At 43.1% G+C, this 72,089-nt stretch overlaps 1 protein-coding gene and 1 long non-coding RNA gene across 2 annotated transcripts; both read right to left on the reverse strand.

Moving 5' to 3' along the window:
- Positions 1–19,407: 19,407 nt before the first annotated feature.
- On the reverse strand, positions 19,408–27,572 carry LOC138670013 (uncharacterized). The gene is made up of 2 exons (XR_011319280.1): positions 25,462–27,572; positions 19,408–20,687 (listed from the first exon to the last, which is right to left on the reverse strand). It is a non-coding gene; the product is annotated as an uncharacterized lncRNA (long non-coding RNA).
- A 15,096-nt stretch (positions 27,573–42,668) lies between these two features.
- Positions 42,669–46,740, reverse strand: LOC138670012 (gap junction beta-5 protein-like). The gene is made up of 2 exons (XM_069756973.1): positions 46,583–46,740; positions 42,669–45,576 (listed from the first exon to the last, which is right to left on the reverse strand). The coding sequence occupies exon 2, from the start codon at positions 45,365–45,367 to the stop codon at positions 44,579–44,581; it is 789 nt and encodes a 262-aa protein (XP_069613074.1). The 5' UTR covers positions 45,368–45,576; positions 46,583–46,740; the 3' UTR covers positions 42,669–44,578.
- Positions 46,741–72,089: the final 25,349 nt, after the last annotated feature.

The following is a 72,089-nucleotide window of genomic DNA, read 5'->3' on the forward strand; positions in this document are numbered from 1 at the left end:
AAGATTTGTTGTAAACTGTAAACAAAGTTATTACCCTGGAGAGAATCTCACTATTGACGAAATGCTCCCTGGTTTTCGTGGTAGATGTGCCTTTCGTCAATATATTCCATCAAAGCCAAACAAATATGGAATAAAAATTTATGCCCTTGTTGATGCCAGTAAGACCTACACTTACAACCTGGAAGTTTATGCAGGAAAACAACCAGAAGGTCCTTACTGTGTGAGCAACAAACCCATTGATGTTGTAAAAAGACTGGCTGAACCCTTATTTGGATCGGGTCGCAATATTACAGCTGACAATTGGCTTACAAGTTGTGATCTGATTGATTATCTGAAAATTCAGAAGCTGTCATATGTGGGAACTGTAAGAAAAAACAAAAGGGAATTGCCGCCACAGTTTGTAAGTGTGAAAGAGAGACAACAGTACAGCAGTATGTTTGCATTCCATAATGGAAAGGCTTTAGTTTCCTATGTACCACATGCCAAAAAAATCGTACTTCTTCTATCAACACTTCATGATGATGCTGCCATCGATCCTGGGACTGGGGCAGAAAAAAAACCGGAGATAATTACATTTTACAATGCCACCAAAGGGGGTGTGGATACAGCAGATCAGATGTGCTCCACTTTCAACGTCAGCAGAAACATCAAACGCTGGCCAATGGTCATATTTTTTGCTATGTTGAATTTGGGTGGTATAAATTCACAAGTAATTTATCTTGAAAACAAGCTTGAACCACTCCGTAGACGATTGTATCTGAAAAAATTGGCCCATGAACTAGTACTTGGAGAGCTACGCAGGAGAAGCGTGAAAACAATCGGTATCCCCTCTCGCCTTCAAGTTCAGCTCAAAAGGTTCCGCCCAGAAGATGATGGTGAAAAGTCACCATCTGCACCACCTCACAAAAGAAGGAGATGCACCACCTGCCAAACGGAAAGCGGAACCAGAAGGCTTTCAAATTATGAATGTCTCAAATGTCATAAAGCAATTTGCCTGACACATGCAAAAATGGTGTGTAATTCTTGCTATTTGCTCTGCAAGTGTGACTTTTCTGGGGAAACCTCAGCATCTACTTCTGATTGAATATGTTTTTAATAGTACTTAAGGTACCTTAAAATTAAGTTTGTGTTCAAAAATTTTCTTTGTACATTTTTTTGAGAGAGTCGAACTGGGGACTATTTGGCGGGAGTTTTGAAAAGTTTGTATTTCATAGTTATTAGTTTTATGTTAAGTAAATGTTTTTTTTTTGCAACTGATTATGTGTAGTCTCTTTTATTACATCCATATGAAGGTCACTGATCACTTTTAGAGCACTGAAATTGCAAACATTAGATATTATAGGTATTTTTCCAGTAGGCGCCTGACAGGCACATTGTATGTGAACTCGTTAGTCCGAATATTGTATGTGACGGAGGGTTAAGGGAACCTGTCACCCCCCTCAGGCGTTTGTAACTAAAAGAGCCACCTTGTGTAGCACAAATTCTGCATTCTGACAAGGTGGATCTTTTAGTTATGATGCCTGCACACAATGAAATAAACGTTTATAAAATGTGCCCCCTCATACCGTGAAATGTTCCTGGAGGCGGGTCTTTCCCTCCTAATCAGAGGCAGCATAGCCGTTACTCTGGACCTGTGCGCGCCGGGCGCCGCCTCCTCTTGCTGCATTATCGTCCCCGGCGTACAGGATTACATCACCAGAACTACCATCAGTAAATTAGTACATCACTAGAACCACCAAAAGTACAGAAATATAACATCCCAACCCCAATAGTGCAGGAATACATTACCAGAACCCCTATGAGTGCACAAATGCATCAACATAACCACCACAAACAGGAATAAATCAGTAGCACTGACATCATTACATGAATACATCACCAGAACCACCATCTGTGAAGAAATATATCACCAGAATCACAAACAGTACAGGAACACATCACCAGAACCACAAAATATACATGAATACATTACTATAACTACCATTGGTACATGAATACATAACGAGAACGACCATATGTACATGAATACAGCACCAGAACCACCAACAATAAATTCAATCAACAGAACCACAATCACTAGAATAACACAGCATCAAAACCAGCAAGAGTACATAAAATCAATCCACAGAACCCTCCTCAGCACATAGAACAATCATCAGAACCACCAACTGTACAGAAATACATTACCAGAACCACCATCAGTATATGAATACATAAATATAGCCAACATCAATACATGAAAACATAACCATAACCACCATCAGTACATTAGCAGTACAGCAAGTAGAAAACCATCAGTACAGAAAATCAATTTGCTGAATCAATTGCAGTGACAAGTCAGCCCTATGTACAATTGTATTGCATTAGCCTACAACTCCCAGCATGTCCTTAATAGTGATGGGCGAGTATTTTTTTTACTCGAGATTCCCTGACCATGCTCGGGTGTTCTCTGAGTATTTGGGCATGCTCGGCGATTTAGCTTGTGTCGCTGCAGCTGCATGATTTGCGGCTGCTAGACAGCCTGAATACATGCAGGGATTGCCTGTTTGTTAAGGTACCGTCACACTAGACGATATCGCTAGCGATCTGTGACGTTGCAGCGTCCTCGCTAGCGATATCGTCCAGTGTGACAGGCAGCAGCGATCAGGCCCCTGCTGTGATATCGCTGGTCGGGGAAGAAAGGCCAGAACTTTATTTCGTAGCTGGATCTCCCGCTGACATCGCTGAATCGGCGTGTGTGACACCGATTCAGCGATGTCTTCACTGGTAACCAGGGTAAACATTGGGTAACTAAGCGCAGGGCCGCGCTTAGTAACCCGATGTTTACCCTGGTTACCATCCTAAAAGTAAAAAAAACAAACACTACATACTTACCTACAGCCGTCTGTCCTCCAGCGCTGTGCTCTGCTCTCCTCCTGTACTGGCTGTGAGCGTCGGTCAGCCGGAAAGCAGAGCGGTGACGTCACCGCTCTGCTTTCCGGCCGCTGTGCTCACAGCCAGTACAGGAGGAGTGCAGAGCACAGCGCTGGAGGACAGACGGCTGTAGGTAAGTATGTAGTGTTTGTTTTTTTTACTTTTAGGATGGTAACCAGGGTAAACATCGGGTTACTAAGCGCGGCCCTGCGCTTAGTTACCCGATGTTTACCCTGGTTACCGGCATCGTTGGTCGCTGGAGAGCGGTCTGTGTGACAGCTCTCCAGCGACCAAACAGCGACGCTGCAGCGATCCGGATCGTTGTCGGTATCGCTGCAGCGTCGCTAAGTGTGACGGTACCTTTAGTGAATCCCCAGATGTATTCGGAGAACACCCAAGCATGCTTGTGAAATCTTGAGTAACGAGTATACTCGCCCATCACTAATCCTTAACAATGATACATCTCCTGACAATATTTATCCAGATAGCAGTAACTAAGCCTCTGATAAAATAATCTCATGTTAACATTCCTGCATTCCAAACTGCAAGTTCTAACTGATCAGTTGTATGTTATTCCAGCTGTTTTATCAAATATGTTCCAAAGAGCATTTTATAGTACAAATACCAACTTTTCTGTATAACCTTTGGCTTAAAACTTGTATTGATATGTTTGGATAATTGAAACTATTCTCTACTGCATAAAGCACTGCTAAGTCTGATTCATTTTCTATATATATATACAGTCATGGCCAAAAGTATTGACACCCTTGCATTTCTGTCAGATAATACTCAGTTTCTTCCTGAAAATGATTGCAAACACAAATTCTTTGGTATTACTATCTTCATTTAATTTAAATGAAAAAAACACAAAAACAATTGTCCTAAAGCCAAATTGGATATAATTCCTGTTATGATCAGGTGACCTTGGAGCAGCATGAAAACTTTCACTGGAGTAGGTGGTAACTATACTGACCGCAAACCCTGATCTTAACACCGCAACTAGAAGTAGCCGTGGGGTGTGCCTAACAAAAGCTAGACACCTCGACACAGCCGGAGGACTAAATACCCCTATAGATGGAAATAGGAATTCTACCTTGCCTCAGAGCAGAACCCCAAAGAATAGGCAGCCCCCCACAAATAATGACTGTGAGTAGTAGAGGAAAAGACACACGCAGGCAGGAAACAGGATTTAGCAAATGAGGCCACACTAGCTAAATAGGAAAGAATAGGACAGGATACTAAGCGGTCAGTATTAAAAATCCTTCCAAATATATCCACAGCAGAAAATACAAAAACTCCACCATCTAACTAAAGATGTGGAGCGTATATCTGCAACTCCAGAGAATCCAACAAGACTGAGAAAACACTGACACAGTCTAAGCTGGACAAGAGAAAAACAAATGAATAGCACAAAATATAAGCACACTGCATGTGTGCCACAGAAAAAGAAACAGACACTTATCTGTTGTGAATTCTGTGGCAGAGTTCACTCCTGTGGTCACAAGTGGTACTTCGGCTGATTCTCTCTGGGATCTTCCGTTTGTGGATGAAAGTGGTACTGCAGCTTCTGAGTTTCCTCCCTCAAGTGATCTGGTGAGCTCATTAGCTTCTTCTCTACTTAACTCCACCTGATGCTTTGATCTATGCTTCCTGTCAATGTTTCAGTGTGGGACTTGTTTTTTCCCTGGATCATTCCTGTGGCCTGCTGCTCTGCAAAGCTAAGTTTTGCTTATGTTATTTTGTTGCTATTTTTCTGTCCAGCTTGCTTTATTGGTTTTTCTCGCCTGCTGGAAGCTCTGAGACGCAGAGGGACCACCTCCGTACCGTTAGTCGGTGCGGAGGGTCTTTTTGGTCCCCTCTGCGTGGTTTTTTATAGGTTTTTGTGCTGACCGCAAAGTTATCTTCCCTATCCTCGTTCTGTTCAGCTAGTCGGGCCTCACTTTGCTAAATCTGTTTCATCTCTATGTGTGTGTTTTCATCTTACTCACAGTCATTATATGTGGGGGGCTGCCTTTTCCTTTGGGGAATTTCTCTGAGGCAAGGTAGGCTTATTTTTCTATCTTCAGGATTAGCTAGTTTCTCAGGCTGTGACGAGGCGCCTAGGTTCTGGTCAGGAGCGCTCCACGGCTACCTTTAGTGTGGTTTGATAGGCTTAGGGATTGTGGTCTGCAGAGTTCCCACGTCTCAGAGCTCGTTCTATTATTTTGGGTTATTGTCAGTTCACTGTATGTGCTCTGACCTCCATGTCCATTGTGATTCTGATTTGCCTTTCATAACACTTATCTTTGCTGAATTGGCAGCTAAGCAGGAGAAGCCAGAAAGTGACCCAAGAAACATTGACAACTGTCAAGGACTAATGAATCCTGCACACCTAAATATCCCAGTCAGAACTGCAATCAGCAGATACACCTGGCCAGGACTGCGACTCAGAGACAACTGCATTCCCACCTACAACCACTGGAGGGAACCCAAAAGCAGAATTCACAACAGTACCCCCCCTTGAGGAGGGGTCACCGAACCCTCACCAGGGCCCCCAGGACGATCAGGATGAGCCAGATGAAAGGCACGGAACAAATCAGCAGCATGGATATCAGAGGCAAAAACCCAAGAATTATCCTCCTGGCCATAACCCTTCCATTTGACAAAGTACTGAAGCCTCCGCCTCGAAAAACGAGAATCCAAAATCTTCTCAACCACATACTCCAACTCTCCATCAACCAACACAGGGGCCAGAGTATCAACAGAGGGAACAACGGGCACCACATATTTCTGCAATACAGATCTATGGAAGACATTATGGATAGCAAAAGAGGCCGGAAGCGCCAATCAAAAAGACACCGGATTAATAATCTCAGAAATCTTATAAGGACCAATAAACCGAGGCTTAAACTTAGGGGAAGAAACCTTCATAGGAACATGACGGGAAGACAACCAGACCAGATCCCCAACCCGAAGCCGGGAACCAACACACCGACGACGGTTAGCAAAATGTTGAGCCTCCTCCTGAGACACCAAATTGTCCACCACATGAGCCCAAATCTGCTGCAACCTGTCAACCACAGAATCCACACCAGGACAGTCAGAAGGCTCAACCTTCCCAGAAGAAAAACGAGCATGAAAACCAAAATTACAAAAGAAAGGCGAAACCAAAGTAGCCGAACTAGCCCGATTATTAAGGGCAAACTCGGCCAATGGCAAGAAGGCCACAGAATCATCCTGATCAGCAGACACAAAGCATCTCAAATAAGTCTCCAAAGTCTGATTAGTTCGCTCGGTCTGGCCATTTGTCTGAGGATGAAATGCAGAAGAAAAAGACAAATCAATGCCCAGCCTAGCACAAAAGGCCCGCCAAAACCTAGAAACAAACTGGAAACCTCTGTCGGACACAATATTCTCCAGAATACCCTGCAAACAAACCACATGCTGAAAAAACAATGGAACCAAATCTGAAGAGGAAGGCAATTTAGGCAAAGGCACCAAATGAACCATCTTAGAGAACCGATCACAAACAACCCAGATAACAGACATCTTCTGGGAGACCGGAAGATCAGAAATAAAATCCATCGAAATATGCGTTCAGGGCCTCTCAGGGACTGGCAATGGCAAAAGCAACCCACTAGCACGGGAACAACAAGGCTTGGCCCGCGCACAAGTCCCACAGGACTGCACAAAAGAACGCACATCACGCGACAAAGAAGGCCACCAAAAGGACCTACCAACCAAGTCTCTGGTACCAAAAATGCCAGGATGACCAGTCAACACGGAACAGTGAACCTCAGAAATCACTCTACTAGTCCATCTGTCAGGAACAGACAGTTTCCCCACAGGACAGCGGTCAGGTTTGTCAGCCTGAAATTCCTGAAGGACTCGTCGTAAATCAGGGGAAATGGCAGAAAGGACCACCCCTTCTTTCAGAATACCGACCGGTTCTAAGACCTCAGGAGAATCAGGCAAAAAACTCCTACAGAGGGCATCAGCCTTAACCCCTTTCTGACCTCGGACGGGATAGTACGTCCGAGGTCAGATCCCCTGCTTTGATGCAGGGCTCCGCGGTGAGCCCGTATCAAAGCCGGGACATGTCAGCTGTTTTGAACAGCTGACATGTGCCCGTAATAGGCGCGGGCAGAATCGCGATCTGCCCGCACCTATTAACTAGTTAAATGCCACTGTCAAACGCAGACAGCGGCATTTAACTACCACTTCCGGCTGGGAGGCCGGAAATGATCGCATCGCCGACCCCCGTCACATGATCGGAGGTCGGCGATGCTTCAGAATAGTAACGATAGAGGTCCTTGAGACTTCTATGTTTACTGATCCCCGGCAGCTGTGAGCGCCACCTTGTGGTCGGCGCTCACAGCACACCTGATTTTCAGCTACATAGCAGCGATCAGCTGATCGCTGCTATGTAGCAGAGCTGATCGTGCTATGCCAGCTTCTAGCCTCCCATGAAGGCTATTGAAGCAAGGCAAAAGTAAAAAAAAAAAGTTAAAAAAATGTGAAAAAAATAAAAAAAATATAAAAGTTTAAATCACCCCCCTTTCGCCCCAATCAAAATAAATGAAAAAAAAAATCAAATCTACACATATTTGGTATTGCTGCGCTCAGAATCGCCCGATCTATCAATTAAAAAAAAGCATTAACCTGTTAACTAAACAGCGTAGCGAGAAAAAAATGCAAAACGCCAGAATTATGTTTTTTTGGTCGCCGTGACATTGCATTAAAATGCAATAACGGGCGATCAAAAGAACGTATCTGCACCAAAATGCAATAATTAAAAACGTCATCTCGGCACGCAAAAAATAAGCCCTCAACCGACCCCAGATCATGAAAAATAGAGACGCTACAAGTATCGGAAAATGGTGCAATTTTTTTTGTTTTCTTTTAGCAAAGTTTAGAATTTTTTTTCACCACTTAGGTAAAAAGCAACCTAGTCATGTTAGGTGTCTATGAACTCATACTGACCTGGAGAATCATAATGGCAGGTCAGTTTTAGCATTTAGTGAACCTAGCAAAACAGCCAAACAAAAAACAAGTGTGGGATTGCACTTTTTTTGCAATTTCACCGCACTTGGAATTTTTTTCCCGTTTTCTAGTACATGACATGCTAAAACCAATGATGTCGTTCCAAAGTACAACTCGTCCCGCAAAAAATAAGCCCTCAAATGGCCAAATTGACAGAAAAATAAAAAAGTTATGGCTCTGGGAAGGAGGGGAGTGAAAAACGAACATGGAAAAACGAAAAATCCCAAGGTCATGAAGGGGTTAATATTCTTAGAACCCGGAAGGTACGAGACCACGAAATCAAAACGGGAAAAAAACAAGGACCATCGAGCCTGTCTAGGATTCAGCCGTTTGGCAGACTCGAGGTAAATCAGATTCTTATGATCGGTCAAGACCACAATACGGTGCTTAGCTCCCTCAAGCCAATGTCGCCACTCCTCAAACGCCCACTTCATAGCCAACAACTCCCGATTGCCGACATCATAATTGCGTTCAGCAGGCGAAAACTTATGGGAAAAGAACGCACACGGTTTCATTAAGAAACCAACAGGATCCCTCTGAGACAAAACCGCCCCTGCCCCAATCTCAGAAGCGTCAACCTCAACCTGAAACGGAAGAGAAACCTCCGGTTGGCGCAACACCGGAGCAGAAGTAAATCGACGTTTAAGCTCCTGAAAGGCAGAGACAGCCGCAGAGGACCAATTCGCCACATCAGCGCCTTTCTTCGTCAAATCGGTCAAGGGTTTAACCACGCTGGAAAAATTAGCAATGAAACGGCGATAAAGATTTGCAAAACCCAAAAATTTCTGAAGGCTCTTCACGGATGTGGGCTGAATCCAATCATGAATGGCCTGAACCTTAAACGGATCCATCTCTATAGACGAGGGAGAAAAAATGAAGCCCAAAAAAGAAACCTTCTGCACCCCAAAGAGACACTTAGACCCTTTCACAAACAAAGCATTGTCACGAAGGATCTGAAATACAGGTCCTTCTCAAAAAATTAGCATATAGTGTTAAATTTCATTATTTACCATAATGTAATGATTACAATTAAACTTTCATATATTATAGATTCATTATCCACCAACTGAAATTTGTCAGGTCTTTTATTGTTTTAATACTGATGATTTTGGCATACAACTCCTGATAACCCAAAAAACCTGTCTCAATAAATTAGCATATTTCACCCATCCAATCAAATAAAAGTGTTTTTTAATAACAAACAAAAAAACCATCAAATAATAATGTTCAGTTATGCACTCAATACTTGGTCGGGAATCCTTTGGCAGAAATGACTGCTTCAATGCGGCGTGGCATGGAGGCAATCAGCCTGTGACACTGCTGAGATGTTATGGAGGCCCAGGATGCTTCAATAGCGGCCTTAAGCTCATCCAGAGTGTTGGGTCTTGCGTCTCTCAACTTTCTCTTCACAATATCCCACAGATTCTTTATGGGGTTCAGGTCAGGAGAGCTGGCAGGCCAATTGAGCACAGTAATACCATGGTCAGTAAACCATTTACCAGTGGTTTTGGCACTGTGAGCAGGTGCCAGATCGTGCTGAAAAATGAAATCTTCATCTCCATAAAGCATTTCAGCCGATGGAAGCATGAAGTGCTCCAAAATCTCCTGATAGCTAGCTGCATTGACCCTGCCCTTGATGAAACACAGTGGACCAACACCAGCAGCTGACATGGCACCCCACACCATCACTGACTGTGGGTACTTGACACTGGACTTCAGGCATTTTGGCATTTCCTTCTCCCCAGTCTTCCTCCAGACTCTGGCACCTTGATTTCCGAATGACATGCAAAATTTGCTTTCATCAGAAAAAAGTACTTGGGACCACTTAGCAACAGTCCAGTGCTGCTTCTCTGTAGCCCAGGTCAGGCGCCTCTGCCGCTGTTTATGGTTCAAAAGTGGCTTTACCTGGGGAATGCGGCACCTGTAGCCCATTTCCTGCACACGCCTGTGCACGGTGGCTCTGGATGTTTCCACACCAGACTCAGTCCACTGCTTCCTCAGGTTCCCCAAGGTCTGGAATCGGTCCTTCTCCACAATCTTCCTCAGGGTCCGGTCTCCTCTTCTCGTTGTACAGCGTTTTCTGCCACATTGTTTCCTTCCAACAGACTTACCATTGAGGTGCCTTGATACAGCACTCTGGGAACAGCCTATTTGTTGAGAAATTTCTTTCTGGGTCTTACCCTCTTGCTTGAGGGTGTCAATGATGGCCTTCTTGACATCTGTCAGGTCGCTAGTCTTACCCATGATGGGGGTTTTGAGTAATGAACCAGGCAGGGAGTTTATAAAAGCCTCAGGTATCTTTTGCATGTGTTTAGAGTTAATTAGTTGATTCAGAAGATTAGGGTAACAGGAAGTTTAGAGAACCTTTTCTTGATATGCTAATTTATTGAGACAGGTTTTTTGGGTTATCAGGAGTTATATGCCAAAATCATCAGTATTTAAACAATAAAAGACCTGACAAATTTCAGTTGGTGGATAATGAATCTATAATATATGAAAGTTTAATTGTAATCATTACATTATGGTAAATAATGAAATTTAACACTATATGCTAATTTTTTGAGAAGGACCTGTACCATCCTGACCTGTTGCACATGAGACTCCCAATCATCGGAAAAAATCAAAATATCGTCCAAATATACAATCAAGAATTTATCAAGATAAGTCCGGAAGATATCATGCATGAAGGACTGAAAAACAGATGGAGCATTACAGAGTCCGAATGGCATTACAAGGTATTCAAAATGGCCTTCGGGCGTGTTAAACGCAGTTTTCCATTCATCACCCTGCTTAATACGAACAAAATTATATGCCCCACGAAGGTCAATCTTCGTAAACCAACTAGCTCCCTTAATCCTAGCAAACAGATTGGAAAGCAAAGGTAAAGGGTATTGAAACTTGACCGTGATCTTATTCAAGAGGCGATAATCAATACAGGGTCTCAAGGAACCATCTTTTTTAGCAACAAAAAAGAACCCCGCTCCCAACGGTGAAGAAGATGGTCGAATATGCCCTTTCTCCAAAGACTCCTTAATATAGCTCCGCATGGCGGTATGTTCAGGCACAGACAGGTTGAAAAGTCGACCCTTAGGAAACTTACAGCCTGGAATTAAGTCAATAGCACAATCACAATCCCTGTGCGGTGGAAGGAAACTGGACTTGGGCTCATCGAATACATCCTGAAAATCAGACAAAAACTCTGGAATTTCAGAAGAGGAAGAAGAGGAGATTGACATAAAAGGAACATCATTATGAACCCCCTGACAACCCCAACTTGTCACAGACATGGACTTCCAATCCAACACAGGATTATGTACCTGCAACCATGGAAAACCCAGCACAATAGCATCATGCAAATTATGCAACACCAGAAATCGACAATCTTCCTGATGGGCTGGCACCATGCGCATGGTCACCTGTGTCCAAAACTGGGGCTTATTTTTAGCCAAGGGTGTAGCATCAATGCCCCTTAAAGGAATAGGGTTCTGCAAAGGCTGCAAGGAAAAACCACAACACTTGGCAAACTCAAAGTCCATTAAGTTCAAGGCGGTGCCTGAATCCACAAACGCCATGACAGAAAATGATGACAATGAGCAGATCAAGGACACAGATAACAAAAATTTAGGTTGTACAGTACTAATGGTAAATGAACTAGCGATCCTCTTTGTCCACTTAGGGCAGACAGAAATGACATGAGAAGCGTCGCCACAATAACACAACCTATTCTGACATGTTAAGCCTTGTCGTTCCGTTCTAGACAGAATCCTATCACACTGCATTGGCTCAGGAATTTGCTCTGAGGATAACGCCACAGCGCGCACAGTTCTGCACTCCCGCAAGCGCCGGTCAATCTGAATGGCCAGAGACATAGCATCACTCAGACCAGAAGGCGTGGGAAACCCCACCATAACATCTTTAACGGATTCAGAAAGACCCTTTCTGAAAATTGCCGCCAAAGCATCATTATTCCATTTAGTCAACACCGACCATTTTCTGAATTTCTGACAATACAATTCTGCCGCCTCTTGGCCCTGAGACAGGGCCAACAAGGTCTTCTCAGCTTGATCCACAGAATTAGGTTCATCATATAACAATCCCAAATCCTGAAAAAAGGAGTCTACATCAAGCAAAGCCGGATTCCCAGATTCCAGGGAAAATGCCCAATCCTGCGGGCCGCCACGCAGCAGGGAGATGACGATTTTTGTTATGTTTGCTAATGACAGGTGTTATGAAGGCAATCCAGAAACACAGTGTGCTTAGCGATCAGAGCGCACACAGTGATCTGACAAATACCCAAAAATACAAGAACGAGCTCTGAGACGTGGAAACTCTGTAGACTGCACACCTGATCCTATCCTAAACACAACTAAAAGCGGCTGTGGATTGCGCCTAACAACTACCTAGGCAACTCGGCACAGCCTAAGAAACTAGCTAGCCTGAAGATAGAAAAATAGGCCTGACTTGCCCCAGAGAAATTCCCCAAAGGAAAAGGCAGCCCCCCACATATAATGACTGTGAGTAAGATGAAAAGACAAAACGTAGGGATGAAATAGATTCAGCAAAGTGGGGCCCGATATTCTAGGACAGAGCGAGGACAGTAAAGCGAACTTTGCAGTCTACAAAAAACCCTAAAGCAAAACCACGCAAAGGGGGCAAAAAAAACCCACCTTGCCGAACTAACGGCACGGCGGTACACCCTTTGCGTCTCAGAGCTTCCAGCAAAACAAAAGACAAGCTGGACAGAAAAAAAGCAACAAAAAAGCAAAAAGCACTTAGCTATACAGAGCAGCAGGTCACATGAACAATCAGGAGAAGCTCAGATCCAACACTGAAACATTGACAAGGAGCAAGGATAGCAGCATCAGGCGGAGTTAAGTAATGAAGCAGTTAACGAGCTCACCAGAACACCTGAGGGAGGAAGCTCAGAAGCTGCAGTACTACTTGTGACCACAGGAGTGAATTCAGCCACAGAATTCACAACAGTACCCCCCCCTTGAGGAGGGGTCACCGAACCCTCACCAGAGCCCCCAGGCCGACCAGGATGAGCCGCATGAAAGGCACGAACAAGATCGGAAGCATGAACATCAGAGGCAAAAACCCAGGAATTATCTTCCTGAGCATAACCCTTCCATTTAACCAGATACTGGAGTTTCCGTCTAGAAACACGAGAATCCAAAATCTTCTCCACAATATACTCCAATTCCCCCTCCACCAAAACCGGGGCAGAAGGCTCAACAGATGGAACCATAGGTGCCACGTATCTCCGCAACAACGACCTATGGAATACATTATGTATGGAAAAGGAGTCTGGGAGGGTCAAACGAAAAGGCAAAGGATTGAGAACCTCAGAAATCCTATACGGACCAATAAAACAAGGTTTAAATTTAGGAGAGGAAACCTTCATAGGAATATGACGAGAAGATAACCAAACCAGATCCCCAACACGAAGTCGGGGACCCACACGGCGTCTGCGATTAGCGAAAAGTTGAGCTTTCTCCTGGGACAAGATCAAATTGTCCACTACCTGAGTCCAGATCTGCTGCAACCTATCCACCACAGAATCCACACCAGGACAGTCCGAAGACTCAACCTGTCCTGAAGAGAAACGAGGATGGAACCCAGAATTGCAAAAAAATGGAGAAACCAAGGTAGCCGAGCTGGCCCGATTATTAAGGGCGAACTCAGCCAACGGCAAAAAGGACACCCAATCATCCTGGTCTGCAGAAACAAAACATCTCAGATATGTTTCCAAGGTCTGATTGGTTCGTTCGGTCTGGCCGTTAGTCTGAGGATGGAAAGCCGAGGAAAAGGATAGGTCAATGCCCATCCTACCACAAAAGGCTCGCCAAAACCTTGAAACAAACTGGGAACCTCTGTCAGAAACAATATTCTCAGGAATGCCATGCAACCGAACCACATGCTGAAAGAACAAAGGTACCAAATCAGAGGAGGAAGGCAATTTAGCCAAGGGCACCAGATGGACCATTTTAGAAAAGCGATCACAGACCACCCAAATGACTGACATCTTTTGAGAAACGGGAAGGTCAGAAATGAAATCCATCGAAATATGTGTCCAAGACCTCTTTGGGACCGGCAAGGGCAAAAGCAACCCACTGGCACGAGAACAGCAGGGCTTAGCCCTAGCACAAATCCCACAGGACTGCACAAAAGTACGTACATCCCGTGACAGAGATGGCCACCAGAAGGATCTAGCCACTAACTCTCTGGTACCAAAGATTCCAGGATGACCAGCCAACACCGAACAATGAAGTTCAGAGATAAGTTTATTAGTCCACCTATCAGGGACGAACAGTTTCTCTGCTGGACAACGATCAGGTTTATTCGCCTGAAATTTTTGCAGCACCCGCCGCAAATCAGGGGAGATGGCAGACACAATGACTCCTTCCTTGAGGATACCCGCTGGCTCAGATAAACCCGGAGAGTTGGGCACAAAACTCCTAGACAGAGCATCCGCCTTCACATTTTTAGAGCCCGGAAGGTACGAAATCACAAAGTCGAAGCGGGCAAAAAATAACGACCAACGGGCCTGTCTAGGATTCAAGCGCTTGGCAGACTCGAGATAAGTCAAGTTCTTATGATCAGTCAATACTACCACGCGATGCTTAGCTCCTTCAAGCCAATGACGCCACTCCTCGAATGCCCACTTCATGGCCAGCAACTCTCGATTGCCCACATCATAATTACGCTCAGCGGGCGAAAACTTCCTGGAAAAGAAAGCACATGGTTTCATCACTGAGCAATCAGAACCTCTCTGTGACAAAACCGCCCCTGCTCCAATCTCAGAAGCATCAACCTCGACCTGGAACGGAAGAGAAACATCTGGCTGACACAACACAGGGGCAGAACAAAAACGACGCTTCAACTCCTGAAAAGCTTCCACAGCAGCAGAAGACCAATTAACCAAATCAGCACCCTTCTTGGTCAAATCGGTCAATGGTTTGGCAATGCTAGAAAAATTACAGATGAAGCGACGATAAAAATTAGCAAAGCCCAGGAACTTTTGCAGACTTTTCAGAGATGTCGGCTGAATCCAATCCTGGATGGCTTGGACCTTAACTGGATCCATCTCGATAGTAGAAGGGGTAAAGATGAACCCCAAAAATGAAACTTTCTGCACACCGAAGAGACACTTTGATCCCTTCACAAACAAAGAGTTAGCACGCAGGACCTGAAAAAACATTCTGACCTGCTTCACATGAGACTCCCAATCATCTGAGAAGATCAAAATGTCATCCAAGTAAACAATCAGGAATTTATCCAGATACTCACGGAAGATGTCATGCATAAAAGACTGAAACACAGATGGAGCATTGGCAAGTCCGAACGGCATCACTAGATACTCAAAATGACCCTCGGGCGTATTGAATGCAGTTTTCCATTCATCTCCTTGCCTGATTCTCACCAGATTATACGCACCACGAAGATCTATCTTAGTGAACCAACTAGCCCCCTTAATCCGAGCAAACAAGTCAGATAACAATGGCAAGGGATACTGAAATTTAACAGTGATCTTATTAAGAAGGCGGTAATCAATACACGGTCTCAGCGAACCATCCTTCTTGGCTACAAAGAAGAACCCTGCTCCCAGTGGTGATGACGATGGGCGAATATGTCCCTTCTCCAGGGATTCCTTCACATAACTGCGCATAGCAGCGTGTTCGGGCACGGATAAATTAAATAATCGACCTTTAGGGAATTTACTACCAGGAATCAAATTGATAACACAATCACAATCCCTATGCGGAGGTAGAGCATCGGACTTGGGCTCTTCAAATACATCCTGATAATCAGACAAGAACTCTGGGACCTCAGAAGGGGTGGATGACGAAATCGACAAAAATGGAACATCACCATGTACCCCCTGACAACCCCAGCTGGATACCGACATGGAATTCCAATCCAATACAGGATTATGGGTTTGTAGCCATGGCAACCCCAACACGACCACATCATGCAGATTATGCAACACCAGAAAGCGAATAACTTCCTGATGTGCAGGAGCCATGCACATGGTCAGCTGGGCCCAGTATTGAGGTTTATTCTTGGCCAAAGGTGTAGCATCAATTCCTCTCAATGGAATAGGACACCGCAAAGGCTCCAAGAAAAACCCACAACGTTTAGCATAATCCAAATCCATCAGATTCAGGGCAGCGCCCGAATCCACAAACGCCATGACAGAAAATGACGACAAAGAGCATATCACGGTAATGGACAGAAGGAATTTGGACTGTACAGTACCAATGACGGCAGACCTAGCGGACCGCTTAGTGCGCTTAGGACAATCAGAAATAGCATGAGTGGAATCACCACAGTAGAAACACAGACCATTCAGACGTCTGTATTCCTGCCGTTCAACTCTAGTCATAGTCCTATCGCACTGCATAGGCTCAGGTTTAACCTCAGGCAGTACCGCCAAATGGTGCACAGATTTACGCTCGCGCAAGCGTCGACCGATCTGAATGGCCAAAGACAAAGACTCATTCAAACCAGCAGGCATAGGAAATCCCACCATGACATCCTTAAGAGCCTCAGAGAGACCCTTTCTGAACAAAGCTGCCAGCGCAGATTCATTCCACTGAGTGAGTACTGACCATTTCCTAAATTTCTGACAATATACTTCTATATCATCCTGACCCTGGCACAAAGCCAGCAAATTTTTCTCAGCCTGATCCACTGAATTAGGCTCATCGTACAGCAATCCGAGCGCCAGGAAAAACGCATCGACACTACTCAATGCAGGGTCTCCTGGCGCAAGAGAAAATGCCCAGTCTTGAGGGTCGCCGCGCAAAAAAGAAATAATAATCAAAACCTGTTGAATAGGATTACCAGAAGAATGAGGTTTCAAGGCCAGAAATAGCTTACAATTATTTTTGAAACTTAGAAACTTAGTTCTATCTCCAAAAAACAAATCAGGAATAGGAATTCTTGGTTCTAACATAGATTTCTGATCAATAGTATCTTGAATTTTTTGTACATTTATAACGAGATTATCCATTGAAGAGCACAGACCCTGAATATCCATGTCCACACCTGTGTCCAAAATCACCCAAATGTCTAGGGGGAAAAAAAAAAAAAAAGTGAACACAGAGCAGAAAAAAAAAAAAATGATGTCAGAACTTTTTCTTTCCCTCTATTGAGAATCATTAGTTAGGCTCCTTGTACTGTTATGTTTGCTAATGACAGGTGTTATGAAGGCAATCCAGAAACACAGTGTGCTTAGCGATCAGAGCGCACACAGTGATCTGACAAATACCCAAAAATACAAGAACGAGCTCTGAGACGTGGAAACTCTGTAGACTGCACACCTGATCCTATCCTAAACACAACTAAAAGCGGCTGTGGATTGCGCCTAACAACTACCTAGGCAACTCGGCACAGCCTAAGAAACTAGCTAGCCTGAAGATAGAAAAATAGGCCTGACTTGCCCCAGAGAAATTCCCCAAAGGAAAAGGCAGCCCCCCACATATAATGACTGTGAGTAAGATGAAAAGACAAAACGTAGGGATGAAATAGATTCAGCAAAGTGGGGCCCGATATTCTAGGACAGAGCGAGGACAGTAAAGCGAACTTTGCAGTCTACAAAAAACCCTAAAGCAAAACCACGCAAAGGGGGCAAAAAAAAACCACCGTGCCGAACTAACGGCACGGCGGTACACCCTTTGCGTCTCAGAGCTTCCAGCAAAACAAAAGACAAGCTGGACAGAAAAAAAGCAACAAAAAAGCAAAAAGCACTTAGCTATACAGAGCAGCAGGTCACATGAACAATCAGGAGAAGCTCAGATCCAACACTGAAACATTGACAAGGAGCAAGGATAGCAGCATCAGGCGGAGTTAAGTAATGAAGCAGTTAACGAGCTCACCAGAACACCTGAGGGAGGAAGCTCAGAAGCTGCAGTACCACTTGTGACCACAGGAGTGAATTCAGCCACAGAATTCACAACAGATTTTAACCTGCTGAATGGAATCACCGGAGGATCGAGGTCTCAAAGCAGAAAACAGTTTACAGTTGTTTTTAAAACTCAAAAATTTGGACCTGTCACCAAAAAACAAATCAGGAGTAAGAATCTTCGGTTCTAAAACAGGAGTCTGAACAATATAATCAGAAATACACTGTACCCTAGCAGCAAGCCAGTCTACACAAGAAGCTAATTCCTGAACATTCATGCTAGCACAAGGCTCTTCAGCCACCCAGAGATAAAGAGGGAGGAGAAGACAAAGTAGACTGAAGAAAAAAAAATGGCTCAAGACCGTTCTTCCCTTCTTCTGAGATGCATTTAACTCATTATGGGCCAGTTGTACTGTTATAATCAGGTGACCTTGGAGCAGCATGAAAACTTTCACTGGAGTAGGTGGTAACTATACTGACCGCAAACCCTGATCTTAAAACCGCAACTAGAAGTAGCCGTGGGGTGTGCCTAACAAAACCTAGACACCTCGACACAGCTGGAGGACTAAATACCCCTATAGATGGAAATAGGAATTCTACCTTGCCTCAGAGCAGAACCCCAAAGAATAGGCAGCCCCCCACAAATAATGACTGTGAGTAGTAGAGGAAAAGACACACGCAGGCAGGAAACAGGATTTAGCAAATGAGGCCACACTAGCTAAATAGGAAAGAATAGGACAGGATACTAATCGGTCAGTATTAAAAATCCTTCCAAAAATATCCACAGCAGAAAATACAAAAACTCCACCATCTAACTAAAGATGTGGAGCGTATATCTGCAACTCCAGAGAATCCAACAAGACTGAGAAAACACTGACACAGTCTAAGCTGGACAAGAGAAAAACAAATGAATAGCACAGAATATAAGCACACTGCATGTGTGCCACAGAAAAAGAAACAGACACTTATCTTTGCTGAATTGGCAGCTAAGCAGGAGAAGCCAGAAAGTGATCCAAAACTTCCCAAGAAACATTGACAACTGTCAAGGACTAATGAATCCTGCACACCTAAATATCCCAGTCAGAACTGCAATCAGCAGATACACCTGGCCAGGACTGCGACTCAGAGACAACTGCATTCCCACCTACAACCACTGGAGGGAACCCAAAAGCAGAATTCACAACAAATTCCACACCAAACATAAAAAAGGGGGTGGACAAAAGTATTGGCACTGTTCGAAAAATCATGTGATGCTTCTCTAATTTGTGTAATTAACAGCACCTGTAACTTACCTGTGGCACCTAACAGGTGTTGGCAATAACTAAATCACACTTGCAGCCAGTTGACATGGATTAAACCATATACAACAACGGAGTTCAAGTCCAGATTAATGTATAGATAACAAGTGACTAGCACACTCTTAGGGATTGTGATGCAAAATGAAGGGGTTTATTTACATACAAAGTCACAAACGTTTCGGTCAACTCTAGACCTTCATCAGTGTGCTACAAAGAAAATATATACAAAACAGAAATATATGTTAACAAAACTGGGAGTGTAAACAAAATAGGACACAGTGATAACAAAAAATAACCAAATAAACAGAAGTATTTACATCATACGGATAAAAAATGTCACGAGACGTCAAATAGTATATAATCGTAGAATACAACCAGCAAAACCGCCGTTTATGTACTAGAAAAGCTGCAAAATAGAATGTGGACATAGAACCGCAAGAAGTAGGGCATAAGTGCCAGTATGGGACTAGAATCGGAACCTACATAGATCGTATAGGGGCCAGGGAACCAGAGAATCATACATAATATAAGATGGCAGTGGAGTAAATGTGGTGAGGAAGGAGTAAAGTAGTAAGAGGATGGAACACATACCTAAGTACACCTGTATGTAAGGTTGAGCCCCAAATGGAATGTAAATAAATGGCATCTAAAATTGGACATGAGATACGTATCAAAAAAACCTACATAGCTGGAGTGTCGTGACAGTGTAAACCATATAGCTGGACTAGAGCAGGTACATACCAAAAATAACTGGTAAACTCGAACCAGGACATACAACATGGAGATGTCTATATAGAAAAAATATTGTATTCAGTATAGCCAGGAGTACTACAGGCCGAGGAAATAAACAATATGGAATATGTGATAACTGTTGTGGCACAAATTGCCGACAGAGGTACATACCTAATAGAAAGGGTTAAGCCAAGGGGAGGAGAGAAAGCCCTTATAGCTAAAGAGCTATAACACAGATCTACAAGGAAGCAACAAAATTTGGTTAACCATAAGGCTGAGGAAAAAGGCCCAGTATATAGATGCCATATGGGATAGGTGTAGGAGGAAGGAACTATTCTTACCAGCGCACAAGAGAGACGAAACTCCGCGGTATCCACCGCCAGGAGGAGTGTGTGGCTATGTGTTAGGTAGAGCTATATATAGGGAATGGGGAGGAGCGCAATGTCAGCTGGAGTGAGGTCCGGAAAATGGGCGGAGCCAACGTGTCAGCCGGTGTCAGCTGACTGAGGGGGCGGTGACAATAGCGTTCCACAGGCGATGAAAGAAAATGGAGGTGCGTTCCAACAGAGTATAGGCCGGTGTCAGTAGGTCACAGAGGCGGAGACACATGCATTATACTACAACAAAGAGGAAGGAGGTGCGTTCCAGCGGAGAAGATGGTGATGACGTCGGTGCCTTTTAGCCACAGGGGGCAGGAAACTGATCATTCCACAGAGGATCTTATAGAATAAAGGTGCATTCCAGTGGAGCGATAGCTGTGCAGGTGGCAGTGAAGTGTCACAGGCAGCAGGAGCGAAAAATCAGAAAGGACGATTCTGTAATACGGAAAAAATAATTAGTAATAAGGCCATAAATGTTATACAATCATTGAACTAGCTGCACAGCATATAATAAGGTGGATCAAAAAAACCGCTGGAACAAAGTTATAAAGGGGCAAACCTGTCAATCAACACCAAAATATTAGGTGCTGGACTAAAACGTATGGAGAACTAGGCAGATGGCATAGTCATTAGTACTGTCCATATGAGACAGAAGTTAAAAAACTCAACAGGGTCAAAACAGTAACTCTGGTAATGTAGAAACAGGAGGGAAAAAAAAACAAAAAAAAAACAAAAAAAATCCAGATAGCGTCTAAGAACGACCTGAAATTAGGACATCATATATGGTCCCCAGCAAGAACAATACTTCTGTTTCAAGGGAACGGCTGTAGGTTAAAAGATACTGGTAAAGACAAGTAACCATTTGATAGTAGAGACACATGTATCAATCGGATTACAAACTGACAATGTCCTGTATATAATAACTTACATAAAGGATAATAGTTCATAGTCCCTATTCAGCCCTTTAGGGGTGAGGGTGTTGAGCTCATGGATCCAATATGCCTCCCTACGTTTGAGCATGGAGATACGATCCCCACCGCGTCTAGGTGGTGTAATTTGCTCAATTATTTGGAATTTCAATTGTGCCAGATTGTGACCCTTTTCTATGAAGTGTGATGGAAGAGGGAGTAAAAGGTTCTGGCAACGAATTGTAGATTTATGCTTAGATATACGTGATTTGACCGGTTGGTTGGTCTCACCTACGTATAACAGACCGCAGGGACATTTAATAAGATACACTGCAAAATTAGTGTTACACGTAAAAAAACCATTGATCTGGTATCTTTTCCCAGTGTGTGGATGGTGAATGCTGTTACCCTTAATTACATTGTTGCATTGGTTACAGCTGAGACAAGGAAATGTACCCATTTTTGGATTGCTCAAAAACCGTTGTGACGACCCAGGATGTGTGGGGCCTATGTCGGCACGAACCAGATTGTCTTTAATGTTACGAGGTCGTTTGAAGCACGGGAGAAAAGGGTGTTGGAACTCTTGTACAGTTGGGAATGCTGTTTGGAGAATATGCCAATGTTGGCGTATAGTTTTATGTAGTCTGTATGCAGCGGGATGGTATTGGTGCACAAAGGGGATGCGTGATTTAGCAGAATCTCTTGTCATAGTGGTGTCATTGATATTGGCGGTATCTAGGACACGGGGAGGGTAACCTCTCTCTCGGAATTTGGACTTCATCTCTGATGTCCTCTGTGCTATGAGAATGGGATCCGAGACAATTTAATTGACTCTATGCAGCTGTGATTTGGGGATGGATTTTTTCATATTATTGGGATGAAAACTGTCGTAATGTAACAGGCTGTTACAGTCCGTAGGTTTGGAGAATAGATCTGTAGAGAGATTGCCACTGGTGTCCTTGATGATTAAGGTGTCTAGAAAGCTGATTTGGTGAGGATCATGTGTCATAGTGAAGTCCAATCCGGGCCACGATGTTCTAAGGAATTGAAAAAAGTCCCGTAGAGAATCCAGACCCCCCCTCCAGATACAAAAAATATCGTCTATATAACGCTTCCATGTTAAGACATGGTTTTTGAAGAGTTCATGGGTATATATAGACGTATTTTCAAAATGTGACAATGGCCAAAAGGTCACTACATAGGTCAATGATACCAGGATCCATATTGTTTGTGGAGAGAAGCCAACGGGTCGATTGTATACCGTTCGTGTGTGGTATTGATGTATACAAATCTTTAACGTCGAAAGAAACTAGAAGGCTGTCTGGGGAATAGGTGTAACACTCCTAACAGTTTCAAGGAACGCTCTGGTGTCTAATAAAAAAGAACTGGTGTTTCTGATGAGAGGTGTGAGGATCTTTTCTAGGTAGATGAAGATTGGGGCCAAGACGGAGTCTGTGGATGCTACAATAGGTCTGCCAGGAGGGTTTTGTAGATTCTTATGTATCTTGGGTAGAACATAAAAAACTGGCGTAATAGGATGTTTCTTTGTTAGGAAAACTCGTGTTTTGCAATCAAGGATACCGCGGGACTGGAAATTGTCGAGAGTGGTCTGAATGGTATGTTGGATATTGGATGTGGGATTGTTGGGGAGTTTTTTATATGTGGTCGTGTCTCCGAGTTGGCGGTATATTTCATTTCGATAGAGAAGTTTGTCCATAACCACTATGGCCCCTCCCTTATCCGCTGACTTGATGATAATACTATCATCCTGCTTGAGGGATTTTAGAGCTTGACGTTCAATTGTTGAAAGGTTGGTGGGGTAATGAATTTTACCTTTATCGATATCATTTCGCAATTGTTGGAAAGAAGTGTCGACAAATTGGATGAAAGTTTCTAGGGGGTGTGAACCCTTTGGTGGTTGGTATAAACTCTTATCTCTCAGGCCAAGACTAGCTGCTGTAATCCCTACGGACGGAAGAATTTGTGGGTCTGATGGTACTTCTTGGGTGGTTTTAGAAAAATGAACTTTTAACCTTAGGGATCGATAGAATTTTTGCAGGTCCATGTCCATTTGAAATGTGTCATGTCTGTAACTAGGACAAAAGGACAGGCCTTTTTGTAAGGCGCTATGTTCGGCCACGCCTAAGGATTTAGATGAAATATTGACAACTAACGGTTGTATACCTGTCACCGTGTCACTCTCGTGAAGTCCATGTTTCGTGGTCCTACGGAGCCCCCGTCTAGTCCTCTTCTTTTCCCTTGTCGTTTGGGTCGGCCTAAAAAAGGACCTGGGTAGGGATATCTGCGGATGGTCACATGGTCATGGGGCTCTGCTGTGTGACCATCCGCTGCCTGCTACAAGGGTAAGGAAAAGTGCCAGGACAATTAACTTACATTTGATGCTAGATATATAATAATATTTGGTCCTGGGGTTCTTTCTCCTATCCCACTAAATAGGACAGTAGCACTAAGCACTTTATTTTTATTATGGCAGTGAGTGGCTGATCACACAGGTCTGGTACCGTTGTTGCTTTCCCTTGCTGAGCATGTAATGTCAGATATATAGTATTTTATCATGATTGTTACTTACATTGAAGATTAATAAAGTTTATATGTTTATACATTAATCTGGACTTGAACTCCGTTGTTGTATATGGTTTAATGCTCTAAGTATGGAGTGTCCTGGTGTGATTTTGTGGCCCAGTGTTTATGATTCATCTATTCAAAGATGAACAAACATAGGAGCAGGATTGTATCCATTATGGGATTTAGTTATGACATGGATTAAAGTTGACTCAACCTCTGTCCTGTGTCCTTGTGTGTACCACATTGAGCATGGAGAAAAGAAAGAAGAACAAAGAACTGTCTGAGGACTTGAGAAACCAAATTGTGAGGAAGCATGAGCAATCTCAAGGCTACAAGTTCATCTACAAAGACCTGAATGTTCCTGTATCTACCGTGCGCAGTGTCATCAAGAAGTTTAAAGCCCATGGCACTGTGGCTAACCTCCCTAGATGTGGATGGAAAAGAAAAATTGACAAAGATTTCAACGCAAGATTGTGCGGATGTTGGATAAAGAAACTCGACTAACATCCAAACAAGTTCAAGCTGTCCTGCAGTCCGAGGGTACAACAGTGTCAACCCGTACTATCCGTCGGCGTCTGAATGAAAAGGGACTGTATGGTAGGAGACCCAGGAAGACTCCACTTCTTACCCTGAGACATAAAAAAGCCAGGCTGGAGTTTGCCAAAACTCACCTGAAAAAGCCTAAAACGTTTTGGAAGAATGGTGTCTGGTCAGATGAGACAAAAGTAGAGCTTTTTGGGCAAAGGCATCAACATAGAGTTTACAGGAGAAAAAAAGAGGCATTCAAAGAAAAGAACACGGTCCCTACAGTCAAACATGGCAGAGGTTCCCTGATGTATTGGGGTTGCTTTGCTGCCTCTGGCACTGGACTGCTTGACCGTGTGCATGGCATTATAAAGTCTGAAGACTACCAACAAATTTTGCAGCATAATGTAGGGCCCAGTGTGAGAAAGCTGGGTCTCCCTCAGATGTCATGGGTCTTCCAGCAGGACAATGACCCAAAAAACACTTCAAAAAACACTAGAAAATGGTTTGAGAGAGGTGTCCAGCAATGAGTCCAGACCTGAATCCCATAGAACACCTGTGGAGAGATCTAAAAATGGCAGTTTGGAGAAGGCACCCTACAAATATCATGGACCTGGAGCAGTTTGCCAAAGAAGAATGGCCTAAAATTCCAGCAGAGCATTGTAAGAAACTCATTGATGGTTACCGGAAGCGGTTGGTCGCAGTTATTTTGGCTAAAGGTTGTGCAACCAAGTATTAGGCTGAGGGTGCCAATACTTTTGTCTGGCCCATTTTTGGAGTTTTGTGTGAAATGATCAATGTTTTGCTGTTTGCTTCATTCTCTTTTGTGTTTTTTCATTTAAGACAAGTTAAATGAAGATAATAATACCAAAGAATTTGTGTTTGCAATCATTTTCAGGAAGAAACTGAGTATTACCCGACAGAATTACAGGGGTGTCAATACTTTTGGCCATGACTGTATATATATATAAATATATATATATATATATATATATATATATATAGATACAAAAATATCACAGCAGCACATGTGCTGCTGTGATATTTTTGTATCTATTTGTTGCAGTTTGCAGCTTGCACGTGTTTATATTCGGAGTGCTGATTTGTTTTTTTTTTCCTTCTATATATATATATATATATATATATATATCAATCATATATTTATATGTATTGTAGGGAATGCTACTCACTTGGGTTTGTCGAGAGGCAAAACAGGAAGTGTTTCCAATTAAACGTCCATCTTGCTTTATTGTTGCATCATAAACCATTTATAAGCAAAAAATAAAAAATAAACAGCCTTCACTGCAAGCAAAACAAAGAAAACAGTTCTTTGGAAAATGTTCCTTGTCAGCCAATCCTGGTCACACAGGCTGGTTAGCCTCCAGTACACTGGCTCAGTCTGGATATCCCACACAGGAGGACTTCTCCTTCCACTGAGAGACCTGTACCAAACAATGGATTATAAGCTATTTAACTCCAACACATCCTAACAGGCCAAGTTACATGTTAACATAGGACCCTTTCTTTGATATCACCTTCACAATTCTTGCATCCATTGAACTTGTGAGTTTTTGGAGAGTTTCTGCTTGTATTTCTTTGCATGAAGTCAGAATTGCCTCCCAGAGTTGCTGTTTTGGTGTGAACTGCCTCCCACCCTCATAGATCTTTTGCTTGATGATACTCCAAAGGTTCTCTATAGGGTTGAGGTCACGGGAAGATGGTGGACACACCATGACTTTATCTCCTTTTATGCCCATAGCAGCCAATGACTCAGAGGTGTTCTTTGCAGCATGAGATGGTGCATTGTCATTCATGAAGATGTTTTTGCTCCTGAAGGCACGTTTCTGCTTTTTATACCATGGAAGAAAGTTGTCAGTCAGAAACTTTATATACTTGGCAGAGGTCATTTTCACTCCTTCAGGAACCTTAAAGGGCGTTACCAGCTGTTTCCCCATGATTCCGGCCCAAAACATGACTCCTCCACCTCCTTGCTGACGTCGCAGCCTTGTTGGGACATGGTGGCCATCGACCAACCATCCACTACTCCGTCCGTCTGGGCCATCTAGGGTTGCTCGACACTCATCAGTAAACAAGACTGTTTGGAAATTAGTCTTCATGTATGTCGGGGTCCATTACAACCATTTCTGCTTGTGAACACTGTTTAGGGGTGAACGAATAATAGGTTTATACACCACAGCAAGCCTTTGAAGGATCCTACACCTTGAGGTTCGAGGGGCATCAGAGGCACCAGCAGCTTCAAATAACTGTTTGCTGCTTTGTAATGGTATTTTGGCAGCTGCTCCCTTAATCCAGTGAATTTGTCTGGCAGAAACCTTCCTCATTATGCCTTTATCTGCATGAACTCTGTCTATGCTCTGTTTCAGTCACAAATCTCTTCACAGCATGATGATCACTCTTAAGTGTTTGTGAAATATCTAATGTTTTCATACCTTGTCCAAGGCATTGCACTTTTAAATGGTTTTCAGCAGCAGAGAGATGCTTTTTATATCCCATATTGCTTGAAACCTGTGGCCTGCTTAATAATGTGGAACATCATTTTTAAGTAGTTTTCCTGTAATTATAATCACCTGGAAAACTATTTATCACATGTGTTTAAGATTGATTTCAGTGATCCATTGAGCCCTGAGACACACTACCATCCACGAGTTTATTTGAAAAACAAAACAATTAAATCTTTATGACACTTAAATCCAATTTGCATAATAATTTGGAACACGGTGTATATATACACAGTACGGAGCAAAAGTTTGGACACACCTTCTCATTTAAAGATTTTTCTGTATTTTCATGACTATGAAAATTGTACATTCACACTGAAGGCATCAAAACTATGAATTAACACATGTGGAGTTATCTACTTAACAAAAAAGTGCGAAACAACTGAAATTATGTCTTATATTCTAGGTTCTTCAAAACACACACAAAAAAAAAAAAAAAAAGCACAGTAAAACCAAAAACACTCTGTTGCAAAAAAAATTCACAGTGGACAGCAAGTGCTAGTAAAAAGATGGGAAAAACAGGGTATTTGGTTGATACGTTTTTTGCACATGGACATTCCTTTTCTGAATCCTGCTCATACAGGTATTATACATATGACCAGTTTTTAAATACATCAGATAAGGATTACATACATTAGTTAGGACTGCTCTGATATGGGTATACCTTGACGTTTGGTAGAGCGGCTTAATATACATTTTTTGCAAAAAACGTATCAACCTGTTTTTTCCATCTTTTTACTAGCACTTGCTGCCCACTGTGAATTTTTTTTGCAACAGAGTGTTTTTGGTTTTACTGTGCTTTTTTTTTTTTGTGTGTGTGTTTTCAAGTCTCTTGGTGGTGTGAACATGTCTCTACGGGCTTGTTCACTGTGCGCACAGCTCATGTGTTCTAGGATCTTCAAAGTAGCCACCTTTTGCTTTGATGTCTGCTTTGCACACTCTTGGCATTCTCTTGATGAGCTTCAAGAGGTATTCACCGGGAATGGTTTTCACTTCACAGGTGTGCCCTGTCAGGTTTAATAAGTGGGATTTCTTGCCTTATAAATGGGGTTGGGACCATCAGTTGTGTTGTGCAGAAGTCTGGTGGATACACAGCTGATAGTGCTACTCAATAGACTGTTAGAATTTGTATTATGGCAAGAAAAAAGCAGCTAACTGGCTCACATGAGGACCGCCCCAGGAAAGGAAGAGCAAGAGTCACCTCTGCTTCTGAGAATTAGTTTATCTGATTATTTATTATTTATTTGATTAGTCACCAGCCTCAGAAAATTGTAGGTTAACAGCAGCTCAGATTAGAGACCAGGTCAATGCCTCACAGAGTTCTAGCAGCAGACACATCTGTACAACAACTGTTAAGAGGAGACTTTGTGCAGCAGGCCTTCATGGTAAAATAGCTGCTAGGAAACCACTGCTAAGGACAGGCAACAAGCAGAAGAGACTTGTTTGGGCTAAAGAACACAAGGAATGGACATTAGACCAGTGGAAATCTGTGCTTTGGTTTGATGAATCCAAATTTGAAATCTTTGAAAGTTTGTTGAAAGGCTACAGTACCGCCAATCAACAAGCTTTTTGGCTGTGGGCAAAACAGCTTATGTGGAGGAACTTTGCAAAACAGCCTTTAAGCAGTACTCTGCAAAGCAGCCTCTGTGGGAGTACTCTGCAAAACCGCCTCTGTAGGGGTACTCTACAAAACAGCGTTTGAGGGGGTACTCTGCACCAGCCCCTGTGGCAGTACTCTGAAAATAACCTCTGTGTGGGTATTCTGGAAGCAGGCTCTGTGTGAGTACTCTGCACTGGCTTCTGTGGGGGTGCACTTCACCAGTTTCTCTGGGGGTATTCTGCACCTTATCTCTATTCACATTTTTCCAGTGCAATTCTTCTGTTCTTATCCCAATTTTGTTTTGTTTTGCAGCCCTCTAGTCCTTATTACGAACATTTTAACCCTGCTGTTCTTACCCGAACAGACTTTTTGCGGCCCTGTAGATTTTTTTCTGTAAGTCTCTAAAACTTGAGACTCCTTGACTTTTCCTCATTTAGGGGGACCTACTGATGAGTATTTTTTTTTTTTTCGTTTACTTTTTGCTACACACAAAAAGTTACACTTGTTGTGTTCGGGTCATAGTGACCCGACATCGTTTTTTACAGCTGTGAGGCCATATTTTCAGTGAAATAAAGGAGTTATAACCTCAGTTGGGTCTATTTATTGCATCTACTAATGTATATCAATTGATTTATTTCCTAAATTATTTCAATGGGGTCGTACACGCGCTCTACCGGGGGTATGCATTGAGATCTGCGCACCATAAAAATGGCTTTATATTGATTATTTTTGGTGCGCAGTCTATTCTAAAATGTAGAGTGCATCCGGAGAGATCACTAGGTGTGCACTACACATGTATATTATGCGCAGAACGGACTGCTCAGAACGCGCTGTCTAAGACTTTTTTTTGTAAAGCTGAGCTGTAAAGTCTTGCAAATAATTTTTTTTTGCTAAGTAAGTCTGTCTTCCTGGCTTATCTGCTTGTTTTCAGAAGGGTTCTTATCTTCTCTGCTCTTATCAGTACACATATGCTAGCCCAGACATGTTACCTTTCAGTTTCTTTGGAGAGCAGCTGTGTGCTTCTACCCCCATGGCCTCTTCCGGCATCAAAAGAAAAAGATGCAGCTATTGCCCTTCTACTTGTGACAACAAGACGAGTATAACATGTTCTGGCTGTAAAACATTTCTATGCAAAAATCATGTGTATTGTTTTTCATGCAAGAATCCGTAAATTTATATGATCATGTAAATATATTCACATTGTAATGCTTATTATCTTTAATTTTTTATCACAAAATGTTTGATTTGATTGTTTTTTTTTTTTTTTTACAAAATATGTGTAGTTTTCTATTTTCGTTTTGCTCATTGGATGGATCTGTTTTTTCAGAATAAAAACAAAAAAAAAAAGATTTCTAGTTAATTTTTCTTTTTTTTTACTACCAAACATGTTCACAAACAGTCTAGTAAGCAAAAAGTATAAAAAAAATGGAGTTAGAGTGTCTAAAATCAAGGTTTAATAAGCCGGGTCATAGTGACCCGGAACACTACAAGTATATAGTAAATGCGACCAAAACAGCAGGGTTAAAGCACAAAAGTTTTGTACCCTTTGATTTCTATGTGGTTTGGGCTCAAGCTCAGGTAGAGTTTTGATACCCGAGCGCCACCTGTTGGCAGGTACCTGAACTGAACTTTGGACTACAGTTTGGTTGAACAGATGAACTGGAACATCCATGGGTCAGATCATCCCTACTCGCAAGTCTCCAAATTGATGGTAGGTTTGTGTTTCAGCAACCAGTGCATACTCAACACAATTTTAGCTGGCAAAAAAGAACCATGAATAAAATAGATTCTGTGTGTAACACACCCACTTTCATGCACACATTCTCAACCTTAGGCTACGGTCACACTACCAGTATTTGGTCTATATTTCACCTCAGTATTTGTAAGCCAAAAACAGGAGTTGGTGGAAAATGCAGAAGTGGTGCATTTGTTTCGATTTCTTTTTCTCTGGGGGTTCCTCACTTGGTTTTGGCTTCCAAATACTGATGTAAAATACTGACCAAATAGTAATAATGGGATCGTAGCTTTAGAAGTTAGATGAGTCTGAGTAAGGGGAGAACTATCAATAGCAGCTACTTGAACAGGACGACTAAGGGCTCATACTCACTTGTGCAAAACTCGGATGAGTTTCTCGCATGTTAATACCCGCCGCTACAGCCGGCACTCAGAACGGAGTGTGGGGCCCCATAGGAATACATGCAGCCGCATGCTCCGCTCCTCTGTGCCATGTGCAGTGCCGGGTATTAACATGCGAGACTCATCCGAGTCTTGCACAAGTGAGTATGAGCCCTAAGAGTTGTAACTGTATACCAACACTCGCCAGCAAAATTACTGTCAATGAGATCTGAGTCAACAAATGCACAGGTAACTATCACTCCAGATTTGGTAACCAAAGACACTTGTAATAAGCAACCAATAGTCTGCATTCTGACAGTGATACTGATAGTGGTTCTGATGTGGTATTTCTGTTCTTTTGGTGATATATTAATCTGTTGGTGGTTGTAGTGATGTAATTTTAAACTTTTGATGGTTCTGGTGATGTATTTTAGTACCTATGGTGGTTATAGAAATGTATTTCTGTACTGTTTGGGGTCTGGAAATGTATTTCTACCCTGTTGTGTTTCTGGTGATGTATTCATGTACTGTTATTAGTTATGATTCTGTTCTCATGTAGCAATCCATAACTTGTTAGATAAAATGATTTAGGCTGTGTTAGTAAAGTATTGTGCTGTCTGAAAAAGTTAAGGATTACTACATTTGTATCTGTGTTAGGAGCATTAACTATGAATTAAGGCACTGCAGGATGCCACATCCAAACATAATGTACTATGCTCACTGTTAAGATTGAGTTCTACTTGTTGGTTTAAGTAGTTATCACTCATATGTGATTTTCATCCTTACAGTCATGTGCCGAATAGCTTCTTTTCAAGTTTCTCGCAATGAAGAATTGGCTGTAATTCTTCACTGAATATTGAGAGAATTAGGAAGAGCAGATAGTAGGCATGTGAGTGTAAGTATACAAATCACATATGAGTGGTTGCATGATGACTACTTAAAGCCCTTAAGAATAAGAGGGGACGCCAAACTAAATTTTTGCCCTGGTTACAGGAAAACTTAGCTTCACCACTGTTCTCACCAGTGTGTAGTTTTGCATTATCATTCGAGGCCAGGTCTAATCTTTTTCAGGCACTGTCTCATGTCAAGTCTTAACAGTGTTTAGGATTTGGTTCTGCTTGCCCATTTGCTCAGTCATCTCATGATTGCTAATATATTATTTGTATACTTGTGGTCAAATGTTGACTAGCATCTCTTCCTGCTTTTCCTAAAGCTCATTCAATAGCATGCAGAGAAGCAAGAAGTTGTACCAGTCTGCACATGACCATAAGAATGCAAATCGCATACTGTATGAGCAATCACAGGATGATCGATCAAACCAGAAAGCACTATGGATAATGTACAGTGAGTACTTCCTTGACTCTTTGCATCTTCTGTCTATTACTATTACACCAGTATGACATCGATGGGCAAGGAAGCTGTAAACAGTCAGGGAAAACTCTTCTGATTAAGTAACACTATGGACCTGGGAGCAGCGCATTTCCTATCTCTCTGCCTGCACGTGCTCATAAAAAGCATGTGTGGCGCAGAGAGTTCAATGAGAAGTTGTGCAATTCACAAGATGGTGGCACACTTTCATTGAAAACTAGGCATACAAATGAAAAGGTTTTAGTCAGTATCTATCTAAAACAATAAGCACATATATTTTTATTTTTAAATTTCTCCCTAATAATTGAATCCCCCAATGCCAGTACCTATCTGGTCTGCTCTGTGCTCCTATTTATCTCCTTACTTGGAGCAGTAGGAGCGGACTATTGAAGCAACCTGTGCAGTTGCCCACTTCCACCTTGAAAGTAACAACTAGTTTTTTTTCACAGACACAAAGAGGGGCCCATATACTGTTCTTACACAAGGGCCCTCTTCTATCTGTGTCAGCCACTGCTGCTTATTATTACAATTGTGCACAAAAACACCAACTGACCATATCTGATGATGATAAAAAAATAATTGACAGCAGGGAACAAGTTGAATAATAAATAGAATTACTCTTGATTGAACCCTGCGGTTTGCATATTCATTTATTAACAATTGTGCTGATTTTTCCTCAGCATGTGATTTGTTGATGATAACCTTAAATATTTCCCTTGACTATGCTAATTCTAAAAATTGTCAGACTGAAATTAATGTTTTCCTGTCTTAATATTAGTTTTGTATTTTTTCATGCATAAATGCTGGTTTAGCTTAAGCACAAATAATAATTCTCTATTAGGTGATGAATTTGTTTAGTAATTGGTTTTAGCCTAGTTTTACTTAACTTTTCTTTGGATCCACAAAGCAATTGGAAAACAAGCTGCCTGAGTTCTCGTAGTATATTGTTCCCTTTTTAATGCTTTATTGCGTCAATGAGTGTCTGTGAAAATGATTTATCTATATACTGCTGTCCATATTTTGTATGTGTGTCCACTGTGTTTTTTACCTATGTATTAAGTGGCTGCAGTTATATTATATTACAATATATTGTACCCCTTGTGCTTTGGTGTATTGTATGTGTGTATTATTTCCCAACCAGGCAGTCAGGGCTCCCTCTTTTTTCATTCTTTTTGAATTACCTTGTACCCATATGAATATTTACAGTGGCATGTAAAAATTTGGGCACCATTGGTCAAAATTCCTGTTATTGTGAACAGTTAATCAAGTTGAAGATGAAATGATGTCTAAAAGGTCTAAAATTTAAAGATGACACATTTCCTTTTTAATAATAATAATAATATTAAAAAATTGAAAGAATTATATATAATTAAGAAATGGCAGTTAACATCAACAGTGGAGGTTAAAATAACATCTGGAAGACCAGTGAAATCTGCTGGTAGGATTTCTAGAGAGACAAATCAGAAACCGTGCTGGACTACAAGAGACCTTCAGAAAGATTTAGCAGACTGGAGTTGTGGTAAATTGTTCCACTGTTCAGAGACACGTCCACAAATATGGCCTTCATGGAAGAGTCATCAGAATAAAACCTATCCTGCGTCCTCGCCATACAATTCAGCATCAGACGTATGCAAACGATCATCTAAACATGCATGGTGCATTTTGTAAACAAGTCCTGTGGACCATTGAGGTTAAAATAGAACTCTTTAGACACAATAATCAAAGGAATGAATGGAGAAAAAAGGCACATAATTTCAGGAAAAGAACATCTTGCCTACCATTAAGCATTTGGGTGGAACAATGATGTCTTGTGGTTGCACTGCAGACAATGGCTCTGTCACGACACAGCTGTCGGGTCACCTGCGACAAGGGGCTCCTTTCCCGTCCATAACACTAGGGGGCACCCTACCTTGAAGATGCCGGTGCCTCCGCCCTTGCTTTATCTCCTAAGTTAGCCCTCCATCTGTTCCCTTCCTCCACCCAGGGAAGAGGGGGTGCTACCGTGCACAGCAGAACACTAACCCAACAAACAGGGTGTTAGGAGTCGAGTTTCCTCTGCGGCACTGGGGGAATCTCGATCCGTCTCCGCTGCGGTCTCCCATTCTTTTCCAGCCGCGGTGGAGTCTGCTCAGCAGGGACGTCGATCCCAGCGTCTCGCTCAGTCTGACTCTGTGTGAAGAGTTACTGCTGCTTTTCCTGCTTCTGCCATTGAAGCCAGTGCTGGGCAGCGGCGAGTGGACGTTTCTGGATCTAAGTCCTGCTTTTCTCTGTCTGAGCATGCCCAGGGCAGGATCTCCCGTTGGAGATCGAGGGTCACATGCTCAGGTATTGCAGCACATCCCATTGGTCCTCTTGGCAGGTCCTGAAAGGGCAAAACTTCTGGAGCTGCTTCCTGTGCTGCTACTATATAAACTGCGCATGACCGCACGGCCATGCGCTAGTATTGTCTTGTAAATATGTGTGTGTGTTGTGAGTGAAAGTCGCTCTTTAAATAACCCTCCCTATTGAATGTCTGTTCGCGGAAGGTGTATGTTTGCTATCTAGCGCCCGACTTATCCAACAGCACGAAACACACATTACAGCTACCAGTTGCTGTGTCCGCCAGTACGGCGCCGTGCGCTTGCTCTGCGCTTTCCTGACCCAAGCCTGGGTGGTTAGTGGCGTCCGTCAGTGTGGCACCGCACGCACTCTTGTGCCTTTATATTATTATTTATGTTCCTCTGACACACCCAGTTGCGGTGTTGTGCCAGCAAGTGTCTAATCGGACTTCAATCCTGTGTAGGGGTTGAGTCCGCTGACTTCTTGCTCGCGCTTTATGTGCGGTACTGCAGTCCTGTGATGCAACAGGATCGCTTCCTTCACGCAGGGTGAAGTTAACCCATGTGTGTATACTTAGTACCGCCATATAGTCCGTCTTACTAGCAGCAGGGTCTTTTACCTGCACGGTGGACCTCGGACTGCGAACGCACCTAGTTTCTTATTATCTATACTTGGTGCGTTCCGCCGGTCCTTAACACAGGGTAACAAAGACAAGGGGTAACTGACAACTCCATACACTCAAAATATTTACTCTCATATAACAGAAGAATCCACTGGGGTGTGCAGGAAGGGGAAGAAACAAAAATATGGAAGGATAATGAATTTCCAAGAGTACAAACAAACAACAGTCGCTTATAACTCCTCCAACACTCCTTCTCATACCAAATTCTCTTCCTCCTTAACCATGCAGCATAAAGCTAAATGTGATGAAGAGTAGTAATAGAGCCCTGATTATATAGAGAAAAGGAGTGGCTAACCGAGCACAGCTGAGCACAGGGATTTCCAACATGGTCGATTAACCCCTGTTCAGCTAGAAGAAATAAACATGTTTAATAAGCCAGAGAAGTGCTTCTTCTCAGCGCTGGAGTAGGAGCAAAAAGATGCTGCAGTCTCCTGGCTCCGCTCCATCATGGTTGCCCCGTGACAGGCACAGGGAACATTTCACGGGTAGAGAGAAGAATGGATTCAATGAAATTTTAACAAATTCTTCATGCAAACATAATGCCATCTGTAAAAGAACTGAAAGTAAAAAGAGAATGGCTTCTTGGCTTCTACAAATGGATAATGATCATAAACACTCGTCAAAATCCACAATAAACTACCTCAAAAGGCACAAGCTGAAGGTTTTTCAATGGCCCTCTCAGTCCCCTGATCTGAACATCATTGAAAATCTGTGGCTAGACCTCAAAATAGCAGTGCTTGAAAGGTGACCCATGAATCTCGCAGAACTGGAAGAATTTTCCAAGGAAGAATGGATGAAAATTCCTCAAACAAGACTCTTGGCTGACTATGAAAAGCGATTACAAGCTGTGATAATTTCAAAAGGGGGTGCTACTAGGCACTAATCATGCAGGGTGCCTAAACTTTTGCATCAGCCCATCCTTCTTTCCATCATTTTTAAACTGTAAAAATGTAAATTATGAAAATAAATATTATATATATATATATAATTATTATTTTTTGTAATTTAATTTAATTTTTTCTTGAGTAAAATACAAAGGAAATGTGTCATCTTTAACTTTAAGCCTCCTAGAGATCATTATATCGTCACCTTGCTTAAAGGGAATCTGTTACCCCCTAGACGAAGTTAAGCTATTACTATGGGCATACAGGTAATAGAATGGTTAAACCACTCTTACCTGTATGCCTCATAGCTACTGTCTATATGTTAATTATTTCTCCATGGCCTGCAGTGCCTGGAAGAAATCCGTGCCTCCAGTCTTCATTACAATACTATCCCCCCTTCCATGCAGGTCACACTGACCTGCAGTGGCGTATCTAGGGGGGGGCAGCTGGGGCATGTGCCCCGGGCGCAGCCGGCAGTGGGGCGCAGTCGGGCCGCCTAATTCGGCGGTCCGAAGTGTCTGCCCCGGCAGCTGCATTCTGCCGCCCCCGGTCTGGGGAGTCAGCTGTTCTCTGTGCCAACTGTCAAGCTGACAGCCGGCACAGAGAAGCTGCAGAGCGCCGGCTCCCAACAGGTGCAGAGGAGCCCCTGCAGAGTGGCTGCGGCGGGCAGGGAGATATCGAAGGAATTTAGTTCCGAAACGCGCATCGGGTGTGTGCGTGTACTCAGGACGGCACGGTGCCCTAAGGTAATATCCACTAATATCCACTATTTTTCCCTGAAATCTGTTATAGTTCAGCACTTAGCACTTTGTCTCTGTCAGCACTGTGCAGGGTCTGGAAATAACCTTGATGGTTAAAACAATTGTGTTCTTTGAATTTATTTGCACTTCAGCACTTTTTTGCATATATTGCACATAAATTTTGGAGTTTTTATTATTTTTTATTATTGTTTCCACATTGTGTCACTCAATTTTTCAGGGAACTAATATACCCCGATTGTTGGTAATACTTACCTTGCACTGATATATAAATAATTATTATTATTGTGCGGTTGGGTATCCGTATATTCATTTTTACAGTTATATGAAAAAGTTTGGGCACCTCTATTAATCTTAAGCTGAATGTTTTATAAAAATAGTTTTTTTTGCAACAGCTATTTCAGTTTCATATATCTAATAACTGTTGGACGCATAATGTTTCTGCCTTGAAATGAGGTTTACTGTACTAACGGAAAATGTGCAATCTGCATTCAAACAAAATTTGACAGGTGCATAAGTATGGGCACCCTTATTATTTTCTTGTTTTAAATACTCCTACCTACTTTTACTGACTTACTAAAGCACTTTTTTGGTTTTCTAACCTCATTGAGCTTTGAACTTCATAGCCAGGTGTATGCAATCATGAGAAAAGCTACTTAAAGTGGCCACTTGCAAGTTGTTCTCCTGTTTGAATCTCCTCTAAAGAGTGGCATCATGGGCTCCTCAAAACAACTGTCTAATGATCTGAAAACAAAGATTATTCAACATAGTGGTTCAGGGGAAGGATACAAAAAGCTGTCTCAGAGATTTAACCTGTCAATTTCCACTGTGAGGAACATAGTAAGGAAATGGAAGAACACAGGTACAGTTCTTGATAAGGCCAGAAGTAGCAGGCCAAGAAAAACATCAGAAAGGCAGAGAAGAAGAATGGAGAGATCAGTCAAGGACAATCCTCAGACCACCTTCAGAGAGCTGCAGCATCAACTTGCTGCAGATGGTGTCACTGTGCATCGGTCAACTATACAACGCACTTTGCACAAGGAGAAGCTGTATGGGAGAGTGATGTGACAGAAGCCGTTTCTGCAAGCACGCCACAAACAGAGTCAGCTGAGGTATGCAAAAGCACATTTGGAGAAGCCAATTTATTTTTGGAAGAAGGTCCTGTGGACTGATGAAACCAAGATTGAGTTGTTTGGTCATACAAAAAGGCGTTATGCATGGTGGCCAAAAAACACAGCATTCCAAGAAAAACTCTTGCTACCCACAGTAAAATTTGATGGAGGTTCCATCATGCTTTGGGGCTGTGTGGCCAATGCCGGCACTGGGAATCTTGTTAAAGTTTAGGGACGCATGGAAACCTCTCAGTATCAGCAGATTCTTGACAATAATGTTCATGAATCAGTGACAAAGTTGAAGTTACGCAGGGGATGGATCTTTCAGCAAGACAATGATCCTAAACACTGCTCCAAATCTACTCAGGCATTCATGCAGAGGAACAATTACACTTGCAAAGGAACAATTACACTGTTCTGAAATGGCCATCCCAGTCCCCAGACCTGAATATCATTGAACATCTGTGGGATCATTTGAAGAGGGCTGTCCATGCTCGGCGACCATCAAACTTAACTGAACTGGAATTGTTTTGTAAAGAGGAATGGTCAAAAATACCTTCATCCAGGATCCAGAAACTCATTAAAGGCTACAGGAAGCGACTAGAGGCTGTTATTTTTGCAAAAGGAGGATCTACTAAATATTAATGTCACTTTTCTGGTGGGGTGCCCATACTTATGCACCTGTCAAATTTTGTTTGAATGCAGATTGCACATTTTCTGTTAGTACAATAAACCTAATTTCAAGGCAGAAACATTACTGTGTCCAACAGTTATTAGATATATGAAACTGAAATAGCTGTTGCAAAAAAAACAATTTTTATAAAACATTAAGCTTAAGATCAATAGGGGTGCCCAAACTTTTTCATATAACTGTATATACCGTCCCGTGCTGCACACTTTTTTGTAAGATTGTTTTGTATTTTTATCGTATATTTTTTAATGGTAGTTTTTTATATATTGTATCGCTGTTTGATAATTAAATAATAAAAGAATATATCTTGATCCAGTCTGGTCTTCCTGGTGCATCCTTTGGTTTGGTGATTGGTTTTTGTTTGAGTCTTCATCGATCTTCTGCGAAGGCACCGTCAAGTCTCTGTAACTGCATCTCATTGCCAAAAAAATTACTTTATTTTTGTGCAATACAAAGATTATGATACCACTTTGTAAGACAACATAAAAAGATGGAAATAAATAAATGACAAAATAAATGGTTTTGTTTGAAATATAAACAATTATAGATTTAAACAATTATTCATAACAATGAATGATAAAAATATTTATTGTCATATTACACAGCAAGACAATATGTACCTCAGATATCATAAATATACAGGTGCATCTCACAAAATTAGAATATCATGAAAAAGGTAATTTATTTCAGTTCTTCAATACAAGTGAAACTCGTATATTATATAGAGTCATTACAAACAGAGTGCTCTATTTCAAATGTTTATTTCTGTTAATGTTGATGATTATGGCTCACAGCCAATGAAAACTCAAACATCATTATCTCAGTAAATTAGAATACTTTATAACACCAGCTTGAAAAAATGATTATAAAATCTGATATGATGGCCTACTGAAATGTATGTTCAGTAAATGCACTCAATTCTTGGTTGGGGCACCTTTTGCATCAATGCAGCGTGGAATGGAGGCGATCAACCTGTGGCACTGCTGAGGTGTTATGGAAGCCCAGGATGCTTTGATAGCAGTATTCATTTTGTCTGCATTGTTGGGTCTGGTGTCTCTCATCTTCCTCTTGACAATACCCTATAAATTCTCTATGGGATTAAGGTCAGGTGAGTTTGCTGGCCAATCAAGCACAGTGATACTGTTGTTTTTAATCCAGGTATTGGTACTTTTGGCAGTGTGGACAGGTGCCAAGTCCTGCTGGATAATGAAATTTCCATCTCCATAAAGTTTGTCGGCAGAGGGAAGTATGAAGTGCTCCAAAATTTCTTGGTTGACAACTGCGCTGACTTTGGTCTTGATAAAACACAGTGGACCTACACCAGCAGATGGCATAGCTCCTCAAACCATCACTAATTGTGGGAACTTCACACTAGACCTCAAGCAGCTTGGATCGTCTGTCTCTCCACTCTTCCTCCAGACTCTGGGACCTTGATTTCCAAGGTCTAGTGTGAAGTATCCACAATCATTGATGGTTTTGAGAAACAAATCATCTGCTGGTGTAGAGAATCTATGGGGTCTTGTCAAGAGGAAGATGAGAGACACCAGACCCACACAATACAGACAAGCTGATGGCTGCTATCAAAGCAACCAGGTCTTCCATAACACCTCAGCAGTGCCACAGATTGATCGCCTCCATGCCACGTAGCATTGATGCAGTAATTAATGAAAAAGGATCCCCGACCAAGTATTGAGTGCATTTACTGAACATACATTTCAGTAGGTCAACATTTGGGATTTTAAAATCATTTTTTCAAGTTGGTTTATAAAGTATTCTAATTTACTGAGATAATGACTTTTGAGTTTCATCATCAACGTTAACAAAAATAAACACTTGAAATAGATTATTCTGTTTGTGATGACTATCAAATATATGAGTTTCATGTTTTACATTGAAGAACTGATATAAATGAACTTTTTTATGATATTCTAACTTTGTGAGATGCACCTGTAACTTGCAGGTCTAAATTTCAACTCAATAACATATTTTTTTTTCTTATTTAATACTGTATGTTTGACAAATTTAGGCGTTCCACTACCAAGTATGCTTTAAAAGGAATGTATCATGAGATTATTACTGTATTTTGTTTAAATCAGCTTTATTATTTTTATTTGATGATTTAAATAAAATCCTGAGATACTTCCTTAGGGTTTGCCGTGAAAAAATGCAGAGTTTTACAGTACTAGTGAAGTGAATGAGATTTCTAAAATCTCATGCTCAGGCTGACCAATATTTTCCTTGCAGATTTCAACTATTTTTTCAAATTTGCTCCTTGACCATTCTTTCAGCGTTTTTGCAGTGTTTTTCACCCATTCAAGTGAACTGGGGAAATAAAGTAAAAATGCATAAATGCGCATATTTTATGCAGTATTTTTCCTCATAACACTCAGGTTTTTGTTGCAGAAAAATCTGCTGCAAATACTCAACGTGTGCACACACCCTTAGTCATTAGAGCATACACAAAACCCTGAAAATTCCTCGTCTCGTTAGCCCTCTTTTCAGCTATGTCAGCTAAACTAGGGTGGAGACAGGAACACATGGGCCACTTGCACAGTGAACAAGTCTGTATGATCATGTTCACACACCACCAAGAAACCTGAAGACACAAAAGAGAATAGTAAAACCAAAAACACTCAGTTTGAAAAAATGTTGCAGTAATCCGCAAGTGCTAGTAAAAGATGTAAAAAACAGGGTATTTGGTTGATACGTTTTTTGCAAAAAATGTATACTAAGCTGCTCTACCAATCTTCACGGCATACCCTTATCAGAGCAGTCCTAACTAATGTATGCAATCCCTATCTGATGTATTTAAAAACCTGATCATCTGTATATAACCTGTGTGAACAGGGTTCAGAGAGGAAAAATCCATGTGTGCATACAGGGTAGAACAGCTTTTGTGCAGATAGCCCAAGAGGAGTGGTGGAACCCCCCAGTCTTGTAGACACAAGAGAACAATTATGGAAACAGGAACACATGGGCTACTTGCACAGTGAACAAGTCTGTATGATCATGTTCACACACCACCAAGAAACCTGAAGACACAAAAGAGAATAGTAAAACCAAAAACACTCAGTTTGAAAAAATGTTGCAGTAATCCGCAAGTGCTAGTAAAAGATGTAAAAAACAGGGTATTTGGTTGATACGTATCACACAGGTTATATACAGATGATCAGGTTTTTAAATACATCAGATAGGGATTGCATACATTAGTTAGGACTGCTCTGATAAGGGTATACCGTGAAGATTGGTAGAGCAGCTTAGTATACATTTTTTGCAAAAAACGTATCAACCAAATACCCTGTTTTTTACATCTTTTACTAGCACTTGCGGATTACTGCAACAATTTTTTCAAACTGAGTGTTTTTGGTTTTACTATTCTCTTTTGTGTCTTTAAACTAGGGTGGAGTTAGTAGAATCATATCATTACCTTTAGATCGTTGAGATGTAAAAGGGTTGTATGATATTAGAAAACCATAGCTGCTATCTTCCAGAAACCACACCACACCTCTACAGATGTGCATGGAATTGCATCTCATTTCCATGTACTGTTAGGTACCACTCCAGCATTTTTTTATTGCAGCACAGGAGTGGTGCCACTAATCTAAGTTCCGTACCCCTAGTCTTATACTTACCAGCTGCTGTCTTCTGCCCCATTCACAAGTTTAGTATTTGGACAGTGTGATACATCAGTATTTGTAAGCCAAAACTAGGAGAGGAACAATCAGAGGCAAAGTATAATAGAAACATATTCACCACTTCTGTATTTATCACCCACTCCTGGTTTTTGCTTCAAAATACTGATGTAAAAAAACTGACCAAATACTGAATGTGTGAATGCAGCCTTCATGTTTTATTGGCGTCACGCCGGTCATCTTCTTCAGTATGTAAACTCTTGGATGACTCCAGTAATTGCCGGGTGAGCCAGAGGTCACTTCTCAATGTCAGTCTATGACAGCCAGAGCGAGGCCAAAACAAGGTTCTCGTAGACTTGCATTGAGAGATTGTGACCGTTATCTCTGACTTCCGCTCAGTCAGAAGTTGCGGTCACAAGATGATGGCACAGGACAGGAGAAGAGATGAGAACAGCTGAAGACAGCAGCTGGGAAGTATATTACTAGGGTCATTGAACTTAGATTGCAGTGCTGATATGAAAAAAAATCATAGCGGTGGTTCAAAGGTAATAGTCCACTTTCCAGACCATAAAGCTTCAATTATTGCAGCTGCCATAAAGTTCAAATATTGTGTTATATACAGGAATAGGCTTTCATAAAGGAATAGGCTCCAGAGGAGATTTTAAAAGTAGTAAAAATGCATAAAAAAATAAGAATATGTAATTAAATGCATATCCCTTTTTAATATAATCCCATTTTAATATAATAAATATAAATTGTAAAAAAAAAAGGTAAACACCGTAACAAGTGTGCCAACATGGGAACCAAGTATAGATTACAATCCTGATCCATGTGGTATCATGGTGATATAAAGCAAGCAATGAAATTATTACTTAGCAGAGGAAAAAATATCCAGTTACCATTAACACATAATTAGAGATGAGCAAACATCATCGGCTCCCTCCTTATTCGGCAAGCTATTATGGTTACCGAAGAACCCGGATACCTGGAGCACTCCTGATAATCAGCTGTTCCAAGCCACAGCTGCATGTGTCGCGGCTGTGTGACAGTCAGAACACACAGGCTCTCCATACATGTGCTGTGACTGTCACACAGCCGCGACACATGCAGCTGCGGCGCCAACAGCTGATTATCGGGAGCGCTCCATGTATCCAGCTTCCCTCTGCAGCTTCTTCGGTAAGCTCTATAGCTTGCCAAAAAAGGAGGGTTCCAATGATGTTTGCTCATCTCTACACATAATAGTATGGAAGAAATAAGTATAACAATTAGATTGAACTGTGTGAACAGATAAAGCAAGTAACTCAATGCTACTCGGAATTTTTTATTAGGGGAGAATAATGGACTATTGACCGATATGGAAATTACACGTTCCTTTTAACCAGTTCACGACATATGATGTATATATGTACATCATATGTCGTGTCCCTTAATTTAATGCGACCTCCAATGCTGAGCCCGCTTCTTTCCACGCACATGACACCTGATTTAATCAGCTGTCATTTGCCTTTCACAGCCATGGTTTTATCAGAGCTCGACCTGCAGCTGTTAACCAGTCATTCTGGCTTGTCATATGATCGCAAGCGCCAGTCAGGCCATATTGACGGAAAAATAAAAAAAGTTATCACTCTTGGAAGAAGGGGAGCAAAAAACAAAAATGAAAAAAAAAAGCAAAAACAGAAAATGTCCATGGCATGAAAAGGTTAATTACCTGAAAGCTTCTGTCTATGTTGTGTTAGAAGATGATTCTTATGTTTATCCGTAATTACTACCCCAATAGATATATCTTAATTGACCTAAAACATAATACCTACCCCCAAACTTAATTGTATGATGCATGTTCCACTTTTTTGTTTCAAAAGTTCAGAGACCTTTGTGGAATGATGTACCCTTTAAGTTTATGAGTGCAACCTTTAGACTCTAAATAGATGATGAGATTAAATTCAAGGAATGTTATAAAATATCACAGTTTGGCAATTCTCCCAGTTAGGCCATTTGCCTCTCCATGATGTTTCCCGTGAGCACACTGTGATGCGTGTGCAACATAAAGTCTAGGCAAGATAGAACAGGAATGTCCTTGAACATGACATAAAAGAGCTGTTTTGTTCATTTTTCCATGGTGAAATATAAAGCATATTAGTCATGGCCTGTACATGCAGCCTCATGTACCTGTACATCAAGTTCTAACTGTGGGCATAAAGCAAGGGAAGCTAAGCAGATTGATCTAGAATTTTGTGGAAAACGATTGGAGTACACCTTGAATTTTTTAAAAAGTCCTCCCCATTTATACTTATGAGTCCAGTGGGTAGTCCTAATTTGTGATTGACACCTACCTATGCATTTTCATTGAGTTAAGACTGTCAGTCACTAAATAGGACCAGTCACTAGACACCTTTTTCATAGAAAGTGGAGAAAAAAATACAAAGTGTAATAATTTTCAAAAAAATTGATATCAATTTGATCTGCACTTTAGATCAGACACTCTGATGACGTGACAGGTTCTCTTTAGAGTGTTAACCCCTTTGCTGTGAAATTTTGAAATTATTTGATCACCACTTTATATACTTTATTCTGGTTAATGGGTTCAGTCATTCAGTCGATACATCGGCTGTATGGTGACATTCATTCCCTCATTTTACTTTCGTTCCAGATGGTGTTATATGAATGCTTGGCAACATGTCTATCTTTTCGTTTAGTTTGTTGTTGACCTGAAACATTTCTTGTTTTTCGAGATATGCAATAACATTATGAGACTGATTTTGCTGTGCCAGAAGCTCGCGACATCTTTTACCGACCAAGTATCCTATCTCTATTAGGTTGAGCAGAATGCAAATTATAGAAGTTACAACCATAAACAAGGTGAAAATGTTTTTTTCTGTGGGTCTTGATATGAAACAGTCCACAATATTTGGACATGGGGGCAATGTACATTTAACAATAGCAGGAAGGTAATAGTCCTTGTAGATCTGGTGAAAGATGTAGAGGAAAATTGAATCCACTGCAGCCTTTATTATAAGGCTGAAAAGGTAGGTCCACCATAAACCTCCCCTCTTTTTACCTGTGTTCATATATAGTCTTCCACTATCCTCTCCTTGTCTTTGCCTATGTTTTCTTTCTCGATCTTCCCTGTATGCCACATGCATGATGACAAGAAGAGAAGGGCAAGTAACCAAAATTAGCTGGAGGGCCCAAAGCCTGATGTGGGATACTGGGAAGTAGTAATCGTAACAAACATTAGTGCAACCTGGCTGTTTTGTATTACAGTCAAATTCACCTTGCTCATCAGCCCACACTCTTTCGGCAGCCACCACATATACCAGAAGTCTGAAAACAAAGACCACTGACATCCAAATACGTCCAAATGCAGTAGAGAAATGACTTGCTCCACTGAGAAGTCCTTGGAAAATTCCCCAGTTCATGGTTTATCTGAGAATAGGATCCGGCTGCTGTCGTCTTTGGGTTCAAAATTGTTGCTTCTTCAATATCATTACACCCTTAGGTGTATATTGCACGTGAACATACATTTTTTGACCACATATAAACCATTCTGGAGTGTTTGGAACTTGATAGTCTAACAAAAAGAGATTTTTGAATCAACAAAATATTGTATCACTGCTGTGTTCATTATCTGTAATGAAAAAGAAACATATATAATGTATTCACCGATCACCTGTCTAATACCGTGTAGATCCCACTCAGGCACAAAAAGAACTCGGACCTGTGAACTCCACCAGACCTCTGAAGGTGTGCTGTGGTATCTGGTGACCCTTTAACCCATTACTTGCCAAATGAAAAGTTTTACAAGTACAGATTTTTCATAAAAGGGCGTCCCAATATTCAATTAAAAATGACAATGACATGATTTCCTATTTTGAAAACATTCATTTTACAAACACAACATAAAAAATTGGTCCTAATTATAAAAATGATAAAATCTTAGTTACTAGAAGCTAAAGATTAGGCATCCCAAAAAAAGGACATTGGTATTAATACTTGTAGCCAATTGAATACTTTTCTCTTTTAGTGGCTTGCCAGGCAGTCAGATATAAGTGGTTAATTCCAAGCTTCTTCCATTTGATTTTATTCATCATTCTCTGATTTCAGAGGTCATGATTGGAAAAGATTGAAACTGATGACCAGTTAGGAATTTAAATGCTCAGATAACCGGGTCTTCTCATATCTGCCTGTAGATTGGCATCACATCGACTCATAATGCAGTCTCTCTGCCTTCTCAGAGATAACAAGAAAATCAGACTTTATGGCGTATTTATATTATAAATAATAGTATACTTAAAAAGCATACTACACAAAGTTTACAGATGAGTGGCCAGTAATTGGGCAAAATTAATCTCCATATATAAATGTAATTACTGCATGATCATATTAACAAAGCAATAAGTAATTATAATTCACCCACTCGGAAATACTGGTTTTCTGATAAGCATTACAGGCACTGGAATGGCAAACTCATTTACCGTAGTCCATTTAGTGCCCAATATTCAGTCCTCGCTGTGACTCAATACATTCTCCTTTCCAAGTATATTTCCGAAACATCATTGAAAGTACATTTCTTAAACCTTCTACCCTGAGAATCATATGTAGTTTAACCAAGAAATAATGAATTAAACACTTACCTGAACAGTGGACTACAATGTTCCCTTGGGAGTAGACGCACAGTATCGCGTTGCCATATTATATTTAAATATAAAAGAGCGTTTTTTAGACTTTCTTCATTTCTAAAGCGGAGTCTCAAAGTACTGGGGAGTGTCTTTTTTTTCTAAATCAAACAAGCACTGAAAGAAACCGGATCTTTCAGTTTTACAGCCAATCTGTGGGAAGAAGGCAGACAGAGGAGTGTTCTGTAATCCTTTAAGAAACAGCAGAGAATGTTTTAACCCTTTAATTACAGGTTGCAAAGTTTCCTTGAGGATTTACAGAAACATTCTTTAAAAGAGTAAAACAGTTACGTGATATAAAGTTTTGATTCACATAATCATTTTATGTTGAGTATCTATTAACTGAATACCGAAAATAATATGGTCCTATTTCTGCAAACGATTCTGAAAATGGACAAATGCACAATTGAAATCCTTTTTTAAACCCCTTTACCCCCGAGGGTGGTTTGCACGTTAATGACTGGGCCAATTTTTACAATTCTGACCCACTTTCAATTTATGAGGTAATAACTCTGGAACGCTTCGATGGATCCCGGTGATTATGAGAATGTTCTAATGACATATTGTACTTCATGATAGTGGTAAAATTTATTTGGTCTGACTTGCATTTATTTGTGAAAAAAAATGGATAATTGGCAAAAGTTAGAAAAATTTCACAATTTTCCAAATTTAAATTTTTATGACCTTAAATCACAGAGATATTTCACACAAAATAGTTATTAAATAACATTTCTCACATGTCTATATCAGCAGTTTGGAACCAATTTTTGTTGTTGTTGGGAAGTTATAATGGTTAAAAGTAAACCAGGGGGTAATACCCATGGAGCTTCCCAGGCTATTATCAGCTCACAGCTGTATACTTAGCCTTTACTGGCTATTAAAATAAAGGAACCCCTCCCAAAATGATGTGGGGTCCCCCTAAAATTAAAAACCAACAAAGGTTGGCTAAAAACATCAGCACTCAGCCGCCCCAGAAAAGGCACATCTCTAAGAAGCGCCGATTTGGGCACTTAGCCTCGCTTTTCCCACTTGCCCTGTAGTGGGGGCAAGTGGGATAATAGTTGTTGGGGTTGATGTCACCTTTGTGACATCAAGCCCAGAGGTTAGTAATAGAGAGGCTTCAATAAGACACCCCCATTACTAATCCCATAGTAAAATTGTTAAGAAAACACAGACACTCAGTAAAAAATCCTTTAATTGAAATAAAGACACAGACTCCTTTAAAGGGAATCTGTCACCTCATTTTTCGGCTCTAAGCTGCGGCTACCGCCACTAGGGGGTTATCTACAGCATTCTGTAATGCTGTAGAAAAGCCCCTGATGTAACCTGAAAGATAAGAAAAATAAGTTAGATTATACTCACTCATTGGTGGTCCTAGTGCGGTCCAGTCCGATGGGCATCGCGGTCCTTGTCCCGCGCCTCCCATCTTCATGCGATGATGTTCTCTTCCTTGCTTCCTGCCACGGCTCCTGTTCAGGCGTACTTTATCTGCTCTGTTGAGAGCAGAGCAATGTACTGCAGTGCACAGGCCCCAGGAAAGGTCTGAGAAGCCCAGCGCCTGCGCACTGCAGTACTTTGCTGTGCCCTCAACAGGTCAGATAAATTACGCCTGCACAGGAGCTGCAACAGGAAGCAAGGAAGAGGAGTCATCGCATGAAGATGGGAGGCGCTGGACCCGGACTGTGATGCCCATCGGACGGGACCGTCCCTGGGTGAGTATAATCTAACTTGTTTTTCTTATCTTTCAGGTTACATCTCGGGCTTATCTACAGCATTACAGAAGCATTACAGAATGCTGTAGATAAGCCCCTGAAGGCGGTGGCCGCAGCTTGTAGCCAAAAAATGAGGTGACAGATTCCCTTTAATGTTCTAAATTAAACCATACTTACTGCCACACCTAATTTGCTGACGCCCTTGATCTCATGCAATAAAAGTAAAATAATAAATCAACATTATACCCATACTTGTCTGTCGTTTTGTCCCACGCATCTTAGAGATGCACCTTTTCTGGGGCTGCTGAGTGCTGATATTCACGGTCCATTCCTAGGCTATTAATATCAGCCTTCAGCTGTCTGCATAGCCTTTGATGGTTATTAATTCTAGGGGGACCCCACATCATTTTTTGGGGCTCCCCTATTTTAATAGCCAGTAAAGGCTAAGTATACAGCTGTGAGCTGATATTAATAGCCTGGGAAGCATCATGGGTATTATCCCCTTCCCAGGCTATAAATATCTGCCCCCAGTTGTTGGCTTTCCCTCTGCTGGTTGTGAAAATTGCGCTGGAGCCCACACCATTTTTTTCCCCAAAATAGTCTTTTATAAATTAAATACATGTCCAGTAATTTGCACACACACTGTACTAATTGTATTTGTCACTGACATCTATATACCTATTCTACTTGAATTTACTGTATGAAATCCATCTCTTCTATCCTGTCGGCTCCTGTAGTGATTTTACAGAAGCCGGCAAATTTATTACCGGCTTTTCTTCTATCTATCTTTCTGTGCAATATATATATTTATAAATATATATCTAATATATAAAGCTGAATGTGTGTGTGTATGTATGTATGTGTGTGTATGTCCGGGATTGGCATCTTCACCGTCACAGATACAGCCACAAAATGTTGCACAGTCACACGTGTGGACCCCGAGAGCGTCATAGGCTATGTTGTGAGGTGAAATTTTAACCCCGTGCATTCCAATTCACCAAACAATTTTGCCCCTATCTACATAATGGGAAAAAAGTGAAAGGAAAAGTGTTGGAGGCAAATTGACAGCTGGCAGATGTGAACAAGGGGAACCTAAAGAATGAGAGCGATGGCGTCAAAAAGTATATACCGTACAGTTGCTAAGGTGGGGCCCCGACATGGGATACTCACCACACACGGGGATATGAACACACACATAAAATGCTCCACACACTACCACGTGCTTGAACACAAATACCACCCTCAGCACACATTTCAGCACACATACACAAACCTCGCCAAATAAAAGTCAAAACACAAAAGTCGCCGCTCAAAACTCGCCACGTGCACAATTCTCCACATGCAAAACTAGGCTCACGCAAAACTTACCACATGTGCAAAACTCACCTCATAGAAAACTCGCCACACACAAAACTTTCACACGTGGAAAAATTGCCACATGCACAAAAGTTGCAACACATGCAAAAGTTGCCTCACACAATACTTGCACATACTCAAAACGCACCACACATAAAACTAACCACATGCAAAACTCGCCATGTGCAAAACTTGCTGCACACAACTTGCTACACTAACCTGTCATATGCAACTTGACACACAAAAAGTTGCCACACGCATGTCGCCACACAAAACTCATCTCACAAAAGTCGCTACATGCATGTCGCCACACGCAATTCAACACACACAACTTGACATATGAAACTCGCCCTAAAACACACACAAGTCTGGTATTATCCTTCAAAAATAAAAATCGGATTAATAAGCAGACAAACTACAAGAGCAACAAATGTACCACATAGGAAATACGGCAACTGTCAGTCACATGACCTGTCTATTATGTGTATATGTGAGCTAATATATACTGCCAGGGGAAGGGCTTCCTGTTGGCTGGGGATTTATCAGGCAACCAATAGCAACCAATCACAGCTCAGCTTCTATTTTGCTACAGTTAATTAATCTGAGCTCTGATTGGTTAATATAGGCAACAAAGGACATTCTCAGTATAACAAAGCTTGTGTGAGGTAATAGCATGTCAGTTAGGGTGTGTTGGTGGAAAGGCTGATGTCAGTCACATTACCTCTATGTGAGAGGATATAGAAACTGCCAGTTACAGACTACTTTTACCACAATAATGCCTCATAAGAAAAGGAATTCCATGACAGCTGAAGCAAAAAGAAAAGCTGCGTTATGGGCCAATGAAAAATGTGAAGACCGAGAAACAAGGCTGACACACATGAGAACAGCAGCTGCTTCCTCAAGGGCCAATGAACATTCTGAGGAGAGGGAAGCGAGGCTTGCAGACATGAAAACAAGAGCTGCTTCCTCAAGAGCCAATGAACTTTCTGAGGAGAGGGAAGCGAGGCTTGCAGACATGAAAACAAGAGCTGCTTCCTCAAGAGCCAATGAACTTTCTGAGGAGAGGGAAGTGAGGCTTGCAGACATGAAAACAAGAGCTGCTTCCTCAAGGGCCAATGAACTTTCTGAGGAGAGGGAAGCAAGGCTTGCAGACAAGAGAACAAGAACTGCTTCCTCAAGAGCCAATGAACTTTCTGAGGAGAGGGACGTGAGGCTTGCAGATAAGAGAAGAAGAGCTGTTTCCTCAAGGGCCAATGAGTCATCTCAGCAGAGAGATGGCCGACTTGCCACTAAGAGAATTGCTATTTCTTCCACCAGGTCACAGGAAATGGTTGGAGATTTGAAACATGCAGCCTTTTGTTACCAGTCAGACATAAACTATCAGGATAATCGTAAAGTTCAGATAGGAAAAATGGATATGGTCTGCATGTACTGCAGTGCCCTGAAATGGAAAGATGAACCACCAGGTTTATGCTGTGCAAATGGCATGATAAAACTTCCACCTCTCCTGTCACAACCAGATCCCCTAAGTCTCTGATGACAGGTACCAGTACAATATCAAAGCTTTTCTTGGACAACATCAGGAAGTACAACTTCTGCTTCCAAATGACATCATTTGGTGCAACAAAAGAAATGTTTACAACAGGATTTATGCCGACATTTAAAGTTCAAGGACAGGTTTACCACCCAATTGGCTCACTGCTTCCATTACAAGGAGAAGAACCTCAATTTCTTCAACTCTTCTTCATGGGAAATGCAGAAGCAGAGGCTCAGCGGAGATGCTCTTTAATTCCTAAGACTCACCTTGATATTGTCACTATTTTGCAGCAGTTCCTTCACTCCAACAATCCATATATTCAACTTTTCAAGACTGCACTTGAATGCATGTCAAATAACGATTACAAGGTTGTCATTTGAGCTGACAAAACACCACGAGGTGAACACTCAGCGACGTTTCAATGCTCCCACATTTGATGAGGTAGCCATCTTGATTGTAGGTAATGATTTTCAAAGCCGTGACATTGTGCTTCAGAAAAGGAACAATAGTTTGCAACGAGTAGCAGAAACTCACAGGTCCTATGATGCACTGCAATATCCAATCTTTTGACAGGGACAGGATGGCTATCACTTTGGAATACCTCAGACAGATCCTACAACAGGCAACCCTTCAGGAAAAAAAGTGTCTGCCATGGACTTCTATGCATATAGGATCATGACAAGATTTGCAGAGGAAAATCACATATTAAAATGCAAACACCTCTTCCACCAATTTATTGTTGACATGTATGCAAAGATTGAGAGTGAACGTCTTTTATATATCCGACTAAATCAAAAGAAGCTCAGGGCAGAGGAATATATTCACCTTAGAGATGCTGTTGCAAATGATGCTGATCCAAAAGAGTTGGGGAAAATGGTTATTCTTCCATCAACTGTCACTGGAAGACCACGACACATGCATGAATACACACAGGATGCAGTGACTTATGTGAGAAAGAATGGCCGTCCAGATCTTTTCATCACCTTTACTTGCAATCCTGCCAGGGAGGAAATTGGAGGGCACCTGTTGCCGGGCCAAAAAGCAGTGCATCGCCATGACCTTATTGCTCAGGTTTTCAAACAGAAACTTTCAAAAATGACTAATCTCATCACAAAATCACATATTTATGGTGAGACGCAGTGCTGGATGTATTCAGTTGAATGGCAAAAAAGAAGCCATCCTCACGCCCACATCTTGATCTGGCTGAAGCAAAAAATACAGCCTACTGAAATTGACAATATCATCAGTGCCGAATTGCCAGACCTTCAGATTGCCCCATTGCTGTTTGACACCATCACAAAAAACATGATCCATGGTCCATGTGGAAGTCTCAACAAAAATTATCCCTGTATGATTGATGGCAGGTGTTCAAAGCATTACCCACGATCCCTGGTCCAAGAAACCTAAACAGGACAAGATGGATATCCAGTCTACCGAAGAAGAAAGCCAGGGGATGGTGGTTTCACAGCAAGGCTCAAATGTGTGTTGAATCATCACTCCAAGAGATAGAAATTGACAACAGGTGGGTAGGGCCTTACAACCCTTTGCTCTCAAAAATCTTCCAGGCCCACATAAATGTTGAATCTTGCCACTCTGTGAAATCAATCAAGTATATCTGCAAATATGTCCACAAAGGAAGTGATCAAGCAGTTTTTGAACTCCAGAAAAATGGACCTATTATTGATGAAGTTGAGACATTCCAGATGGGCAGGTACATAAGCAGCAAAGAAGCTGTTTGGAGAATACTAGGATTCTCCATTCATGAGCGCTACCCACCAGTTGTGCATCTGAGTGTGCACTTGGAAAAAGTACATAATTTACTTTAACCGAGCAAACATTCACTAGCAGCTCCTAACACCACCTAAGACCACCCTCTTGGCATTTTTTTAGCTGTGTCAAATACAATTCTCTACTGTGATTTACCAAAGTACTACACTTGGAATGCCTCCAGAAAAACACTGGAACGGAGGAAACGGAGGCTTGATATTGAAGGCTATCCAGGGGTGAAAGCAACTGAAACTGTTGGTCGCATCTACATTGTTCATCTGTCAAATGCAGAGTGCTTCTACCTGCACATGAAACTTCATGTTGTCAAAGGCCCTACATCATTTTCTGACCTGAAGACCGTTGGCGGCCATGTGTGTGAAACATTCAGGGAAGCTTTCCAAAGAAAAGGACTTCTGGAAAATGATGGACACTGGGACATGACCCTCAGTGAAGCAGCAGACACACAAACCCCAAAGCGACTAAGACACTTCTTTGCTATTATTCTAACAACCTATAGCATTTCAAATCCTCTTGAGATTTGGACAAAGTACAAAACTGATCTCAGTGAGGACATCCTCATGCAGATTAGAAGGGAAAATCCTCAGCAATTCATCAACTTCACTGAGGAAATGTTCAATGAAACTTTAATGTTCCTTGAAGATCAGTGCATAGCAATGTCAGGAAAAGCCTTACAGTTGCTTGGTTTGCCTGCTCTAATAAGAAATGCTGAAGACATCCAAATGTGTTGGGAGATTTTCATAGAAATAAACTACAATATTGATGAACTGAGAGCATTTGTGTCTCAGAACGAGCCAATATTGGTATCAGATCAAAGGGACGCCTATAACTACATTTTAAGTTTCAGTGAAACCAACAAAGGTGGGATTGTCTTCCTTGATGCTCCAGGTGGAACAGGAAAGACATTTGTAATCAACTTGCTTCTGGCAAAATTTCGACAACAAAAAAAGATTGCACTTGCAGTGGCATCTTCTGGAATTGCAGCTACGCTTTTAAATGGTGGCAGGACAGCACATTTGGCATTCAAACTATCACTTAACCTGTCTCATAGTGACAGCCCCGTGTGTAATATTGCCAAGGGATCAGGACTGGCCAAATTGCTTCAAAAATGCAGTGCCATCATTTGGGATGAATGCACCATGTCACACAAAAGGGCTCTGGAAGCAGTGGACAGACTGCTGCAAGATCTGCGTAGCAACAAATATATCATGGGAGGAGTAGTTGTTTTGGCAGGTGACTTCCGACAAACACTACCTGTTATTCCAAGATCAACCTCTGCAGACAAACTCAATGCCTGTCTCAAAGCATCGCACCTTTGGAGAAAAGTAAAGAAAATGTCACTGAACACAAACGTGAGGGTCTACATGACAGGCGATGTTTCTGCTGGACTGTTTTAGAGCCAGCTGTTGACTATTGGAGATGGCAAGGCACCAGTAAACTCAACCAATGGACAGATCCCCTTCCAAGTAACTTTTGTTGCATTGTGACTTCCATTGAGGAGTTGAAAGCAAAGGTTTTTCCAAACATTCAACTCCACTTCAAAAATGTTGGCTGGCTGTGTAAAAGGGCTATTCTAGCTCCCAAAAATGACAGCATCAACAAGATCAATCTTCAAATTCTAAATCTCCTTCCAGGTGTGTGCACAACCTACAAGTCTGTGGATATCAGAATAAATCAAGGGGTTGCTCACTGTTACTGGTACAGGTGCTCTGGAAAAATTGTATAAACAGTCTCAAGAAAAATCCAGCACACTGATTTTCCAAGCAAAAATTAGATTTAGGCCACATTCACACGTTGCGTTCTGTCCTGCGGGTTCTCCCGCAGCGGATTTGATAAATCTGCAGGGCAAACCCGCTGCGGTTATCCCTGCAGATTTATCGCGGTTTGTCCTGCAGGTTCCACTGCGGGTTCCGCTGCGGGATTTTACCCCTACTATTGATGCTGCATATGCAGCAATATGCAGCATCAATAGTAGTGTTAAAAATAATAAAATAATTATATACTTACCCTTTGACGTCCCGATCTCCTCGGCGCTGCAGGCGGCGGTCCGGTTCCAAAGATGCTGTGCAACCAGGACCTTCGGTGACGTCACGGTCATGTGACCGCGACGTCACCGAAGGTCCTGGTCGCATAGCAAACCTGAGACCGGACGGCCGCGTGCAGCGCTGAGACTTCAGAGGTGAGTATAGCTTATTTTTTATTTTAATTCTTTTTTTTTTACCATAAATATGGTTCCCGGGGCCTGGAGGAGAGTCTCCTCTCCTCCACCCCGGGTATAACCCGCACATTATCCGCTTACTTCCCGCATGGTGTGCACAGCCCCATGCGGGAAGTAAGCGGATCAATGCATTTCTATGGGTGCAGAATCGCTGCGATTCTGCACAAAGAAGTGACATGGTCCTTCTTTTTTTCCGCAGCAATTCTGCGCGGTTTTTTTCGGGATTTTCCGCATCATGTGCACTGCGGTTTTTGTTTTCCATAGGGTAACATTGTACTGTACCCTGCATGGAAAACAGCTGCGGACCCGCAGCGGCAAAATCGCGGCGGTTCCGCAGTTAAAACCGCATAGTGTGAACATACCCTTATTGTATTTCAAAATATTGATTATTTCATTTCATATTTAAGCCAATTCCGCACAAAAAAGGACAAATGAAGTACATGATGCAGGTATCATAGTTCAACGTTTCGGCTAATTCATAAGCCTTTATCAAGAAATACCTAAATGCGAGATAACATAATTTTACATTAAATTCATTAGATATTACATAAAGAAAACCAAATAATGAACTAAAGGCAAAAATAATAATATATCTGCCAAGTAAATATATATATATATGCAAACATATTAGAAATAAATCCATGAATCTATCATTCTCATTGTAGTCACAGATTATCGTTGTCAAAGACAAGTGTATATAGTAGAATATGGCAAGGTGTCAAAAGACAACCATGTGAAAAGTTAATCGATATGTATACCAGTGTAAATATAATATAGTATAGTATAATATAGCACATCAGCCTTGCAGCGCTGGAGTCCTGGGTTCAAGCCCCACTAAGGACAACATCTGCAAAGAGTTTGTATGTTCTCTCCGTGTTTGTGTGGGTTTTCTCCGGGTTCTCCGGTTTCCTCGCACATTCCAAAGACATACTGATAGGGAATTTAGATTGTGAGCCCCAATGGGGACAGCGATGATAATGTGTGCAAACTGTAAAGCGCTGCGGAATATGTTAGCGCTATATAAAAATAAAGATTATTATTATTATTACAATATTTTAATTAATATATCCAGCAAACTCCAGGGGAAGAAGGAAAAGGAAAAAGGAAAAAAGGAAAGGGGAGAAGGGAAACCAGAATCCACCTGCTTGTAAGCCAGGGTGAGCAGCGGTGACTGTGTTGAGCGATACCTTCCGATATTCGAAAGTATCGGTATCGGACTGGATCGGCTGATATCGGCAAAATATCGGATCTTGCTGATACCGATATCCGATACCAATGCAAGTCAATGGGACCAAAATATTGGAATTAAAATAAACCCTTTCTTTCCTTGTAGCCTAATTCCACATGAAGGAAAACAACTAAGAATAACGTAGAATGTATCGGAGGAGGTGGAGGGGACATTAAAGGCATAGAGGTTTAGCCCATTCAAATGGAATAGCAGAAATTTTAAATTTTTTAAGACGTTCGGAGTCCAAAAGATTTTGACTATGTTTAGGTTTTTTAGATTTTGTCAGATATTTATGTTTCTCGGCAAAATGAAAAGAAAAATGAAAAGAAAAGACTGCACTACTGATACCAAATATTATACGGTGCCAATCGGGGTGCAAACAAGCAGCCAGAATACTGAAACTAGAAACAAGAGGAAAAGAGCTGCTCAGTAGAATGCACACCCAGGGCTAATAAAGAATAATACATAAATAATAAGCACAGGAATTTTATTGGCAAACAACAACTTCAAAAGCATAATACATAATTAAAAACAACGATACTGAATACATATTGGTCCACATATAGGTATAGCATGTATAATACATATATTCATAACACAAGTCTGCAAACCCGATTTTATATTATACAAGCAACCCTCTGGCTCATGAGCTAAATGTAAAAGAAGGGCATGCGTGCACAACCCTATAGCAGACAAGAACGCCTGCCAAAATAAGGGAGTAACCCCTAAGTAGGTCACTGTTAGGTAAAAACCACCAAGATATAATGGCTCAAGATATAATAAAAGGAGACACCCCATAGGGTCCAAACGCACCACATGCCCCTAATAAAACAACAAGAGGTGTAACATACCCACGTAACTGCAGCAAGAGGAAGAGGGACGCCGTCCCCAGGTGCAGACAAGTGTGGACCAAGAGATACAGCCCAACGCGTATCGCCCTGCTAAAGAGGGCTTCGTCAGGGGAAGGTGTCGTTGACCAAATGCCCCCTGTATAAATAGTGCACATATGACCCACCTAATGAGATGCCGGTGAGCAAAGCTCCGGCGAAACTGGAAGTGCGACGCTTAGAAGAATAACGCCCACAGCAGGGAGGAAGAGATACAGAGCGAATACGCCCCCCTGCCAGGGTAAACAGTGCGCAAGCGCAGGCAGCCAGCTAAGAGGAGCGAAGCTCCAATATAGCCGGAAATGTAGCCGGCCGATGTAGCAAGCCACACAGGCGTACTAGATACAAAATGAAGGAGTCGCCATAGCAGACAAGGAGATTTTAGGCTAAGTTACGTCAGCATGAATGGGGCACAGCCAGGGGGATGACAGAATATCCAGCGTTAACCCGCATATGTGCTGCAATAAAGCACCGCACGGCCAATCCAGCATGAATCTGCATATGTGCCGCAGTAAGGATACTGCAGAACATACATAGATATATAATGAATACATAACCCCCTCCATAATTCCGATAATAGAGGCCTAAAAAACGGGGGAAACCCACAAATAGCCAAGCAGAATAGAGAAGGCCATATTATAGTGGCCAATCGAGGGTTTTATTCCTCGTGATGGCCACATAAATGAGGCCCACCACAGATACATGTATGGAAATCCATATCACCATACCCAGACTCACATGCAGATGACATGCACACCGCTTCGCATTCAACCCCCGGGGGCAGACCACCACTCAAGTCACACAGCACACCAGAATTCAAGGGCCATATATAGCAAGCAGGAGAACATGAAAATGAGAATAAAAGTAAATTAAGCAAAACGTGTAAAGAATTTTATTAAATACCATATTATCACATATCGGAACATGACATAAACATGCACAAAGCCCCAAATATGGCCTAGATAAAAACTTGAAAAAAATCGTAAGGCCCTGAAACCAGTGTACTCGTATAACATTAACCCTATAACAATCCCATTAGGGAACCTGCAGATGAACTTGTATGGTGGCTGTCCAAAAAACGGGGGGGGAGGGACCGAACGAGGAGGAAAAAGGCCTAAATGACGTATACCTGAAGAGCCCCATGAGCCATATGAGGGTGATGTAATAAACCCAATGGGTAAACCATACCCAGTCCCAAAAAGGACCGCATATGAGAGGATCAAATATGAGAAAATTCACCAGAAAATAGTCCAAAAGCCTAATCAAAGATGAAACAAATATCCCAGCCTACACGAGAAGTCCAAAGGAATCCAATCCGATAAAAGCCGCCGGTCATCAGTCATCTCATATGAGAAAGTCCAACGAGGAGGGGTACAATCCCCAGTTGTTATTCAATTGTGAATCCCGATGTTCCATTCCAAATGTGTATGTAGAATAAATGAGAGTCCCGGACGGTCACCTCGAAGGGAGCAAGGAGACAAGGGGCAAAAGAGAGAGAGAAAAGGGGTAAATTAACCCAAGAAGCCAGTAAAAAGCAACTCCTCATTAAGCCCCCCTGGGGCCACCGATCCCAAATGGAAAATCCAACGGGCCTCAGCCCTGAGGAGCTGGGGTTTAATGGGGCCACCCCTATTGGTGCGAAAAATTCTCTCTAGACCTATCACCTGCGTGTTGGAAGTACGCCCAGCATGATGGGTCAGGAAGTGAGAGGCTACTGGGGTAAGCATCCTGCCCTTGGCCAAATCACTAGAAGCCATATGGATAGTTGAGAAATGCTTCTGCATCCTACGTCGTAGCTCCTGTGTGGTTTGACCCACATACACAAGGCGACAGGGACATATAAGGGCATAAATCACACATGAGGTCCTGCAATTGATATAGGAGCGTAATTTATGATGTCTGTCATCAAGGGGATTGATGAAAAAATCCCTAGTCACAGTCATATGAGAGCAGACATTGCAATCTCCACAGGCAAAAGAACCTTGGAGTCTAACGCCATGACCTATCTGAGTAGTTTGTCTAACATAATGACTCCTGGTGAGGAGGTCCCTAAAATTCGGGGCCCTTCTAGCAGTTAACATGGGACGATCACCCACAATAGTTGATGTATTAAGGTCCGTAGTCAGAATTCCCCAGTGTTTACGCAGGATACTGCTAAGACCATCCCAATTGTTGTTAAAGGTTGTAATAAACCTAGGCTTGTTATCGCCTACCTGGGTCCTTGATTCTAGCAGCGAATCCTGCGTCTGAGTTCTGGCCCGCTGATAGGCCCTAGAAATACTTCTGTGGGGATAATGCTGATCCTTAAATCGATGAGTGAGCTCCCTTGCTTCATCTTGAAAATCTGAATCATTAGTACAATTCCTTCTGGCCCAAAGGAATTGGCCCATTGGGACCCCCATCCGGGTGTGAATCGGGTGAAAGCTCCTGAAGTCAAGTAGGCTATTAGTAGCCATCGGCTTCCGAAACAGCTTAGTCAGGATAGATCCATTATCCAACGAGATCTCCAAATCCAGAAACGTCACTGTTGATAATGACATAGTATATGTAAGAAGAATGTGATGAGTATTACTATTCAAAGACTCAATGAATTGGCGACTTTCTTCTTGAGAACCCGTCCAAATGAAGAATAGGTCATTAATATACCTTGACCAATGGCAAACTTTATCCTTGAAGATCATAGATGGAAATACCTGGGTAGCCTCCCACCATCCAAGAAACAAGTTTGCTAGGACGGGCGCGCATCTCGCACCCTTGGCCACCCCAGAGACCTGTAAATAGTAGGCCCTGTCAAACAAAAAGTAGTTGTGCCTGAGTATGAAATCTAACAGGTCCACTACCAAGGAGTCATGCATAAGGTCTGAATGATTAAGCTGGTCCAAAAAGAACAGAACCGCCAGGATGCCGTCCTCGTGACCGATGTTGGAGTACAAGGACTCCACATCACAGGTCACGAGCCAGGCCCCCGGAGGCACTGTCAAACCCCGACAGATATGAATAAAATGGGCTGAATCCTTGACAAAGGAAGGGAGCGTCTTAACCAAAGGCTGCAGAAAAAAATCATTGTAGACGCAAGCCTTTTCACACTAGCTGCCAATGCAGGCTACTATGGGCCTGCCCGGAGGTTTAAGCAAGCATTTGTGTACTTTAGGCAGTAAATAAAAGGTCGCTGTCACAGGGCAATCAACCCAGAAAAACTTATACTCGTGGTGGTCGATAATGCCCAGATCCTTGGCCCTGTCAAGGAGACGTCTGAACTTAGAGGCAAAGGTCTCGGTAGGACCGGAAGGCAATTTCCTATAGAATCTGCAGTCGCCTAATTGGCGCTGAGCCTCCTCCAAGTAGAGGGCATGTGGCCAAAGGACCACATTGCCCCCTTTATCCGCCTCTTTAATCAAAAATGTGGTATTCTGGCGTAGATTGGAAAGAGCCCTTTGTTCTTCCCTACTCAAATTGTTAGGAACCAATCCCCGAGGGGAAAGATCCATAATGTCCCTTTTGACCAATTCGAAAAATACTCGAATGGCGGGCACCAACGAAAAGGGTGGTGTGACATTGGATCGGTTTCTATGTGGAAAGCGATTCCTACCTATGCCGACCTCATTCTCCTGGAGCAGTTGGATCAAATCCTGTAGTATTTGATGGTCCGTATGGTCAGGACTGTTAGCCAGATGGGGCCGACTATGCAGCACCCGGAGGACGAGCTTCCTGCAGAAGAGATATAAGTCCTTTATAAGCGTAAATTTGTCAGCACATTGCATTGATGAGAATGTCAACCCCCTTTGTAAAACAGAAAGCTCAGTAGAGGACAACACATGATCAGAGAGGTTGATAACTTGTAAAACGTTACCTGAAACGTGAGTCCCTATTGGAGCCGCTTCCGTAGAAGACGGGGCTAGTATTTGCGGTAGTTCCGATACTGTTTCTGCGTCGGTGGACGACGCCCCCCGAAACGAGTGGTCCATATGGGTGCCGCCACGGCGCCTGCGCTCTCTTCGGATCCGGCGTCTGGCTCGCTCTCTGCTGATGATAAAAAATCGCTGCCAGAAGTGTAATTGGCAGCCCTTGGACCCTCCTGCATGGTGTCCCTGGTTTTCTGTAAGGGTACAGTTGATCTCTGATTACCCCGGTGCTTCCATCTGAAGGCCCTGGACGACTCAAAATCCGTACGATCTCTGAAGAACTTAGATTTCTTTTTGTTCATGATGTCCCAATCATATTTATCGAGATTTTCCTTAAGCCTTTGCCTAAAAGGCTGGACCTCCCTGATCTCATCGAATTTCAATAGCCTGGAATCCAAGTCCTTAATTCTAGCCTTGGTAACTGATAATAATTCTCTATCATGCTCCAACAGCATATTAATAATAATGCTGGAGCATTTAAGCAGCCCCTGTTCCCAAGTGTTCTTGAATGTGGGAGAGGGCTCCCAAGCAGGGTAGATGGAGACCCTGAGACCACGAGGCACAATATTAGCCTTGGTATACTCCTCAAGGCTGCGGATATTCCACCACAGCCGTATACCGGTGCGATGGGCCGCCGTAAGCTCTGCTGTAAGTTTCGCGAAGTCTGAGTCGACAGTGACATCCCCTTTGGACGAGAAGACATCAGCCGATTGAGCCTGCCAGGCCGCCTCACGAGCCTCACAGTCCATTTTGCGTGATGTTCCCTTATGGAAAAAAAGGTAACTGAAATAGACCAGAAAACCAACAGTAAGTAGAGTAAAAACAGAGACCAGACAACGGAACAGCCTAAAAGGACCAGTCTAAGCGCCACCAAGGGGTCACAACAAGGCTCACCGACAATAAACACCAGAAAAAAATGGAATAATAGATGGCCTTATGAAACAACCATAAAGATGATAAGACAATATCTCAAAAACAATCTCTATTTAATAAGCATAATCCATAATAGGATGTGTGCCACTCAAGAAAACCCCATTAAAAAATAGGGCAAAAACCAAACCAGGCAAAATGAAAAGAAAAGAGCGCACTACTGATACCAAATATTATACGGTGCCAATCGGGGTGCAAACAAGCAGCCAGAATACTGAAACTAGAAACAAGAGGAAAGGAGCTGCTCAGTAGAATGCACACCCAGGGCTAATAAAGAATAATACATAAATAATAAACACAGGAATTTTATTGGCAAACAACAACTTCAAAAGCATAAAACATAATTAAAAACAACGATACTGAATACATATTGGTCCACATATAGGTATAGCATGTATAATACATATATTCATAACACAAGTCTGCAAACCCGATTTTATATTATACAAGCAACCCTCTGGCTCATGGGCTAAATGTAAAAGAAGGGCATGCATGCACAACCCTATAGCAGACAAGAACGCCTGCCAAAATAAGGGAGTAACCCCTCAGTAGGTCACTGTTAGGGAAAAACCACCAAGATATAATGGCTCAAGATATAATAAAAGGAGACACCCCATAGGGTCCAAACGCACCACATGTCCCTAATAAAACAACAAGAGGTGTAACATACCCACGTAACTACAGCAAGAGGAAGAGGGACGCCATCCCCAGGTGCAGACAAGTGTGGACCAAGAGATACAGCCCAACGCGTATCGCCCTGCTAAAGAGGGCTTCGTCAGGGGAAGGTGTCGTTGACCAAATGCCCCCTGTATAAATAGTGCACATATGACCCACCTAATGAGATGCCGGTGAGCAAAGCTCCGGCGAAACTGGAAGTGCGACGCTTAGAAGAATAACGCCTACAGCAGGGAGGAAGAGATACAGAGCGAATACGCCCCCCTGCCAGGGTAAACAGTGCGCAAGTGCAGGCAGCCAGCTAAGAGGAGCGAAGCTCCAATATAGCCGGAAATGTAGCCGGCCGATGTAGCAAGCCACACAGGCGTACTAGATACAAAATGAAGGAGTCGCCATAGCAGACAAGGAGATTTTAGGCTAAGTTACGTCAGCATGAACGGGGCACAGCCAGGGGGATGACAGTATATCCAGCGTTAACCCGCATATGTGCTGCAATAAAGCACCGCACGGCCAATCCAGCATGAATCTGCATATGTGCCGCAGTAAGGACACTGCAGAACATACATAGATATGTAATGAATACATAACCCCCTCCATAATTCCGATAATAGAGGCCTAAAAAACAGGGGAAACCCACAAATAGCCAAGCAGAATAGAGAAGGCCATATTATAGTGGCCAATCGAGGGTTTTATTCCTCGTGATGGCCACATAAATGAGGCCCACCACAGATACATGTATGGAAATCCATATCACCATACCCAGACTCACATGCAGATGACATGCACACCGCTTCGCATTCAACCCCCCGGGGCAGACCACCACTCAAGTCACACAGCACACCAGAATTCAAGGGCCATATATAGCAAGCAAGAGAACATGAAAATGAGAATAAAAGTAAATTAAGCAAAACGTGTAAAGAATTTTATAAAATACCATATTATCACATATCGGAACATGACATAAACATATATCTTGATTGCACAAAGCCCCAAATATGGCCTAGATAAAAACTTGAAAAAAATCGTAAGGCCCTGAAACCAGTGTACTCGTATAACATTAACCCTATAACAATCCCGTTAGGGAACCTGCAGATGAACTTGTATGGTGGCTGTCCAAAAAACGGGGGGGGGGGGGGGGGGGGGGTACCGAACGAGGAGGAAAAAGGCCTAAATGACGTATACCTGAAGAGCCCCATGAGCCATATGAGGGTGATGTAATAAACCCAATGGGTAAACCATACCCAGTCCCAAAAAGGACCGCATATGAGAGGATCAAATATGAGAAAATTCACCAGAAAATAGTCCAACAGCCTAATCAAAGATGAAACAAATATTCCAGCCTACACGAGAAGTCCAAAGGAATCCAATCCGATAAAAGCTGCCGGTCATCAGTCATCTCATATGAGAAAGTCCAACGAGGAGGGGTACAATCCCCAGTTGTTATTCAATTGTGAATCCCGATGTTCCATTCCAAATGTGTATGTAGAATAAATGAGAGTCCCGGACGGTCACCTAGAAGGGAGCAAGGAGACAAGGGGCAAAAGAGAGAGAGAAAAGGGGTAAATTAACCCAAGAAGCCAGTAAAAAGCAACTCCTCATTAAGCCCCCCTGGGGCCACCGATCCCAAATGGAAAATCCAACGGGCCTCAGCCCTGAGGAGCTGGGGTTTAATGGGGCCACCCCTATTGGTGCGAAAAATTCTCTCTAGACCTATCACCTGCGTGTTGGAAGTACGCCCAGCATGATGGGTCAGGAAGTGAGAGGCTACTGGGGTAAGCATCCTGCCCCTGGCCAAATCACTAGAAGCCATATGGATAGTTGAGAAATGCTTCTGCATCCTACGTCGTAGCTCCTGTGTGGTTTGACCCACATACACAAGACGAGAGGGACATATAAGGGCATAAATCACACATGAGGTCCTGCAATTGATATAGGAGCGTAATTTCTGACATCTGTCATCAAGGGGATTGATGAAAAAATCCCTAGTCACAGTCATATGAGAGCAGACATTGCAATCTCCACAGGCAAAAGAACCTTGGAGTCTACAAGTATCTGTGGTGGGCCTCATTTATGTGGCCATCACGAGGAATAAAACCCTCGATTGGCCACTATAATATGGCCTTCTCTATTCTGCTTGGCTATTTGTGGGTTTCCCCCGTTTTTTAGGCCTCTATTATCGGAATTATGGAGGGGGTTATGTATTCATTATATATCTATGTATGTTCTGCAGTGTCCTTTCTGCGGCACATATGCAGATTCATGCTGGATTGGCCGTGCGGTGCTTTATTGCAGCACATATGCGGGTTAACGCTGGATATTCTGTCATCCCCCTGGCTGTGCCCCGTTCATGCTGACGTAACTTAGCCTAAAATCTCCTTGTCTGCTATGCCGACTCCTTCATTTTGTATCTAGTACGCCTGTGTGGCTTGCTACATCGGCCGGCTACATTTCCGGCTATATTGGAGCTTCGCTCCTCTTAGCTGGCTGCCTGCGCTTGCGCACTGTTTACTCTGGCAGGGGGGCGTATTCGCTCTGTATCTCTTCCTCCCTGCTGTGGGTGTTATTCTTCTAAGCGTCGCACTTCCGGTTTCGCCGGAGCTTTGCTCACCGGCATCTCATTAGGTGGGTCATATGTGCACTATTTATACAAGGGGCATTTGGTCAACGACACCTTCCCCTGACGAAGCCCTCTTTAGCAGGGCGATACGCGTTGGGCTGTATCTCTTGGTCCACACTTGTCTGCACCTGGGGACGGCGTCCCTCTTCCTCTTGCTGTAGTTACGTGGGTATGTTACACCTCTTGTTGTTTTATTAGGGGCATGTGGTGCGTTTGGACCCTATGGGGTGTCTCCTTTTTTTATACCTTGAGCCATTATATCTTGGTGGTTTTTCCCTAACAGTGACCTACTGAGGGGTTACTCCCTTATTTTGGCAGGCGTTCTTGTCTGCTATAGGGTTGTGCACGCATGCCCTTCTTTTACATTTAGCCCATGAGCCAGAGGGTTGCTTGTATAATATAAAATCAGGTTTGCAGACTTGTGTTATGAATATATGTATTATACATGCTATACCTATATGTGGACCAATATGTATTCAGTATCGTTGTTTTTAATTATGTTTTATGCTTTTGAAGTTGTTGTTTGCCAATAAAATTCCTGTGTTTATTATTTATGTATTATTCTTTATTAGCCCTGGGTGTGCATTCTATATTTATGTTTCTCTACTTCCATGCTCTGCACTTTTTTTTTTACTTCTCCCACACTTTCTTCTTCATCATCCTCACCAGCAGCATATTTTTCATCAACTTCTTCTTCACCTTATTCATCTTCTTCTTCACCTTCTTCCTATTATCCTTTTTTAAAAAATTCCTCATATTCTTCTCATTCAACTCTTCTTCTTCTTCATATTCAACTTCATCATCTCCTTCATATTCCTCTTCTTCATCAAAATCTTATGTGTGACAATCAGGCATTCCTGTAGTTGTTATCTGTAAAAATTTGAAAATTACACCTTCCGTTCTGCCTGTCACAAAAGATTTAAAACAGGATTTGCCCGCGTTCAGTTTGGCCTGCTGCAGCAGGTTTTTCCAGGGGCACCACGAGGAGGAACGGACACTGCTTAGTCTTCTTCTGCTTATAATTTAGATAATATCTTTTGTTCTGATTTTTAGTCTTATGCTTAATGTTCTTCTGCGTTTTGTTCTGCAGCTTCTTAAACTTAAAAAGCAACCTTGTACAGCACTAACACTGCTCAAGGAAAAGGTGGCTCTATTAGTTATGCTCCTTGCACACGCACAACTAAACACTTATAAAATGTGTCCCCTGTACCAAGAAACCATCCTGGAGGTGGGACTTTCCTTCGTAATGAAACACAGCATAGCCGGCATGCAGGCCCCCTTGGCGCCGGGCACCGCCTCCTCACTGTTGTTTGAATCTGTCACGGAGCCCGCGCTGTTATGTTAAACCTTGGCCATGCGCTGTTAGCGGTGCCTGTCTTCCGACATCATTTGGTGTCAGGCTGACTGCGCCCGTGCGGGCGCGCTGCCAGAGATCATGCCCCACAGTGTCTTCTGATTTAGTCACACTCTGGATCTGGGATTCATGGCCATGCGCGGTGCATATCTTCGCCTCTCACTCCTCTCCATCTGCCCTCTTATGAGTGTGCGGCGTCAGCTGATCCATAATCACATGCCACGGGCGTGACACCACACAGTCTGAGGAACGCAGAAGCAGATGAGTAGGAGGTGAAGATATGCACTGGGCATGCCCATGAATCCCAGGCCCGCAGTGTGACAAAATCAGAAGACACTGCAGGGCGGGATCTCGGGCAGCGCGTACGTACAGGCGCAGTCAGCCTGACATCAAATGATGTCAGAAGAAGGGCAGTGCTAACAGCGCATGCCCAAGGTTAAACATAACATCGCAGGCTTCGGGACAGATTCAAACAACGCTGAGGATGCGGCGCTCGGTGCCATGGGGGCATGAATGCTGGCCGTGCTGCGTCTCAATGCGAAGGAAAGTCCCACCTCCGGGATGGTTTCAAGGTATGAGGGGACACATATTTTATAAGTGTTAAGTGCAGCGTCTGCAAGGAGCTGGACACATTGCCGACTACACAGCAGGGGAACAGCTGGCATTACTGAACCCCACTGACACGTGAGCAAGTGTTTTTTTCTGTGCAGCCAGCACTTCCGGGCGTCAACTGCCAGTGTTGAAACCCAGGGAATCCAGGAGGAGCAGAGTGTAGGCCGAAGCCTGCACTGGAGGCAGGTAAATATCTGTTATTGTGCCAGCTTGGCTTTTGCTGGACACGTTGCCGACTACACAGCAGGGGAACAGCTGGCATTGCTGAACCCCACTGACACGTGAGCGAGTGTTTTTTTCTGTGCAGCCAGCACTTCCGGGCGACAACTGCCAGTGTTGAAACCCAGGGAATCCAGGAGGAGCAGAGTGTAGGCCGAAGCCTGCACTGGAGGCAGGTAAATGTCTGTTATTGTGCCAACGTGGCTTTTGCTGGACACGTTGCCGACTACACAGCAGGGGAACAGCTGGCGTTGCTGAACCCCACTGACACGTGAGCGAATGTTTTTTTCTGTGCAGCCAGCACTTCTGGGCGACAACTGACAGTGTTGAAACCTGGGGAATCCAGGAGGAGCAGATTGTAAGCCGAAGCCTGCACTAGAGGCAGGTAAATGTCTGTTATTGTGCCAGCGTGGCTTTTGCTGGACACATTGCCGGGTACACAGCAGGGGAACAGCTGGCTTTACTGAACCCCACTGACACATGACCTAGTGTTTTTTTCTGTGCAGCCAGCACTTCCGGGTGACAACTGACAGTGTTGAAACCCAGGGAATCCAGGAGGAGCAGAGTGTTGGCCGAAGCCTGTACTGGAGGCAGGTAAATGTCTGTTATTGTGCCAGCGTGGCTTTTGCTGGATACGTTGCCGACTACACAGCAGGGGAACAGCTGGCGTTGCTGAACCCCACTGACACGTGAGCGAGTGTTTTTTTCTGTGCAGCCAGCACTTCCGGGCGACAACTGACAGTGTTGAAACCCAGGGAATCCAGGAGGAGCAGAGTGTAGGCCGAAGCCTGCCCTGGAGGCAGGTAAATGTCTGTTATTGTGCCAGCTTGGCTTTTGCTGGACACGTTGCCGACTACACAGCAGGGGAACAGCTGGCGTTGCTGAACGCCACTGACACGTGAGCAAGTGTTTTTTTCTGTGCAGCCAGCACTTCCGGGCGACAACTGACAGTGTTGAAACCCAGGAAATCCAGGAGGAGCAGAGTGTAGGCTGAAGCCTGCAGTGGAGGCAGGTAAATGTCTGTTATTGTGCCAGCGTGGCTTTTGCTGGACACATTGCTAGGTACACACCAGGGGAACAGCTGGCTTTACTGAACCCTACTGACACATGAGCTAGTGTTTTTTTCTGTGCAGCCAGCACTTCCGGGTAACAACTGACAGTGTTGAAGCCCAGAGACGGCAGGAGGAGCAGATAGGAGGTTTTGCCAGATACACAGCTGGGAATCAGCTGACGTTACTGAAACCCAATAACACGGCAGCAAGTGTTTGCTGTGCAGCCAGCACTTCCAGGCACCAACTGACGGTGTTAGAGCCCAGGGACAGCAGGAGGAGCAGATATGAGGTATTGCCACACACACAGCTGGGGAACAGCTGACGTTACTGAACCCCAATAACAGAGGAGCGACAGTTGACTGTGTGGACAGCACTTCCAGGCACCAACTGGCGGTGTTAGAACCCAGGGACAGCAGGAGGAGCAGATCTGAGGTATTGCCACACACACAGCTGGGGAACAGCTGACGTTACTGAACCCCAATAACAGAGGAGCGACTGTTGACTGTGCGGACAGCACTTCCAGGCACCAACTGGCGGTGTTAGAGCCCAGGGACAGCAGGAGGAGCAGATAGGAGGTTTTGCGAGATACACAGCTGGGAATCAGCTGACGTTACTGAAACCCAATAACACGGCAGCAAGTGTTTACTGTGCAGCCAGCACTTCCGGACACCAACTTGCGATGTTAGAGCCCAGGGACAGCAGGAGGAGTAGATATGAGGTTTTGACACACACACAGCTGGGGAACAGCTGACGTTACTGAACCCCAATAACAGAGGAGTGACTGTTGACTGTGCGGACAGCACTTCCAGGCACCAACTGGCGGTGCTAGAGCCCAGGGACAGCAGGAGGAGCAGATAGGAGGTTTTGCCACACACACAGCTGGGGAACAGCTGACGTTACTGAACCCCAATAACAGAGGATCGACTGTTGACTGTGCGGACAGCACTTCCAGGCACCAACTAATGGTGTTAGAGCCCAGGGACAGCAGGAGGAGCAGAGTATAGGCCGAGGCCTAATTGGATCAAGTTGAAAGTGAACCTTTAACCCCCGATGCATTAGTAACTCAAAGAGCCAACTTGTGCAACACTAATGGTGCACAAGGACAAGGTGTTTGTTTTAATTATGCTCCTTGCACACGGTGAACTAAACACTTATAAAATGTGTCCCCTGATACCGTGATACCGTCCCACAGGTGGTACTTTCCGTCGTGATGAGACCAAGCACAGCCGGCATTCACACCCCCATGCCGCCGGGCGCCGCCTCATCAGCGTTGCTTGAATCTGTCATGGAGCCCGTGCTGTTATGTTAAACCTTGGCCATGCGCAGTTAGCGCTGCCCGTCTTCTAACATCATTTGGTGTCATGCTAAGTGTGCCTGTGCGGCCGCACCGCCCGAGAAACCGCCTCGCAGTGTCTTCTGATTTAGTCCCACTGCAGGGCTGGGATTCCTGGGCATGCGCAGTGCATATCTTCGCTTCTCACTACTCTCCATCCGCCTTCTTCAGAGTGTGTGGCGTCACGTCCGTGGCATGCGAATTGGGATCAGCTGATGCCACACTGTCTGTAGAAGGCGGAGGGAGAAGAGTGAGAGGCGAAGATATGCACTGCGCATGCCCAGCAATCCCAGCCCCACAGTGTGACTAAATGAGAAGACACTGCGTGGCATGATCTTTGGCAGCGCGGCCGCACAGGCACAGCCAGCATGACATCAAATGATGTCAGAAGATGGGCAGCGCTAACTGTGCATGCCCAAGGTTAAGCATAACAGCGCAGGCTCCGGGACAGATGCAAACAACGCTGAGGAGGCGGCGCTCGGCACCATGGGGGTATGAATGCCGGCTGTGCTACGTCTCATTGCAAAGGAAAGTCCCACCTACGGGACGGTTTCACGGTATGAGGGGACACATATTTTATAAGTGTTAAGTGCAGCGTGTGCAAGAAGCAGAACTAAAAGAGCCACCTGTTCCTTGTGCAGCATTAGTGCTACACAAGGTGGCTCTTTCAGTTACAAACGGGGACAGGTTCCCTTTAATTGCTGTTGTAGTGCGGGCGTGGCGGTTGCTGGACACGTTGCCGGATACACAGCAGGGATCAGCGGACGTTACTGAAATCCAATAACACTGGGTCATGTGTTGTCTGTGCAGCCGACAATTCTGGGCAGCAACTGGCGGTGTTGGAGCCCAGGGATTAAAGTTCAGGTGGTTGAAACATGAACACAGCTGGAGTCCTGGATACTGTTGGCAACCAATTATTTAATCGGAAAGAGGAGTGGCAAATTCCTGTGAGATCCAGGCCTTGTTCATTTTCAAGAAAGTAAGCCGGTCAACGTTATCGGAGGATAGTCGCATGCGACGGTCTGTTAGTACACCACCTGCAGCACTAAAGATGCGTTCCGATAATACACTGGCAGCAGGGCAAGCCAGCACCTCCAATGCATACTGGCTAAGCTCTGGCCATGTATCCAGCTTAGAGACCCAAAACTTGAAGGGGGAAGAGCCGTCTGGGAGTACAGTAAGAGGGCAAGACATGTAGTCTGTCACCATCTGAGGGAAACGTGGCCTCCTGCTGACTGGATCTATCAGTGATGGTGTAGACCAGGGGTCCCCAACTCCAGGCCTCGAGGGCCGCCAACAGTGCAGGTTTTCAGGATTTCTTTAGTATTGCATCGGTGGTAATGTGATCATCTGCACAGGTGATGATTCCAACCCCTGTGCAATACTAAGGAAATCCTGAAAACCTGCACTGTTGGCGGCCCTCGAGGCCTGGAGTTGGGGACCACTGGTGTAGACATTTGTGGCGGGCACACAAAACTTTGCCACTATTGGAACAGACTGGTCTTGACTTGTGCTGAGCCACTGCTTTTGCTCCCCCTTTGTGCTGAGATTCCTCCACTGCCTCTACGCACAGAGCTGCTTTGTAAAGCACTAGCAGTAGCAGGCGCAGCACTGCTCTCGATTGGACTGGAGAAGATGATGGACTGCACCAGTGTGTCTTGGTACAGCCGCATTTTATGCTCCTGCTGCAACGGTGGTATGAGGGTTTGCAAATTGTCCGTGTAGCGTAGATCGAGGAGGGTGTACACCCAATAATCAGCCATGGTAAGAATGTGGGCGATGCGGCGGTCATTTCTCAGGCACTGCAGCATGAAATCAACCATGTGCTGCAGACTGCCAACTGGCCAAGAAACGCTGCCCCCTGCTTGAGGCGTGATGTCTGCCTGCTCTGCATCACCCCACCCTCGCTCTATATACTGACTACTGGAGATTTGTGTAACTCCCTCCTCTGGAAAGATGTCTTCCTCCTCCATTGACTCCTCCTCATCCTCCTCACAAAAGGTCCCCTGCCTAGTCCTTTGTGAGGAACCATGTCGCACAGACTGTCC

This window comes from Ranitomeya imitator, chromosome 3 (genome assembly GCF_032444005.1).
Source record: "Ranitomeya imitator isolate aRanImi1 chromosome 3, aRanImi1.pri, whole genome shotgun sequence".
NCBI lineage: Eukaryota > Metazoa > Chordata > Amphibia > Anura > Dendrobatidae > Ranitomeya > Ranitomeya imitator.

Excerpts from the sequence above, each read along its gene's own strand:
- LOC138670012 (XM_069756973.1), bottom strand. The coding sequence starts at position 45,367 with ATGAACTGGGGAATTTTCCAAGGACTTCTCAGTGGAGCAAGTCATTTC.